The following is a 70134-nucleotide window of genomic DNA, read 5'->3' as shown; positions in this document are numbered from 1 at the left end:
TTGGTTACATTTGCACTTTGTTCACATTTAGTTGATTTACTTTGCAACCATAAGGAGTAAAAGACTTCTTTAAACTAAAGTTTAAATGTAGTTGAAACATGTCTTAGGCCCCCCACTGTTGTCAGGGAAATCATCCTGACCCCCAGTGGCAAGTAGACTTTTCAAGGCAACATTTTTCACTGGAACACCAAACACATCCATATTTTAATTATAACTTGTAATGTGGGTTGCTCCTGAAAACCTCAGACAGAACTGGAGCTTCATGTGCTGGATACTGTACAAGCTCATTGGAAGACAGTCCTTGCCCCCTAAAGAATTTACAATCTAGTTTAAGTCAAGATGCAAGTAAGCTTTTCAAAATTAATAGGAGGGAGAATGAAGGCAACTGTAATAAGAATGAGTGTTTAAATAAACTGGCTATATTCTAATTGCCTTCTATGACGAAATAACTGGCTCTGTGGACGAGGGGAAAGCAGTGGACGTGTTATTCCTTGACTTTAGCAAAGCTTTTGACACGGTCTCCCACAGTATTCTTGCCAGCAAGTTAAAGAAGTATGGGCTGGACGAATGGACTATAAGATGGATAGAAAGTGGGCTAGATCATTGGGCTCAACGGGTAGTGATCAATGGCTCCACGTCTAGCTGGCAGCCGGTATCAAGCAGAGTGCCCTAAGGGTCGGTCCTGGGGCCGGTTTTGTTCAATATCTTCATAAATGATCTGGAGGATGGTGTGGATTGCACCCTCAGCAAGTTTGCAGATGACACTAAACTGGGAGGAGAGGTAGATACACTGGCGGGTAGGGATAGGATACAGAGGGCCCTAGACAAATTAGAGGATTGGGCCAAAAGAAATCTGATGAGGTTCAGCAAGGACAAGTGCAGAGTCCTGCACTTAGGACGGAAGAATCCCATGCACCGCTACAGACTAGGGACTGAATGGCTCGGCAGCAGTTCTGCAGAAAAGGACCTAGGGGTTACAGTGGATGAGAAGCTGGATATGAGTCAACAGTGTGCCGTTGTTGCCAAGAAGGCCAACGGCATTTTGGGATGTATAAGGAGGGGCATTGCCAGCAGATCGAGGGACATGATCGTTCCCCTCTATTTGACATTGGTGAGGCCTCATCTGGAGTACTGTGTCCAGTTTTGGGCCCCACACTACAAGAAGGATGTGAAAAAATTGGAAAGCGTCCAGCGGAGGGCAACAAAAATTATTAGGGGACTGGAGCACATGACTTATGAGGAGAGGCTGAGGGAACTGGGATTGTTTAGTCTGCGGAAGAGAAGAATGAGGGGGGATTTGATAGCTGCTTTCAACTACCTGAAAGGGGGTTCCAAAGAGGATGGATCTAGACTGTTCTCAGTGGTAGCAGATGACAGAACAAGGAGTAATGGTCTCAAGTTGCAGTGGGGGAGGTTTAGGTTGGATTAGGAAAAACTTTTTCACTAAGAGGGTGGTGAAGCACTGGAATGCGTTACCTAGGGAAGTGGTGGAATCTCCTTTCTTCGAGGTTTTCAAAGTCAGGCTTGACAAAGCCCTGGCTGGGATGATTTAGTTGGGGATTGGTCCTGCTGTGAGCAGGGGGTTGGACTAGATGATCTCCTGAGGTCCCTTCCAACCCTGATATTCTATGATTCTATTCCTCACATGATGGTTCCAAGTCAGCTATTTTTAAAGAATTGTTATACATTTCTTTAAAAATATATGAATTAGAACCAGCAAGTGATACATGAAGCCAGCTATATCAGAGAGTCACAGAATCAAAGAAATGTAGGGCTAGAAGGGACCTCAAGAAGTTATCAACTCCAACCCGACGATGAAGCAGGGCCAAGTAAACCCTAGTTCAGTGGTCTCCAAACTTTTTACACCCAAGATCACTTTTTGAATTTAAGGGCAATCTAACCCACCCCTTCCCCAAGGCCCTGCCCCACTCACTCCATCCCCCTCCCCCCGTCACTTGCTCTCCCCCACCTCACTCACTTTCACCAGGCTGGGGTAGGGACTCTGGGAGGGAGTTTGGGTGCAGGCTAGAGAACAATCAATCACCATCCTCTTTATAGAACCGTTAACATATTTGAAGACTTATCAGGTTCCCCCATCAAGTCTTCTTTTTTCAAGAACTAAACATGCCTCCTCCCCCCCCCCTTTTTAAATCTTTCCTCATAGGTCAGGTTTTCTAAACGTTTTATCATTATTGTTCCTCTCTTCTGGACTCTCTCCAATTTGTTCACAAACTTTCCTAAAGTGTGGTGTCTAGAACTGGACAAACTACTCAAGCTGAGGCCTCACCAATGCTGAGCAAAGTGGGACAATTACCTCCCCATGACTTGCATATGACACTCTTGTTGAGAGTCCCCAGAATATTAGCCTTTTTCCACAGCTGCATCACATTGTAGACTCATATTCAATTTGTGATCCACTGTAACCTTCAGCTCCTTTTCAGCAGTAATACCACCTAGCCAGTTATTCCCCATTTTGTAGTGGTACATTTGATTTTTCCTTTCTAAGCGAAATATTTCACACTTGTCTTAATTGTATTTCATCTTGGAGAATTCAGACCAATTCTACAATTAGTCAAGATTGTTTTAAATTCTAATCATGTCCTCCAGAGTGCTAGCAACCCCTCCCAGCATGGGGTCATCTGGCAGTTTTACAAGCCTACTCTCAACTCCATTAGCCAAGTCATTAATGAAAATATTCAATAGCACTAGACTCAGTTCTAATCCCATGGGACCCCCTAGAGACACCTTCCCAGCTTGACAGCAAACCATGGATAACTATTCTTTGGTTGCAAGGCTGCACTCATTTATGCACTCTATCTTATAATCATCTCATCTAGACCACATTTCCCTAGTTTGCTTATCAGAATGTCACATGGGACTAAAATGAAGATATATCACATCTATAGCTTCCTCCCTATCCACTACACCAGTAACCCTGTCAAAGAAAAAAGTGAAGTTGGTTTGGCATGATTGGTTCTTGGCAAATCCATGCTAGCTAGTCCTTATAACCCTATTATCCACCACATGCTTACAAATTGATTGCTTAATAAGTTTGTTCTAATATCTTTCCAGGTATTGAAATTAGACTGATGGGTTTATAATTCCCTAAGTCCTCTTTTTTAAAAAAAATAGGTATTATGTTTGCCCTTTTCCAATCCTCTGGGACTTTCCCTGGCCTCCAGGAATTCTCAAAGATAATTACTAACCATTCGGAGATTGGTTCAGCTAATGCCTTAAATACCATAAAATGAATACAACCTGCCAACCTGAATACATCTAGCTTATCTAAATATTCTTTAACCTGTTCTTTTCTTATTTTGGCTTGCATTCCTTCCCCCTTGTCTTTAATATTAATTATATTGGGTATCTGATCACCATTAACCTATCTGGTGAAGACTGTCGCAAACTGAGCAATACACCCATCAACTTTCTTAACGTTCAGTTATTAGTTCTCCTTCCCTCCTAAGTAAAAAACCTACACTTTCCTTTGTCTTTCTCTTACTGTATTTAAAGATCCACTTCTTATTGCCTTTGATGACCGTTGCTGGGGTGTGTGTATATACTTATATAGCCAGCTACTTTATACTCCCCCCACCCCCCAGTACTAGCTAGACACACACATACACACAAGCTGGTGAGGAGGGATTGCCACCCAGCTCCGCTCCAACCCAAGCCCCAGCTCTGCTCCCAGCCATAGCTCTGCTCCGCCACCCACAGTTGCAGCCCCGGCCCCCTTACCCTTGTCTGCACTCCTGCCGAGCCACAGCCCCACCGGCTCAGGAGTGGACGGGGCAAGAGGTGGGAGTGCAACCCTGCAAAGTTTGGAGACCACTGTTCTACATACACACACACAAGCCAGTGCTCTCTCTCCCCCCATGTCAGGGGTGGGCAAACTTTTTGGCCCAAGGGCCACATGTGGGTATGGAAATTGTATGGCAGGCCATGAATGCTCACGAAATTGGGGGTTGGGGTGTGGGAGGGGTGAAGGCTCTGGCTGGGAGAGTGGGGTCTGGGGTGGGGCTGGGGATAAGGGATTGTGGGTGCAGGAGGGTGCTCCGAGCTGGGACCAAGGGATTCAGAGGGCAGGAGGGGGATCAGGGCTGGAGGCTCCAGACAGCTTATCTCAAGCAGCTCATGGAAGCAGCGACATGTCCCTTCTCTGGCTCCTAGGTGGAGGCGCAGCCAGATGGCTCTGTGCGCTGCCCTGTCCGCAGGTGTTACCCCTGCAGTTCCCATTGGCCGGCAACCATGGCCAATGGGAGCTGCAGGGGCACTGGTTGGGGCAGGGGCAGTGTGCGGAACCCCTTGGTTGCCCCTACCCCTGGGAGCCAGAAGCGGGACACGCCGCTGCTTCCGGGAGCCACACGGAGCCAGGGCAGGCACAGAGTGGGACAAGCCCCGGACCCCGCTCCCCGGCGGGAGCTTCAGGGCCGGACGTGGCCCCGAGGCCAGTAGTTTGCCCACCCCGGCCCCGCCCCGCCCGAGCGGGCTTTTCTCACACACCAACCCAGCGGGCAGCTGACGACACCCGACACGCAGCCCAGAGGCTCAGCAGCGGGCGGTACGCAGGCAGAGGTTACCCAGCCGCCATCGCTCGTTGGACGGGTCCTCGGCCTGGCTGGGGGGAGGGGGGGCAGCGCAGGCACCGCAGGCACCGGGGTCACAGAGCCGCTCCAGCGGGAGAGGGGGCGGCGTGAGGCGGGCAAAGGCGCGCGGGGGCCAGGCGAGAGGCACGACCCAGCCCGCGGGGAAGGGGGGGCAGAGCTGGAGCCCCCCCCCCCACGCAGAGGAGGGGACGTGGGCCGGGCTCAGCCCCGAGCCCAGCGGCGCCCGCCCCGCCCGGGCACCTCAGGAAGGCCGCTGCGCCGCGCGGAGAGGGAGAGAACCGGCCTCGCCTCGCGTCCCCTCCGGCCCCGGCTCCTGCCGGGCTCACCAGTGTGTCGGCGCCCCCGGGCGCGGCCGCTCATTGGCCAGTTGCGGCCCCGGATGGAACGCTCTGCCCCCCGGCCCGACCTCCATTGGCCCCGTCCCCGCACGTGACGCCAACGGGCCGCCGGGCGCCAAATTCAAACCGCGAAACGAAACGAACGGCCTCCGTGGGCTGAGCGCAGCAGCGGAGCCCGGCGGCGCCGGGTCCCTGCGGGGAGGCAGCGGGGCGCGCGACCCCCTCCCCCCCCGGACACCGGGGTGAGAGTGGGGCTGGGAGGGGCCGAAGGGCCAGGCCGCGGGGCGGGGATCAGGCAGGAGGAAGGGGCTTCGCTGTGGGGGCTGGGAGGGGATTTATTGGGGTCAGGGAAGGAAAAGGGGATCAGGGGGGTTTGTGGTGGCAAGGTAGGTGGTGCGGGGGGGAGACAGGGTGAAGAGGGTGTAAAACCTGGGCTGGAGGCTGGAGAGGAACCGGGGACCGGTGGATGCAGGCATCCGGGGAACACGGGTGGGGGAGCAGGGACTGGGGAACGGGATGGGCTAGGTTTGGGGTTAGGGCAGGGCAGGGCAGGGCAGGGCGGGGGAAGGGACGGGTGAGAATTCCCATTGTAGGCATGGCCCTGGCCTGTTCCTTCCCGCCCCGCAGGCAGCCAGGAGGCTGCAAGGCCTTTGTCAGTGGTGTCCAGGGCGCTCTAGGAAGCTGCTTCCTCCCACAGAGCTCTCTGGGCAACCTGCGGGGTTGTCATCACTCTCTTGCGCTCTCTGAGAGGGATGGTTCTGACCCTGGCCCCCTGGCACTCTCTGCGTGACACCGCGGGCGTTGCCGTAACCTCACAGAGGGGTCTCTAAGTGACAGGTAGGACAGTCGTCCTAACCTCTGTAGCATGTGGAGGATACCTGTTGGCGAGCCTCTCTGAGCATCTCTAACTGCTAGAAAGAGGCCGGGGTTGGATGTGTCGCTGGCCTCTATCATGTAGGAAGGGGACTAGTTTATTTTTCTGTCTGTTTTGGTTTTGCCCTTTTATGACAATACAAACGACTCTCTCTGAGAATTTTGTGACACTAACAGGCTGGATCGGCTCCACTGATGTGAAATCCTTTCCATTTTGGTTAATGCTTAATCTACCATACGCAATATGCATAGTGCAAGCACTGTCGTTCCACAGAAGATTTCCTGTGCCAGAGCTAAGCTCCACTCACCACAACTCCCATATCTGCAACCGGTGTTCATATAAGGGCAACCAATTATCTTTTCTCCAAATCACTATTTCTGGTCTGGCCATTTATCCCCCCAGTTCTAAATTTTAAAATTATTTACCATCCATAAAGTCCAGATTAGGCAGTTTATTGTGCCATTTGAGGATGATTAATTTAGTTCTGCATAGTGCTAAGGGAAGTGCCTGGCTTCTAATACATCTATTTCAAGCTTCCATGGGTTAAAACCCCCCTAATTTATGGTGTTTTAAGCAGTTGACCATCTATTAAACAGGTATGATGACACTAACCTCACAGGTGTGGTTTGAGAGCCTCAGTTATCATGCAAATTATTTACTTGGTGCTGGTCATTTGTGTGGGGTTTTCATGACGGTGTGGTCGATAAATAAGGCGGGAAGAAAGTGCTGGCTGTTTTTCCAACAGTCTGTTCTGATCTGTTCTTCTTTTCCCTGGCATGGATGTAGTACTCAATTTTATGGGCATAGGAACTGTCCCCTAGTCACAAGACAGGTGGTGAGGAATCTTCCACCCTTGGGACTACGACTCTATGGAGTGGAAAGCCCCTCATACACCAGCTGATTGCGTACCTGGCATGAGAGACAATTGATTCCTTTCCTATATGTTCCAGGCCCACAGCTCCTCTTTCATGCTCTGTCTTATGTTTTGCAGGGTCTGTTCTTGTAGTCTTCAATGGAGAGCGACTGTACAGACCAATGATGAGGACCAGCCCTCGCAGGCCCCTGATTCTCAAGAGACGAAAACTGTCCCTCCCGGATGGCAATGCATCCAACTCTCCAGCAAGAGATGAACCGGATGGGGAGAGTAAAGGAGCCCCCAAGCAGGAGCATAGCAGAGGGGACAAACCCAGGGACAGAGTGGAGTGTGTCACCCAGAAATTCCCAGCAGGAATAAAGATCATTAATCACCCAACCATGCCCAACACCCAGGTGGTGATCATCCCTCCCGATGCTGACATCCAGAGTATCATTGAGGCTCTGACAGCCAAGGGGAAAGAATGTGGCAGCAATGGGCCCAACAAGTTCATTCTTATCAGCAGTGGGGGCAGCTCTCGCCCCACAGGCTCAGCAGCAACTCAGCAGAAGCTCCAATCAAAGGATGAGATGAGCACAGCAACAAAGGGGACCAGACCAGCAGATTGTCAGGGTGCAGAGAAGAACATCGAACAAAACCCTGACAAAACTGTGGAAAGGGCAGTACTGTGGCCTCCACAAGCCAATTCCATGGGAGGACAAGAACAGGAAGGAAACAGTACGTAGGCTGTTCCCTTTTGTTGGCCTCTTAAGTGCAACGAGAGGTGGGTGGGTGTGGGAGGCCTGTGCCTTGCTCAACATGGAAGAGTTCAGTGGTGAAAAATGTGAAATTTTAAGCAGCCCAACTGGTTAGTATATTAGCCTTCTACATATGGTGACAGGGGTTCAGATACTGAATCCAAGTCAAAATCAGTGATCTTAGGGCATGGTGTTTCCCATAGAGTTTGCAGGGTGTGTTACAGGTCAAGACTTTGGTACACTGACAGAATGGGAGGTGAGGGGGGTCAGAACTACAGGAGCAAAGGGTTTTGCTGCCTGGGACAAAGATATTTAGTTTGTTGGCTAGTAAATATCTGGGGACATTTTTTAAGCACTGCGCTCAGCACTCGCTCTGGGCCAGGGCAGATGGAGGTTCAGATCCAATTTGGGATTTTTAGGTTTGGAGCCTTTCCAGCAATTGGGCTGATCCACAGCTAAATCAGGAGCTCTGGCTAGATCCACAAGATGCTTTAGCCTCAGAGCTCCATCTTGTGCCTCTAGCTCGAGATGGGGAACTTGGGCCCATTTTGGGAGACCTGGCTGGGGCCTCTCTTTAGGTATCTGGGATGGCAGCAGGTGAATGAGCAGGGCTCTTTGTTTGTTTCCCTGCAGGTAGTGGAGAGGCAACGAGCAGCGGGTTGGATAACAGTCTGACTAACATCCAATGGCTAGGGAAGATGAGCTCTGATGGGCTGGGCCCCTGTACTGTGAAACAAGAGATGGAGAAGGAGAACCAGACACCTGTGCAGGAGAGGATCAAGGTAAGGGAGGGAGATGGTGGGGTACATAATAGAGTAAACCTCTGGAAACTGAAGACAGGAATGTGGGTGAGAACACTCAAAGGGAGCAGACATGACAAAATCTGGGTAACCTGAGCCTCCGCCAAGTTGATCTGTGCAGCAGAGTCCTCCGGCTAAGAGGAACTTCCTTGGAACTTTCCTGGGCTCCTGCAACTTTCACACTGTTTCCTCCTTTTTTCTTCCAGACTGAAGAAGACTCCATTGCTGCTACTGCTACCTCCTCCTCCTTGTGGCAGGACCCGGTATCAGAACGGCCCCCCTACTCCTACATGGCCATGATCCAGTTTGCCATCAACAGCACTGAGAAGAAGCGCATGACCCTGAAGGATATCTATACCTGGATTGAGGACCATTTCCCTTATTTCAAATATGTGGCCAAGCCGGGCTGGAAGGTAACATGTTCTGTTGAGGATGCATCTGACTCCACCCCTAGGTGTGGGCAACAGAGTTTTAGGGCTTGTCTATACTTCCAGCTAAATCAGCACTGCTGCAATCTATGTAGCGGTATTGATTTAGCAGGTCTGGTGAAGTTGATGGCAGAGTGCTCTCCCGTTGAGATTTGTACTCACCTTCCTGCCTCTTGGGGAGGTGAAGTCAGCAGTAGACACTGCTATAGGTCGAACATAGTTACATAGCATAACTTAAGTTGATTTACAGCATTAGTATGGACCAGCCCTCACACGAGGGGGCTGCTTGCTTGGAGAATTGCTTTTTTTTTTTTTTTCTTCATCCAAAGGAACAAGCAGCCCATGAAACAGGATGGAAAATAGTTTCAAACTAAGGGCCCTCTTCAATTTCTGATGTTCCGTTTTCCATCTCAAATACCCTAGCATCCTCTCTCAACTCCTCTCAGGCAGGGGAGAGGGCTGGCTGGTTACTGGGCAGGAAGCTGGAATATCTTTGGCGGGGGCACTAAGGGACTTTAGTGATGGGGATATAACTGGGTACCAGGTGAGCATGAAGGGCCGTAGTCTGCCAGGGGGGCATTCCCCTGCCTGGGTTGTAGTGTCTTAGGGTCCTACCTATGCTTGGTTACCAAAAACATTAAGATCTTTCCTCTCCACCTAGAACTCCATTCGACACAATCTATCACTTCACGATATGTTTGTCCGGGAGACGTCTGCCAATGGTAAAATCTCCTTCTGGACGATCCACCCTGATGCCAATCGCTATCTGACGCTGGACCAAGTGTTCAAGGTGAGCGGCTCCTGGGAAGGAAAACAGGTAGCCTTCCCAATTCCGGAAGAGGGGCATCTGATTGCATCTGATTTCAACAGGGAGGTGAAGCCCTCTTGGCATGTGGCCTCAGTCCAACTTCTAGAGAACAAAGTCACTATTAACTTTACAAGTAGCGAGTTCCCTGTTTTGAAATGGGAGGTAGCCTGGATGGGCTGGAGCACCTTTGATGCAACAGGGCTCTCCAGGCGCAGTGTAGCAATGTGAATAGTGAAAGAGGTAGAATAAGCTTTCAGCCAGCTGCTTTCCAAAGGACTGATGCAAACTCACATAGTAGCTAATGGAAAGACTCCCATTGACTTAAATGAGAGTTGGGTTGGGCCTTTAATGCACTGCATAGTTGTGTTTGACCAGCCATGCAGGCAGAATTGCCTTGTGTCACCTGGGGGCTGTGGAAGGGGTCCCTTTGTGAAAGGAATGGAGACCTTCTCTTGCTGCAATGATTTTCAGAGCAGGCAGGGTGAACGCTTCCTGTGTTTTCTCCCTGGTGGGTGGGCAGCTTGATGTTCCTACTTGGGAACTTTGTGCAAGGGTTAATGTCCCATACTTTTTCCCCCTTTGGTTGGTAACTTCCTCTTATTTTTCTCCCTCCTGATGCCTTGCTGCCACCAGCCGCTGGATGCGGGGTCACCAACATCGCCTGAGTACTCTGAATCAGTAAGACTTTCCCTCTGGCTCGGGGCTTGGGCTGCTTTTCCTTTTGCCAGTGATTGCAGGAAAGGACAGGATGCTTGGGGAGGGGGAATGAGTCACCGCAGCTGCCAGTCCAATAGCTCCTTGCACACCTTTTTGGGGAAGGAAGCATGCCTGATATAATGGAGGGCCAAGTTTCTAACAGCTGCAGAAAATGCACTAGCTGGTGAAGTCCCGATAATGATGGATGGGTATTTGCAATATTTTATTGGCATGAAATGTGTCTCCAGAGAACAAACCCAGCCAGAAGTTTCAGGTACAACCCTCCCTGGCAGCAGCTCCTCTCCTTTCTGGGCTGTGGCTTCAGGAAGGGCAAAATCTCTGTGCACTCCTTTCTTCTCCCTGGAAGCACCGTGACTCTTGGCCAGATGGAAGTTGGTGCTGCCTCCTTCACCTCCAGCAGTATAGCGATAATAGATGTGCAAGCAGCTAGCCAGACTTGTCTCCATTTCCTTTCCAACCGCATCCCTCTTCAATTCCTCTTTCGCTCTGCTGTTCCACTTGAGCATTTTGGGCTATGGTTTGTATGAAAGACACTACACGCTGTAAAGCTGTATTGTTCACCTTTCCTCAGGCGGAGAGGACACCAAAATCAGGTCATTTCTCCTGCAGCAGAGACCACAGCTGGAGAAGCTCCATCATGCCAGCTCACCCTCCACAAGGCTTTTGTGTGGCAGCTGGCAGAGGGATGTCATGGGCATGCAATGGCAGGTGGCACACGGTCTCAGGGTGGTAACGGTTGCTCTCTCAGCACTAGCTCAGCACAGGCCTCTGGATCCACATTCCTAAGTGAGGCAGTCGAACAGAGATGGGTTCTTCTCTTTAACTCTCTTTTCTCCTCTTTCTTATCCCCCAATGACCATAGCAGCAAAAACGACACATTCCAGAACTCCAGAAGAACACAGGGGGCAACAGCAGCAACAAAACTGAGCCGCAGAATGCACGTGAGTGTGTGCATCTGTCTTGGACAGAAAGACAGCCAGTCCCCTAACCAGGGTGATGGGCGCTTGATCCCGAACTGCCATTCCCAGCCTGTAGGAAAAGAAATGGAAATTGCTGTCCAGCATTGCCTGCTCGCAGGCTTGCCACGGCCGCTCCTGTCTGACAGGTTTGGAGCTGAGGGCAGGGCTACTGCATCTGAGAGAAGACGTCTGGGGGTGGGGGGGAGGCCTGATACAGAGGCCGGTGCTCAAAGGGAGTAGGAGCTGAGCTCTGTGGGGAGCAGTATCCCAACCCAAGACACCTTGAGTTGGGGGTGGTTGTTCGGAGCTCCTGGGTTCTGCTGGGTTTCGGCTCAGGACTTGCAACCCCATAACTATGCAGAAAAGGCAGGGGCGGGGTGAGCCCCTCCCTGGAATTAGTTAGTCAAGAGATGGGGAGCTTGAACCATCCTCATTCCCAGAAAATAACTGTCTAGTGCCTGGCCTGTGGTGGGGGGAGATGAAGAGGCTCCCCAGAGCAAGACGCTAGCTGATCCAGTCTCTTCCCTTCCAGGCCGAAAGATGAAGCCTTTGCTTCCTCGCGTCAGCTCCTACCTGGTTCCAATCCAGTTTCCTGTGAGCCAACCTCTCATCCTGCAGTCCTCCCTGAAGGTGCCTCAGCCCGTGGCCCAGGGAGCCTCCCTCAGTGGCTCAGAGTCTATCCGGAGCAGCAAGCGTGTACGCATTGCTCCAAAGGTTAGTGATTCTGCTAGCCTTGGGCTTCTGTGGTGCCAATCTCCCCTGCTCTCCACAGGGTTTTTTTGCCCACTCTCGCTACTGCCGTCAAACGTCCATGCTTGCAGTGGTGGGACTGGTGCTGGCTGGCGCTTGGCTGCACCTGCCTTCCATCCCCCATTCCTAAGGTGACTGTTCTCCTCTAGTTGTCTTGTCATGGGTAGGCTGCTTTTTACTTCACACAGGCATTCTCCTCTGAGTATGAACGAACGACTCCTCTATTGTCCAGCTACAAATAACCAGAGACAGGAGCAACATGGATTCTCTCCTTTTTTCAAGCCTTCATTCAGTTCCTAATGGAACTGCATTGTTCTCTTGACCCATTCTGGTCTCCCTTTACATTTTGAAGAGTGTGGTTTTTGCCTCTTTCAGAAGCGCCCAGCCCTCCTCACTACCTGCATCCCCCAACCACAACACTCCTTGGGTTCACAGCGCCTCCCCAGAAATACTGCTCTCTAGGGACACCATCTGTTGGTGCTGTGCCAAGATCCACTCCGTGCGCTTTGCTGGCTCCTCTCTATCTAATCACATTATTGCTACTGACTTCAGCAACGTGCCTTCCTTTCCCCCTCCGCCTGATCCCAAAGCTTTACTGCCCCTCTTCTTCCTGCTGCATTTCCTGCCTTGTGATTTTTTTTTTTCTCTAGACCCCTGCTTACTCACTGTAGTGTGTCATTCCTCACTTCTGTGCTTCCCGTGTAGGTGTTGCCATCGACTGAAGAGCCATCCTCATTCTTGCCCACGGGGCCTGTGAAGGAGAAGAGTCACTGTGATGAAAGGCCGTCCCCATTTGCCCCAACCCAATCTGTAAAGGAGAACAACTCCCAGCCTGGTGAAGCACCAGCCTCTTTCCCTGCAGCCCTGTGTATAAAGGAGGAGAAGGAGGACTGCTGTCCTGACAAATGGCTGCCCTCATTCCCCCCAGTCTTGTCTATAAAGGAGGAACCAATGCAGTCTGATGAAGAGCCAGGCCTGTTGCTCCCAGTACCATGTGTGAAGAGGGAGAAACACTTCCCTGTGCTGAAGTCCCCGCCCCGCGGCGTATCTGACACAGTGATTATAAAGAGGCGGAAGATGGGCAGGTCCAGAAGGAAACAGCACCTAGTGCTACCTTGCTCAGAAGAGCCAGTCCTGGTTCTGCCAGAGAGCAGTGGCTCTGACTCCTTCAGGTTGACATTGGACTTTCCTTTCCTGCAGGAAACCCAGTCTCTGGAGCTCAGCTGCTCCCAGGAGGAGGGTGGCCCCTTTAAAACACCAGTCAAGGAGATGTTCTGCAAACTGCCAGTTTCCTCCACCCCAAGCAAAGTCCCAACTGCTACGCCACCAACGGGGGGCCCTGACTCCTGGAGACTTGCACCCATTGCTAAGGAAAGCAGTGAGCTGGATTTCAGCCCCGTGAGAACCCTTCAGGTGCCATTCACATCCCTCCAAGAGAACTTGGACTTGCTGGGCTTCAACAGCACTCCCCTTAAAAACTCCTTGTTTGACTCCCCTCAACAGCTTCTCCAAACAGAGTCCAATGACATGGTTTCCGGGCCCCTCACAAGCTCTCCTGCTTCCAATCCTGAATCCACCAAGCAATCATCCCCGGAATTGCCAGCCTCTGGACTTCCTGAGAACCAGTCTCTCATGGAGGGCCTGGTTCTGGACACCATGAACAACAGCCTGAGCAAAATCCTGCTGGATATCAGCTTTTCTGGCCTAGAGGATGACATCCTGGGGCAAGAGATGAGCTGGTCTCAGTTTATTCCTGAACTGAGATAGGCTGTGTTTGGCTTATTCCCAAGCTGTAATGGACACTGGGCTCTACTGAGACTTGCTTAGATGGGATATGCAGGGGCCCATAATGTGGTTTTGACTTATTCCCATTGGGAATACTGGGCTGTGCTGAGATCTGCTTGGCTGGAAAACAGACAGGCCCATTGGCTGCTATGAGCTCATTTATGAGCTGCAATAAATATTGGTCTGGGACAGGCTGGGGCTTATTGGCTGGTCTTGCCTCAGGCCTGAGTAAGTGGAGAAACAGAGTCCCTTGTGAAAAGGTGTCAGGGAAGGTTTCCAGGTGGGTGCTGAATCACCCTGCCATCCAAGGGGTTGGAGGCGATGAGGATAGGCCCCTCCAAAGTACACCTACTGGAGGGAGGAAAGTCCCAAGCCTTTCCTGGCTCTGTCCTCAACAACTCCCTCGTACAATTCCCTTCCTTTCACTCTGCTCCACTTTTCTGAGATGCCTTGCCTGTCATGACTCTGTAAATATTGTACATTCCTTAAATTAGCTTTTAATTATAAATGTCACTTTATTCTTTTAGAACTTTTATGGGCATAGAAATGGGTGGTAAAAGGCTTGATTTGAAGCATTGTCCCTGTCTCTTCTCCCTGAACCAGGTTGAATGCCTAAGATGCCATTTTTGGTCTTTTTTCACTTCAGAAACACATTGGCATAGGACACTCTGAGTGTTGGCAGGGGCAGAGGTTGAAAGATCACCCCTCCGCAAGTGTGTGTCTATTCCAATTGAAGTGGTGGAGAGGAATTGTAAGATGGATGTTAAAATCTTCACTTAAAAATATGCGGTCTCTTGAAACTCACTTGTGTATCTTCCACTGCAGTGTGTAATAGGGCAGCTGGTGTCAGTCCTCCGGAGTTTATGTAATAAGAAGGAATGTGCCCTGGAAGGACTTTAGATAGGGCCTCTGTTCAAAAACAAAATAAGACACAGACATACCTCAACCAAACCGTTTCCATTTACTGTGTATAAACTGGGGGTGGGATCGCTGGGCCACGTGCTGCCGTTGCTGCTTTCAAGAGTCAGAGCCAGCACCGCTATTCTAACTTTCTTTCTTGGTGCGAGTGCATTTTAACAATTCACTCAAGGTAGACAATGCAATGAGGAGTTAATTTCCATTGCCTAATATTCATGCTCTAGCACTGTGATTCAGTTCTGAAAGCAAGCCCTAGACTAATTCAGGAGGTATGTGGGGTGGAAAAGAACTGTGAGCGGAAGGGGGAAAGAAGGATGAGTCGGGTTCCATCTTGTCAACGTTTGGGGAAATCCCACAATTGTGGGAGATTCCTAGGATCTGTTCTGGTAGCTGTCCAGAGCTGAAGACCCAGACAGTAAGCTCTTAGCTTTTTTCTTCCTCAGCTTTGAGAACTCCAGGATCATGATTTCATACGGTCACCATTCCCCCTTCTCCCCATCTTAAATGCAGCTTAGCTTTAGGGGCCAGGGGGAGCAAAAACATAAATTTTTCAAAAATAGAAGGGTGAGGTGGAAAAAAAGGAACAAGCAAGGGATGAAAGGAAAGCAGCAAATAGCCAGGAAAGAAGGGAGACGGTGGCAACTGTGTCCACCCATGGAGCAGGGAGACGATCCACCAGTGTATCACATGTAGGAGCGCCAGTAAAAGACTAGGAGACACCTGGCTAGCACCAAGCCACTGTTTGGAATTCTAACCAAAGCATGTTTAATAGAAAATGTTAATACTGGATCTGAGCCTTGCTTCAGTGTATTGTCTCTGAGAGGTTTCAGAGTAACAGCCGTGTTAGTCTGTATTCGCAAAAAGAAAAGGAGTACTTGTGGCACCTTAGAGACTAACCAATTTATTTGAGCATGAGCTTTCGTGAGCTACATGCATCGGATGAAGTGAGCTGTAGCTCACGAAAGATCATGCTCAAATAAATTGGTTAGTCTCTAAGGTGCCACAAGTACTCCTTTTCTTTTTGTCTCTGAGAGGTTAGTAGCAGATGCTTTAGAGTAAAGTGCAAGAAACACCACACTGGACAATTAAAAAATAATATGCCCATAGGAGAAGCACTCTTATACAATTAGATGTTATCCATATGAATGTCTAATCTTTTTTCTGAATCCTGCTAAGCTGTTGGCTTCAATGACATCCTATGTCACTGAGTTCCAGAGATTAACACAGCGGGGGGGGGGGGGGGGGGAAATAACTTCTTGAAATTTTTTTTTTCTGTTTTATATAGCGTTTGATAACCTTCCCCCACCTCCCCCTTTATTCCTGAAATCTAATTTTGGGAGATAGAGCTGCAAGGGCTCTGTAGCCTTACCAATAAAACAACGGGAGGATGGGAGACTAGTATTTTTATTAAGGTGGAATCATACTAGGGAAATCTTAGATTAGACCATAAAGCCCCACTGGTTAGCACCAGCCTTTGCATTTAGAGGGACACAAATCTCAGGAATTTCTAACAATACTTGGTAGTAGCCCTCCAACCACAAAGGCTGGTGCTAGCCAGTGGGACTTTAGGGTCCAGTCTAAGCTTTCCCTAGCATGATTCCACCTTCATAACACCATTTCCCCCTCATCCCTTTGTTTTATTGGAAAGGAGACAAAACCCTTGCAGCTCCATCAGATACCATTCTCAGAATTTTGTCTATGGCTTCAGAGAATAGAGTGCTGAGTGTGACCCAGTCCTACCCATTTTAATTAGTGTACTAATGATTTATGAACTGTAGGGTTTTTCTTCCACAAGGGAAAATTATAGAAAGTAAATATGAAAGATATTAGGTTCCAGGTTGTCCATGTCCTTGGGGCCAATGCAGGACTGTTTCCTCAATTGTGCTTTCTGTAGTCTAGTTGATCTTGTCTCCAACCATGTGGCTTCCATCATTTCCATTAGGAAGATTAGTGGAAGGTAAATAGTTCACATGGTTAGGGCATTTTCCCTGCTAAGATGTTTGGGGTCCACCAGCCTGCTAGTTAAGTATATCTCCCCTGTCTTTAGAAAACTAATTCTACACAAGTTTTGGATATCCCTCCTCCACTTGAGACTTAAAAGTCCATATTTACCTATATACCTTTTCAAATATTCCAGTTATGCTCTTTCATGCCTCTTCCTTAGTGGTCATTTGCCTAAGACCTACATATTTAGGTTCGAATCCTTCCTCAGATGTCACTCCCAAACTCTATATAATCACGTTTGTTGCTGTTTTCTGACTCCCCTCCATCTACCCTGTCCAGAATAGAATATGCCAAGTGTGATCACACTGCTGTTATTCCCCTCCACCCCCCACACTCCATGATGTGATATCTACAAATACAGCCTAAAAGCATATCTGTGATTGCATGCTCCCTTTTGGCACACACCAGAGGGGAATTATACCAGGTGCAGCAGCTTCTGTTCACTAATGCGCATTCAAATAAAAAATGCAAAAATGAAAAGGAGATACAATCAGCTCCCACTGGTTTCAGAGCAAAAATGCAACAGTTCACTAGTCAGTTCACACTTAAATAACAAATGGAAGAGCTAAGTTCTGATGGGTCTAAGTAGAAAGGCACGAGACCTAAAGGTGAGATTTTCAAAAGCAATGTAGTGCTTGCCTAAAGGGAGTTTAGCCATTAACTGCAATGGGAGTAGCATTAGACCAATGCTAAGTGCTTTTGAAAATCTCAGTCTGTATGGGCAGCAAAGAGCTAAGCATATAAGAAGCCTGTCAGAGAGCTGTGTTCTAATGGACTGAGCATGTGGCTGAGAGGCAGCAGACTTGAGTTCTATTCCCACTTATTTTCACCTGTCTGTGCCTCAGAGATTTTAAAGCCAGATGGGACCCTTATGATTATCTAGTTTTACCTGTATTTCATAGTCCAGAGAATCTAACCAAATAGTTCCTGCTTCAAGTCCATAACTTCTGGGGGAGCCTCAAGTTTCCTCATCTCTAAGGAGGAGATAAACTTTTCTCTAGAGTGCTTTGAGGTGATGAAAGTGCTACTTAACTGCTAGGTATTGTTACTCTGAAACTGAAAAACATTCAGTGGGCCAACGGGGCTCTCTTCCTTTTAGTTTACCTACAAATGTCCTTTCAAGATTCCTTAGTTCAAATGCTCCTGCTTCAGCCCCAGCTGAAGTCATAGTTCTCTGTACATGACATCACAAGTGGCTGCTGGGGAAATTGATCTGTGCAACGCAGCTCTCCGGTAGGAGGAGATCAAAGGCCCAGAGGTAGATGGGAAAACAAGAGAGCATGAAGCTAAATCCTAGGTCTGCAGGGGGGGAGCAAGGCATGGAAGGAAGAGAGAGAGACCAGGAGTGAGGCCTGCAGAGGTGTTGAGCAGCCACTCATTGTTTTTCTCTTTTGAATATTTTTTAGCCTTTGTCATTCTTTCAGACTTTGCAGCATTTTGTTTTTGTTTAAATGAAACCCCACCACCTGCAGTTCTGGAGCTGGGCTGGTAATTTGCCTGAAGGAGGACTTTAGAATGTCTCTCAAAATTATGACCTAGGCATCATTATCTGTCTGCAAATCCCAGAAGGTAAACATCTGTGGGGAAAGTCTGAACTGTGCTCTATTGCCATCAGCTTTATAGAAAATCGGTGGGTAAGTATGACTGTACTATAGTTGCTATAACAACAAGTAGATACACAAATGCCACACAGAGCTCGAGCTCTGCGGACTTCCTTAAATGGGAAATGGGCTGTGTCTGTGAGAAGAGAGTCACCTCAAAGCCCTTTGGGATGCCCAAGAAGGTGAGATCTTTGTGCCCAGTTTGCCTGGGGAAAATGTTCCATGAAAAGAAACAGTGACTTCTCCAAGTGTCTGGAAGGATGCTTATGGCAAGACAGTCTCTTTACAGTCAGCAAATATTACTTTTGTTCCTGAAGTTCTTCCTTTATGGAAGAGACCTATTGATCTGAGAGAATGGCCTTTCCATGGCCGGGGACTTAATTCTGTATTGAATTCCACATTGACAGAGAAGATCTCATTTTCTTTTGCACTCCAGAGGCTTAAGCCCAATTTTTCTAGAACCCTATGTGTATCATCCCTAGTCCATGATAGATCATATTTCCTGAAGGGTTCATTTCAAACTAGGAACTGAATAGATGCCTAGAGCGGGAATTGGTTTCCTTTCTCCCCAGAGTGGCAGTGCACAATACCCGCAGAGAGCATGCAGTGCTAGGTAAGATGCTGTGCAGGACACATCATTGCAGAGTGGGCGTGGGAGCCCTGTGCTTGCATGCCCCATTGCAATGAATCTTCTGTAATTTGTGCTGTTTACAGCAATGCTGGTGACTTTTAAACATTTCTCATTTCTTATGGTAGTGCCCTGGGGCTAACTAAGAACAGCGCCCCCTTGTGCCAGGCACTGTACAAACTGAACAATAGCCCCTGCCCCCAAGAAGCCTACAACCTGAATAGAGAAGGTAGACAAAGGGCAGGGGAGAGGGATAGAGCAAAGCAGAGTGAATGATGAGATGGCACCATTTTTTAAATCTGTTTTATTATTTCAGCCCTTTCAGTGTTAGGAGAGGATTAGCTAGCTGGCAAGACAAAGGACAAGAGGGGGATGGAGAGGTAGAGACAGTGAGGAAGCGGGTGGAAGGGGTTACAGAGGAGAGGGAAGGGATGGAGCAAACAGCCAGTCAGCACAGGGAAGAGAGCGCAAACTGCAGAAAACTGTATAATGACAGCATCCTGGTCATTTGGTCCCTCAAGAAGGTACATACCTTCATATTAAGTAAACTGAAGGTATGGATGCTCCCTCTAATGTCAGGTACCCTCTTAGATAGATGTGAACTGACTCTCCTCCCCCCTCCCTTGGAGGAAAACAGGTATCTCTGGATTGTGCTGTTTAGTGAGATTGTCCCCATGGAGACTCTAAGTTTCTGGCGGTACAGCCTGCTAGTTACTGGGACAGTGGGTGAGGTGGAGAGTATTTTAAGCCTTGCATTACTCTCTGTTTATAGCAGTCGGAAATGTTTTGTTTCTCTCTTGTGGGGAGCCCAGCACTGGAATAGCAGGGGGCTGCAGGGCAGGACTGAGGCATTGGCAGAGCTAGGTGGGGAAAGTTTACAGCTGAACACTGCAAATTGTTCCTGACTTTGCCCACTGTATTCAGGAGCTGCAAGCTGTGACAAGAATACTGGGATGCTAGAGATCTTTACTGAGGGCTGGCTTTATCAGATGTTTTCTCCCTGCTTTTTCCCAGCTAGGCGTCATCTGGGATCTCTTTGCAAATGACCACTTGGGCAGAGCGTGAGTTCTTGTGTAAAGAGAGGCATACCGCATGGCCAGGGTTTTCCCCAAGAGCTTATCATAAACTGGCAGTTGCAAGACCACCATGCACAGACAGCAAGATCAAAGTTCGTCAGAAACTGCGCTGCCCCTGGGAAGACACTAGCCGCTGGCACATCTGGGGATATCACACCTGGCTGGATGTAGGGAGGTTGCCACCACTCTTCCCTTCGAGGCCAGACATACCTTATGACAGCAATGTGTGGCGATGGATTACTGCTCCCAGGGCATACTGCATGCCCCAGCCACCTGTCCCGCCTCCCTCAGAGATGGATAGGAACACTTACCTCAAGTTTATCACACAGGGAGCTCTGTTTTTCAACCAGAAACATAAGGAAAGAGCTATGGCCCAAATACAGAAAGAGCTCCAAGAATGCAAGCGACTGAAGACGATGAGTGAGTGCCGAGCTCCCCCCCTAAACAGCCAGGGAAATATTTTGCCTCCTCAGGACTTCAAACGGTAAGGAGTGCTGACTTTGCCGTGCCCCATCAGTTGCTGTGGAGCACATCGCAGGGCATGGAATCCTAACCACTAGCTCACAAGGGATTGGTGGCAGGTGGGCTTCCAACTGCATATGACAGGTTTCAGAGTAACAGCCGTGTTAGTCTGTATTTGCAAAAAGAAAAGGAGTACTTGTGGCACCTTAGAGACTAACCAATTTATTTGAGCATAAGCTTTCGTGAGCTACAGCTCACTTCATCGGATGCATACTGTGGAAAGTGTAGAAGATCTTTTATACACACAAAGCATGAAAAAATACCTCCCCCCACCCCACTCTCCTGCTGCCAATAGCTTATCTAAAGTGATCGCTCTCCTTACAATGTGTATGATAATCAAGTTGGGTCGTTTCCAGCACAAATCCAGGTTTTCTCACCCCCCCCCCCACAAAACCAGCAGGAGAGTGGGTTTGTGTGTGTGTGGGCGGGGGGGTGAGAAAACCTGGATTTTTGCTGGAAACGGCCCAACTTGATTATCATACACATTGTAAGGAGAGCGATCACTTTAGATAAGCTATTGCCAGCAGGAGAGTGGGGTGGGGGGAGGTATTTTTTCACGCTTTGTGTGTATAAAAAGATCTTCTACACTTTCCACGGTATGCATCCGATGAAGTGAGCTGTAGCTCACGAAAGCTTATGCTCAAATAAATTGGTTAGTCTCTAAGGTGCCACAAGTCCTCCTTTTCTAACTGCATATGAAGCATTCAGCATTGCCCATTGTCTGGCATTGGATAGCTGGGCAGATTTTATAGACTCTGATTTTATAATTCCTGGGTTACGTTGTGGTAAGAACACTTCTGGTGTCTCCCCTCCACAGGAGCAGCTGAGGTCCAATGGACTGTGCACAGTGCTAGAACAGTGCTTGTTTCCGAGTCATTTGTGTGATCTTGGGCAACAGTCATCAGTGCTCTGTGCCTCAGGGATAATGGAGTCATGGATTCTAACACCAGAAGGGACTATCAGCTATGTTAGATATTAGGAAAATCTTTCTTTCTAACTATGAGGGTAGTTAAGGCCCCCTCACTGCAGATTTTAAGAACAGGTTAGACAAACACCTGTCAGTGATGGTCCAGGTTTACTTGGTCCTGCCTCATCGCAGGGGGTTGGGCTTGATGACCTCTCAAGGTCCTTTCCAGCCCTACATTTCTATGATTCTGTCATCTAGTTGGACCTTCTGTGTATCACAGGTCACCAACACCACCCAGCCATCCCCGCATCAAGCCCAACAATCAGAATTAGACCAAAGTAGGCTATCCCTCAGGAGACAACACTTTTCTGTATCACTGGCAGAGAACAGGAAGGATGGAGCCTGTTATGGCTGGGAATTCATGTAGCTTTCCCACATGCAACCCTGTGTTAATAGTGACCAATAGCCCCTTCCCCTGCCTAGCACTACAATTCTCAGTACTCCCTGCTACCCAACCTGATGCTGTCTTCAGTTCTCCAAGGACCAATGGTGGATTAATGCATGGACCCATGCAGTCCATGCCTAGTGGCCCCTGCCAATTTAGGGGCTCCTGCAGGTGTACCAGAACCTGTGTAGAAGTGGGGGGGCCACTGTTGCCAGAACTGTGGCCCTGCCCCCTGCTTCTCATCTCCCCCCCCCCCCCCCCCCCCGGGACCCGCAGGCTGGAAGCTGGAGCCAGGTCACGGTAAGAGCCAGCCAGGGAGCCTGGGCTGCTGTGGGGAGCCCTGGGTGGGGGGCCCAAAAGCAGTCCCTGGTCCATGTCCTCTCCAGGGCTCCCCACAGCAGTCTGGGTTCCCTGGGCGGCTTTTACCATGGTCTGGCTCAGGATTCCAGCATGACTAGGGTCGTGGGGGGAAAAGGAGCAGGGGGCAGTGCCCCATGGTGAGGAGTGGGGTGGGGGGCAAATGTTCTTTGTGCCCAGGGTCCCAATAAATCTTAATCTGTCTCTGCCAAGGACAGCCTAGTTCTCTCCAAAAGGCTTAACCTTAACACTGAGGAGAAAGCTTAGTCCCTACAGAGCCGAGCACCCTGGGCTTGAGTTCCCTGAGCACTCACTCGAGTCATGCTTTAATCCTTGGCAAGGAACGCCATTCCCAATGTGGAGCCAACATTCTGCATGTCAGCAGCTGAGCTGCAAACACCATCCCTGCCCTTGGAGCCCTGGCTGGCTAGGAGATGGTCTCTCCATCCCCACCCCAGCACAACATTATTTGGTCCAAGACCTGGCAGAAGACCACACCTCTGCTGACAAGGTCTCTTCCTACTTGAGAATGAGGATGCCTTTCAGGGAGAGGGCTACAGGAGAGGACATGTGCAGCAGGTACAGGAAGCAGCCCGGGTGTGTGGCCACCATGGCATGTCTACACAGCCCACATCAGCAAGTCTCCCCGCCTACACTGACAGACTCAAGGTAGTGGGGGCTTGCGCTGGCATTCTGAAAATAGACAGCACTTTGAAGTTATGACTCCGGCTGGAGCTTGGGCTCTGAAGCCTAGGGAGGGGAGTAGGCTTTAGAGCCTGAGTTCCAACCACACCTTCAAAGAGCTGTCTACCCAGCTGGTTTTGGAGTGCTGGAGCAAGCCCTGCTAGCCTGAGTCTGTTGACCTGGGCTGGAAGGCTCAGTGCTGTGGGCTGCGTAGTCATACCCTAGGAGCTTGTGTAACCACCAACTGCAGAGAGCAGGGCACCTTAGAAGACCACACAGATATTTAGAAGAGAAGTGTGGTAGGTACTGAATGTACTTAGGAGCTATTTCTAAAGCTGTACTGAAAGTTTCCATTAAGGGCAGGCAGTCTTGCAGGTACCACACATTCATCCTCTGAGAGCAGAGCAATCAGAGTTCAGGAGGAAAGGATTATAAATATGGGAGTTGCAGACAGCCTGCCGGACTTAGTGACTGATCAATGCAGGACCAAGAGATGTGTCTGCCTGGAGGCTGTGTCCTAATACCTGTGCAGCTTTGGACAGAAACTGTAGCTCTAGAAACTGTGGAGACTGTTGGCTATGGGACTGGAATTGCTGCTGGCTACATGGAGCTTCTGACAGTTTTGCTGAGGAGATTCTGAGGTGTTTGGCAGGGTACTGAGAGGCTGCTGTTTTCCTTGTGCTCTGGAGAATCTAGGTGACACCTACATTTTGTGCCAACCCTCAGAGGGAAATGTATCTGCATGTGTGTACCAAAGTATAAAAGTTGATATGGGGAAGCCTGGATAAGTAACATCACTAGCTTGACCCTCTAATAGTTTTATTTAAGAAATTATTCAAAAATACTGTTTGCAAACATTTGTGTACATATTAAATGGTTGTTCATTAAGAAATTGTATGGCACTCTCTCTCAGGTGGATTGGCAAATGTTGTTAACACCGACATCCAGGGACTTTGCACACCATAACAAATAAAAGGAAGGTTTAAAACAAATAAAAGGAAGTATTCACACAACACACAGTCAACCTATGGAACTCCTCGCCAGATAATGTTGTGAAGGCCAAGACCATAACTGGGTACAAAAAAGAACTAGATAAATTCATGGAGGATCGGTCCATCAATGGCTATTAGCCAGGATGGGCAGGGATGGTGTCCCTAACCTCTGTTTGCCAGAAGCTGGGAATGAATGACAGAGGATGGATCAGATGATGATTACCTGTTCTGTTCATTCTCTCTGGGGCACCTGGCTTTGGCCACTGTCAGAGGACAGGATACGGGGCTAGATGGACCTTTGGTCTGACCCAGTAGGGTCATTCTTATGTTCATAGGTCTGAGATTTAACTCTGTGTATATTTTTTCTTTATACTTTTCTGATTTGTGCTTCTGCAGAGCAGTAAGCTGCAGTGCAGGAAAAAGGAGAGTGTAGTAGTTATACATATTACCTCAGCACTCCCCCAGCCCATTACAATTGACTGCATGCAAGAATCCCCTCCAAGCCCATGGGAAAGAAGGTGCCACGATCTGTGACTATAGCACCAATGTTGCTGAGCCATTTGGACTGTTTGTTTGCTGACAATGGTGTTGGAGTGACTCCTGGGTATATTCCCACCTCTCCAAAGGCTGAAGGAGTGTTCTCCACCCCAAAGCAAGGGGTGGGAGAGTTTGGAAAATCCTAACTCCAGGAGAGAAGCCCCACCCCACCAACAAGCAACTTCTTCCTGCTGTGGAAGCCTGGCTCAGACACCCCCCACTTCCTGTTAAGGATTCATGCTGAACACAATAGTTCCAACAATTATTTCCTGTACTACAAAAGTTTTTTTCTCCTGCTGATAATAGCTCATCTTAATTAATTAGCCTCTTAGAGCTGATGTGGCAACTTCCACCTTTTCATGTTCTCTGTATGTATATCCATCTTCTTACTATACGTTCCATTCTATGCATCCGATGAAGTGAGCTGTAGCCCACGAAAGCTCATGCTCAAATAAATGTGTTAGTCTCTAAGATGCCACAAGTACTCCTTTTCTTTTTGTGGATACAGACCAACACGGCTGCCACTCTGAAACCTGTACATAGAATGACCACTAGAGAGCACTCACATCATAGAAATTAAGGATGAAACATATTAGCTCATCTCTGCAGCTAGGGTTGTTTCAAGTACAGTAGATTTCCTAGTGCTGTGTCTAGCCTAGCTTAGAAATCCCAAGGGATGAAGCTTCCACGACTTCCGTTGGGAGACTATTTTACAGCCGCCCTAATGCATCTCTCCATGAAGAAGTTTCTCCCTCCCCGATATTTGGCCTAAACGTTAGTTCCTGAGTTTCATACCATTATTCCTCATTATACTTCTGTGAAGCAGCTTTAACAATTGCATGGTCTCAGTGGTATTTGAGTGACTGGCAAACATTACTCAAAGCCAAATTTTCTAAGTACTATAGATCCTTAATTCTCTTGTTGTTCTCTCCCCCCTTTGCACGCCCGCACATGTTGCTGTGCCTGCCGGAGCCCCTGGAAGATGCCTGTTCCTTTCAGACAAGGAGGTTCAGGCCAAGCCTGGCTGTAGGACAGGACGCCACTCCTCCCTAGTATTGATCAGGGGATCATGCTAGTAGATCTGTACTTCTAGGAGCAGGTGCTCCATTCCGGTGACTGGGATCAGTCTTGAAGAACGTTCTCCAGCAGACAGGGAGACCTTTACCCAGCGCAGCATGGTAACCAAGTATATTACCCCTTTCTACAGAGAGAATTAATATTTACAGTTGGGGCCCTAATAATCTACCATCCCTCCAATCCTTTGGGAGCTAGCTAAGTCAGGGATAAAACAGCAAGGTACCTTTCTGTTTGGAAACTAACACATTGATCCTCCCTTCCTTTTGGACAGATACAGACACCTGACTGCAGGAAGAGGCCTGCAATCTCTCTGTGTCCAGCTGCAGCCAGTTAGACCTGCAACTAGAGACTGTTGGGATTGGCCTTGCCCCAGTCTCCAACCCCATTACCAAGAGACAGCACTGAGACTTGCCTTGAGGAATAGCAGTCCAGTCTATGAAGAGTTGCTGCAGAAATACCAGGAGTTGGCCGTGTCTGGGAGACAAACAGTGTACCATAACACTCCCAGCAAACAGAACCCACAACATTAGAGGGGATAACTCTAAGGCTCAAGGGGGCTGTTGGGGACTATCGGCAGGGGACCCAACTATGTGGGATTGCACAAGCCATTATGTCAGAGGACAGCAACCAGCACCCCAAATACTGAGTGTGCACTGGTGATGCAGGCAGGATCTGCCAGCGATCAGGCACCCCCAAAACAGCAAGATACCTCTGCTACTTCATATCAAAGATCATCATCCAGGAACCTCCGCCACAAAAATACGAATGTAACAGCTTGGATTTAAAACAGCACAGCGCTTGGGAGTCCCCAGCACTGAGGCACACCTGCAGCACTTAGGTAGTATGAAGTCATGTTGATTGCCCGTATTTCCCTTTGCGTCTTGGATTTTGGATGCTTACTGTTGAGCAGACCTCCATTCCGATAGCCCTAGGGTCTCTGGCACCTGCCCAAGAAGATCTCCTTTTCTTTCCATCTGTGAACCAGGTAGGTGCTGAGCTTATAGGTATCCCCAGCTGCAACCAGGAAGTCCTGTTGCTCCTTCTCAAGGTTGCCCACATCAGACCCTTGATTCTTGTATAAAATGCTGAGCAGGTGGGTTGAATCTTTCAGTTTGATTTGTGGTGGATGGGAACTGTAACAAGGTAGTGTGCAGTGCTTGGTCACAATGAGTGGGAGTGGCCTGTTACTGGGACGAAAGCTTGGTCAGTGTGTGTCGCTTGGTCTTTCGGTCAATGGTAGGGGGAAGGTGCATGGCTTGGTTGGCATGGGGGAGTGGAAGGGTCAGTAACTGGGTGCAAGGCCTGGCTGGCATTGAGGGAAGGGATTCTGTAGCAGGAGGAGAGCTTAGGGTATATGTGTGAGGTGGGTATCAGGGCAAAGGGACAAGTTAGCATGGGGTCCAATGGGACAGAGAGTTTGCCTGACATGGGAAGCTTGTACCTAGGCAGAGGATTCATGAGGCATATTTGCCTGAGGGGTGGAATGCAACCACGAGGCAGGCTCATTCCACCTGCTGCGCAGCTTTCTATATGTGGGCAGGGTTTGCGTCAATCAAACTTTCCATCTTCAGAGTCAGTATTTTATTTTCCTGCCTCAGGAAGAGCTGGCATACTGGTGGTAACTCCCCTCTTCCGCCTCCTCTCACAGGCTAGGCAAATACTTCAGACCACATCACACCGAATGATTCAGTTGTGTAACATTCCCCTGCTCTTACGGCCGAGCACGTTCCACAGAGATGCTACATGTGAGAATTCTGAGACCACCATTTAGGAGAGATTCGAGGTAGCCCTGTATGCTGTGACTTATCTTTAGGGGAAGGAGATCTTTTTAAGGGCCTGATTTGCAAAGGAGCTGAGCACCCACAAGTCCAAGTGAAGTCAGTCAGAGCTGCAGGTGTTTAGCGCCTCTGAAAATCCAGCCCTAAGACTGGGGGAAAAAAAAAAGGCACAACACACACCAAGGGAGAGCAACTGACCAGTCCTCTCCAGTCAAGCGACTTCTTTCTCTTGCCCACCCTAAGTGGGATTCCTCCTACAGTATACTGGACTGATGGGAAGGGCCTTGGCACTCACTGTGTTAGGGAAGTAAAGTTAATTCATGACAATTGCTTCCTGCATCTTGGCAGATGGAGCAAAAGTAGGAGTTTGCTCCTTAAGGAAGGGAAAGACTTCATTATACTAAAGAGCAATCACCCCTCCAAGGTGAAAGCAGCTGTCAGGGCTCCAGCACCCAGCAGCGGGGACTCCAACATAAACAGAACCAAGAGGATCTACTTTACTTGCTGAAATCCCTGTGGAAACATCTGTCCCAGGAAAGCTATAGCTCTGTTTTTTCTACTCCTCATGGCAGTACAATATAGTTAGAACTGTACCTGTCAGCTGACAGCAGGGTATATTGTGTGTCCTGAAGAACTGCAGAAACTAATTCAGTTTCTTAAGAGTTAAATATTTAAACAAAAATCCCAAAGAATGAGGTCAAAACACCAGTCTAACCAGTTTAGTTGTCAGCATTCTTCTATCCACTGCTCTCCTGCACAGCGCTATGACAAGTTGAATTCAACTTAGGTGCATACTAGAACATTCATTGCAACAATGAAACCTCTTTAGAATGCTCTGAGACATTCCTAGCCAGCTGGAACACACCAACTAGTATGGACTCCAGCAGACTGCACAAACATATATGATAAATAAATAAATCACCTCCCACACTTCCAAAGGACCCCATATCAGGGTATTTCCTGTTATCTTATACTAGTGTATTGCTTGAGTTTTCCTGATAGGGAAAATGTCCCAATTTCCTCCCCCAGCTCACAGACGGTTTTGCAAAAGCTCCCTCTTCTAAAGGTGGCCCAGTTGCTGGGGCCGTGTCTTTTCTTCCAGCACATATATGTTGAAGACAGATGCCACTGAAAAAGCCCTTAGATATTCAAAACAGATGTTTTATGAAAAAGGAAATAAAAGTTGCTAGGCTGTTGGCTGGAAAGCTTAAAGAGATTTAAAAGCAACATATTATTCCACCAATTAAAAACAATCAGCAAAAGATAGTTACACACCTTAACAAAACAAGTGTTATTATGATAAAAAACATAGACTAAAAACCTTAGATACTCCAAGCTCTGAAGCTATTCACCGTTATCTGGAAGTAACAGCTTGCCAAAGATGAGCAAAACTGATAAAGAAATTTTAGAGGAAGAAATAACAGATGAAGAAATTGTAGATGCAACAGCAAGTGTGAAAAGTGGTAAAACTCCAGGACCTGAGGGCTTTCCACCTTACCTTTTTGCAAGGTATTTAAGGAGGTATTAGTGGGTGCCTTGAAAGGTACCTTCAGTGACATTCTGTTAAGGGAGGAACTTCTACAACCTATGAAAGAAGCTACTGTAGGGCTTCTCCCTAAAGCTGGAAAAGACCCTACTTTATGCAGCTCCTGTAGACGCATAGCACTGTTGAATCATGGCATAAGGATTTTAGCAAAAATACTAGCTAGCCAATTGTGGTGCATGCTCTCAGATTATATAAATCCTGATCAGACTGGATTCATTAAGTATAGACAAATGTCAGACAACATTCAGAGAGTACTTGGAACCATCCAGAATGCCAGATCTAAAAAAGATCCATTTCTCTTGTTATCTCTTGACGCAGAGAAAGCCTTTGATAGGAACTGCCTGTTTCAAGTCCTGTGCAAATGCACTTTCCTTAAATGGATATCTGCTCTTTACACCAGCCCCAAAGCAGCTGTGCGAGTTAATGGGGTTACAGCTCCTGTTTGAATTACACAGAGAGACCAGGCAGGGATGTCCCTTGTCTCCTTTACTTTTTGCACAGGCCATGGAGCCTTTTGCACAGAGGATAAGGAACACATCAGAAAATAGCTTTATATATGCATCTGATGTAGTATTATTTTTATCTAAACCAAATATTGCCCTAAAATTAGTTTCTAAAGAAATCCAGGACTTTGGGAAAGCAGCTGCAGTTAAAGTAAATTCTGCCAAATCTGAAGCTATAAATTAGCTAGATTCTGTAAAGTCATTCCTCAGGAAAACACATGGGTACAAATGGGCAACAAACTCTATAAGACACCTGGAAACTCAAATCTCAAACAGCCTAGAAGAGCTTTATGACTTAAATGTCAAATCACTACTTCAGTAAATGAAAAAAGATCTGGACTGTCTGTCTTGTTTCAAAATCTTCATATAATCACCCCAGATATTTCCTAGCAGGAATACAGAGGATGTTCTTAGAATTTATATGGAATAAGAAAAGACCAAGAATGGGTACAGATACTTTGTGCAGACCTATTAAACTATCTGTTCCAAATATTCTATGGTACTACGAAACCAGTCAGCTCAAAGCAACAGTGATTTGGGGCTGCTGTAAACTCAGCCAAATACTAGGTCTTTGGTGAACAAGAAAGTTGTGACAGTGGAAACATTGCTAGGCTACCATGGATTAATTAATTTTAAAAATGGATACCGATCCTTTAGCAAAGGCTACTCTATGTGTCTGGGTTAAAACTAGAGACAGGATAATTTTTCTCCCTAGCCAACAATACCCATTGCAAATAATCCAGATCTTAACCCAAATCGCAAACTGGGGAGTTTCAAAGATAGCAAGATCCAACCATTCAGAAAAGAAACTTTTCTAATTTATTTGGAGATCAAAGCTAACTTTAACTGTCCCACTCTTCTATGGTGGCAACACTTTCAAGTCAGGCATTATATCTCTCAACTTGCTAGAGAATCTGTTTTGTACAGAAAGTTCACTTTAATAGAAGTGATGGCATCTGGTCAATTAGGAAACAAAAAATTATAATGAATGTGTATCAATCTTTGCAGACAACTTTCCTAACAAAAAAAAATAAATAAAGTCCACATATGACACTTAGATATTTGGTTATCTTTTACACAGTACTCAGAGTACATTCACCTGCAAAAAAACTAGCACACCTGTCCATTTTTTAAAATATTAACATTTGATAGACATGCCTGGTTTGTGAAATGTGTAATCAGAGAGGTCACTCTGTTTAATAAAATCAATAAAAATGACATGTCAGGGGTGTTGTAATGATGTTCACTCTGTAATACAGTAACATCCTGTTAAAAAGGTTCCTCTATAGTCTCCTTAAACAAAAGCTCACTATTGTATGATTGATTTGATTCTGCTATTTACAAGGCTATGATTTGTGAACCCGTTAAATAAACAAATAGTAATAATATATGTTCTAAAAAGGTCACAAATAGAACTGGGAGAAAATTTATTTTGAAGCTCTTTCCTGTCCCTTTTGTCTCCTTTTTTCCACTTGCAAAAAGGAAAAAGGCAAAAGGGATGGGGGATGCCAAAACTGGGGGCGGGGGAGAGTTTTCTTTCAGAGCTAATTTGTTTTTTTGGTCATTTGTGGGGAAAGGGGGCTGGTAAAAAAAAAAAAAAAAAAGGACACTTTAAAAAACAAAAATCTTTTGAAATGCTGTGAATCATACCTGGAATTTTTGACCTGCTCTGTATGCAACCTTCTGCAAAGAGCAAATATATGTTCAGTCTTGCTGATTTATCTGGCATAAAAGCAAACAAAGAGAGAAAGAACCAATATTAAGTCTCCATGTGTACGTCAGAGAGTGACATTCTCAGTAACAGCTGCCGTCCTGAATTGTCTCACACAAAGACACACTGTGCAAGTAAAGGTGCAATACATACAAAGCAGCCTTACGTTGTACATTGCTACATATGCCACACTTTAACATCAGGCTATTGGTTACCACAGTGATGGATGTGGTAAAAGAACCTGAAGAGAATAATACGTAGTGCCATCATGAGGGAGAAAAAAAAATCTAATATTTTTAAAAATTAGTTTAGTCTAATCTAGGGCCACAAACACTAAAATACTTTAATCATAAGACTCCATTTTAATTTTTGTATAAATCTAAATGAATAAACATGGCTCTTAAATGGGGTCATTACAGATGAGAGTTAAGGTTCTTTAGGGGCTTAAATGTGCTTTTCCATAGCTTAACATGTTTAGATTTCTTTAACTCTGAATTTCCTGGGTTTTGGGGCTTTTCTGCACTTGAAAATTCTTTCAGATTAAGGTAAAGTGTGAATTTTAAAGTGCAACAGCTGTTCTGGAATAGCATATTCCAGTTAATTTCCCCTTATAGACAAGCCCTAAAACACTTGGTTTAGGGGTAATTACAAAATCCCTGTAGTGTATTATACCCTCAATTACTGATATGTACTTTCAACCTTAACTCCATTTTAACATGGTTTTATCTGGGCAAACTAAATTTATGCTCAGTCAGTCTATCATGTAGTGCAGGGGACTGGACTAGATGACCTCTCAAAGTCCTTTCCAGTTCTATGATTCTATGATCATTCCACATGCAGAACAAAATAATTAGAAAAGGGAGAATTCTTTGTGGCTGGGAGAGTTTGACAGTACCCATCCTGAGGCCTGGCACTTTAATACTAATGCTTTGCTGGAGCAGGAATCTATCTTCTTAGCATTGTCACCTGTTGGCTGGAAGCAGACATGACACACCAGACAATGCTTCTCTCCATTTCTCTTCAGCCACGTTCCCCTTTCTAACTCCTCTCCTGAGCATTTTCTTCTTTTCTCCGTTCTCCACCTCCTATTGATTGTTGTCTCTCTGTGCTCGCGCCATCTCTCCCCTTAGCCACACTCTTATAGCCTTTCAGAGTAGCAGCCATGTTAGTATCTGCAAAAAGAAAAGGAGGACTTGTGGCACCTTAGATGAAGTGAGCTGTTGCTCACAAAAGCTTATGCTCAAATAAATTTGTTAGTCTCTAAGGTGCCACAAGTACTCCTTCTCTTATAGCCTTGTTCGCAGGTTCTCCAGCGGGCACTCCATTACTCTCTGGACTCTCTGCCAAGGAAGTGGTCTCTCCTGGAGTGGGATATATTCAAGACTCACACTGGGCTGCTAGGAGCAGGTGTGGTGCTGCCTGTTTCTTGCCCTCAGTCCTCCCACCTGCCTTTTGACTTGGACTTTTACATTCTATCTAGGACAATCTCACAGTGGAGCAGGTATTTCTTTAGTGCCTGCCCTCCTTGATCCCAACTCCTCGCTCTCTTTCCTGCTTGATATGTTGGTGTATGTAAGGCTGCACCCTTTGTAGCTCCCCCCCATCCCTTCCCTTGCCCTGGTTCTCACTTTGTGCCCTTATTAGTCGCTTTTCTCTTCCTCCTGCTTCAAAGGCCTCATGGGTGCCCTCCGGCTCAGCAGCTCTTTCCTGACAGTCTGTAAATGTCATTGCTTGGCAGTCTGTCCTCCACCTGGGCTCATCTTGCTGATAAAGTTACAGAGCAACCTTTACCAGTCCTCATGCCTTCAGACAGTAACTTTGTCTTTAAAACTTTGTTAGTTTTCCAAAACTTTATATATTTAGCATTCAACAACAAAGGTGAACAAAATAACATCTTCAAATGAGGTGGCACCAATGCCTTAAGGGCCAGTGTTTTGTGACTGGTGAGACCACTGCAAATGAGGATCATTACACTTTTCTAAGAACTCATCCCAGACCAGTGATCAGACAGAAGATGGCTGGCTCCCAGAAGCACCACCCTGCCACTAGTTGGCAGCATCCAGCAGTTACAATCTACTACCACTCTGCCCCCAGCTCTGTGGGAGATCAGCACTTAAGATGTCTATCTGTCTTTGTTGTGCTGGGAGGGGTGTCTACTGTGGCGTGGTTTTGATCCATTATTGCCAACTTTTACGATCTTATCACAAGTCTCACAATATTTGGTGTGTTTATTAAACTCCCAGCTCCCGCAAGCAAACAATTACACGAGAATCTCCAGCTTTCGTTTTTAAAAGAGTCCATTTCTGACCCTCATGGTTGCAAAGAAAAGCTGAAAAATGTGAACCAAGTAGGACCTAGAGCCTCAGAAACCAGAAGACAAAGAAAAACAGCCCCCAATTTATTATTTAAAATAAAATGATTTTAAGCTTTTTGTTTTTTTGGAGCCTGACTTATGATTTGTGCCCGGGTAGGATTGGCAATACAATGATCATAGCCCCCTGGCCGGTGACCCAATCAGTTCACCACAGAATGCAGAACAAGTGCAGTATTGTTCTAGGTGGAGTTGATAGTGCCCCCGTAGTCAAAGTTGCCCGACAATTCCATAAGGGCTTGTGTTCAGTTGCTTATAATTTTGCCAAACTTTCACCTTTCAAACTTAAGTTTTTCATGCTGGGTGTGTGCTGCAGGCTGAATGTTTTTGGAAAGTTTCAGCTAAAATGGTTCCGTCATTGATGAGAACGAGATTAGGAAAAAATAGGATTAAAAAATTCTTATGGGGGGTTGGAAAGCTCTATCGCCTCCAGGCTTTGGAGCAAGCACTTAACATGGGGGGGGCCACAAATGAAAAAAAGGTTGAAAACCACTGGTTTACTAGCTAAGTTATATTGTTATGTACCTCTGGGAAGATATTTCAAGGAAACATGCCAAACATGACCACGGATATAAATACTGTAGCCTGCTCATCACTTGCAGAGCAGTAGGGAGGAAGGTATTTTATTATCCAATTTGACAAATTGGAGGGAATTCAAAGCAAAGGGGAGGAGAGTGGGGAAGAAGAGCAGAGGGCTGAGTTGATTAAAAGAAGGAAATGGGTGTAGCTTGTCTAAGTAAGATTCTCTCTCCCTACCTTAGCTCTGCCCTGGTGGTATACAGGGGCTGTTAACAGCATCTCAAGGGGGTTGGGGGAGAATGCCCTTGGCACATACACTGCGTGTCACAGTTTCAGGGTAACTGGGCCTGTATTGTCCCCCTCATGGTCCACTCCAGGAGTTCCCAGTCAGGTCTCAGATCTCCAGCCATCACCTGTCTTTGGTCAGGGATTCTGGTCCCACTCCCTTCTGACCAGGGGTTTTAAGGCTGCAGAGTCCCCAGCCTTTGCAGTGATACCCCCCAACAAGCCGGTCTGCTTGTGCTTTGCTTCCTCTCTGAGGGCTACAAGCAGTGTATTGCCAGCAATTACAAGTTACCATCCTGCTCTTTCTAAGGAAGCACCTTTATTCTCAAGGTAAAATCATCACAGCGAAAACAAAAAAACCCAATAAATGTTCCTATAGACATGCTAACAGCTCACCAGAAGTCACCCATCAGTCTTCTGGTGCCCTGTCCTGTCTGTTTGCTGGTCAGACAGAAGGCCCTGAGTCAGTTTAAACACAGCCTTTTTACGCCAAAAGTCCTTTCTTTGCATGTTGGTCTCTGTAAAATCCAGTTTGAAACAGCACATATCACCTCTTCAGGAGATGGTACCTCTCGGGAGGTGTTTACAACCTGAGCAATTCATCTTAATCACCCCCCATTGTTCTTAGTTCCTGGCAGAGCTAAAAGAAACCCCCCCCCACACCAGAGTTGCATACAATTCCTGGCCCACAATGGTACATAAACCCTTCATACACGTAATACAATATGGTCCCCAAATATATTGCTTGTGGTGGCCATGTCTGTCACACTGTTGGGCCAACACAAGCAACCCTTCACCCTACACGAGAACCTGGGAATGGGGGGCATGCTGGGAATGGGGCTACAGCACATGTTGGTATGACCATTGTGCCTTGTGGGAGGCTGGTCTGGTATAACGTAGAGATGGCCCCTGGACTGCCTAAATTACGTTGGGCGTTGCTTTGACCCCTGTAGCAACTCAGAGGTGGAATAGTGCAAAGATGTTTTTAAGCTTCCTTTGACCCAACTTCCCCCTGGACTGTGCTGGTCCTAAGAGAAGACAAATTAATAGTCTACAGATATTTGAATTGGGTAAAAAAAAAATAACCCCAAAGATGGAGAGGAATTCTTTAAGGTGGTAAAAGAATTGGGGGCGGAGTTAAGAAGGTTAGGCTAGATAAACCCTTCCAAGCAGTGAGATGCTGTAAAAGAGTCTCCCACAGGCAGTAAGTGGTGGAAACCTCATGTCTTGCGACTTTTAAAATAGTCTGGGCAAAGCACTAGACCATGTTCTATTGGGAACAGTGCTTCATTGGCCCCTGGGAGATGGGCAGAATGATTAAATGGGTCTCTCATCGCCAATATCTATGACTATCAGGCACAATATTTGTTGGCAGTCCCCACTGCAAGGCACAATGCAGGGGGACTCTCCAACACTGAAGTTCTCAGCTTTTTTTCTTCTGGCCTCTCAAAGTTCAGCTGCCTGAACTCCACATATCAGAGTGGGGTGGAGGGAGAATCCTATTCACTTTGTCTCCCGCACTTTCATCTTCTGGAAGAGGGGAACTCCAGTGAAGGGACTTTCACTCTTCAGCTATCCCGGCTCATGCTGCTGGGAGGGATGGCGCCAATGTTTTCCCTCTCCTGTTTCTTGCTAGATGTGTTGGTGAAATGAATTCCCACCTGGCAGCTTCCCATGGATTTTACTCACAAACAAAAGAATTGATTAAGAATTCCTCAGCGCCTCTCAGGTGCTGAGCATGGCATAAGTCCATAGCTGCATATGCAGAGGTAGAGCTGTGGCTTCTGGGTAAGCAGCCATAAACTTTAGCTCAAAAACCACAGGCCTCTGACACTTGAGCTAAAGGGGAATCTTCTTTAGCTGTTAGCAGTAGAGCTTTTATCCTCTGTAGACATCTCACTCCAATGCCTCCTCAGAGTTGGGTAGGAATATCTATAGCAGTGTAAATGAAGAGTCACCCCATTGCAATCAATAGGAGTTTGCCTGAATAAGGACTTCAGCATTTGACCATATAGAATTAAATGTCTAGAGCCCAATTCTACTCTCATTCACACCAGTTTTACACTGACATAACGCTGTCGACTTCAACAGAAATACTCCTGATTTGCTCCTGTGCATGTGAAATTAGAATCATGCACTCAGTGACTCTCGGCGCGTTACATTTGCCAATACAGTGGGATCAAAAGAGACCAGACTTCAGCTGACAATTCAAAGCAGAGATGGAAGGACAGAGGAAGGGGTAAAACTTGCAGTGTCCCCCGCCCCTTGTACCAGGGCCTGGAGCATGGCTCTCAAACGGCAACAATTTTAGCAGGTGAAATTAAAAAAAAAATATTCAGATCTCATGCTGGTGTAAATCAGGAGTAGCTGCACTGACATCAGTGGGCCTGCTTCTGGTCTCACTCTGATTTTACATGTATACAACTGCACTAACTTCAGTGGAGTTACTCCAGTGAGATCAGAATCCGGCCCAATGCAGTCACGCCAGTGTGAGTGAAAAAGCAAGTCTTCTGTGTCTCACTGGAAACGCACAGTAAAATCCTCCAGCGCCAGGTTTAAAAACTGTCCCAATCGTGTGACTCTCCATCCAAAGGAGAGAGACTGGGCATGCCTGCCAGAACCCTGGAGGTTAAAGCTCTCCCCCATTTACAGAGGCAATGCATCATCTCCTAGAGCAAAGTATGTTCTCTCCAGTATTAATAGACTTACTGAGATGCGTCAAAAACCCCGGCAGAGACACTGAGCAGCACAGCCTGCCTGCCACAGAAAGATTTACAATCTCTCTGGCGTATCAGTGGAGAACAGGACAGTGTGTGTGCACGCACACAGACAAAGAAGGAGGAAGGTGAGTCCAACCCCCAGCAGCAGGGCCATCCTTCTGCTGCTGGATTTTTCCAGCCAAAGCATCTTACCGTCTCTCTGCTGCAATTTATGGAAATTGATTTCTGACGTGGGGCTTTTTCTGCTACAGCAGGGACCCACCGGGTGGAGGAGGCAGAGCTGCAGTCAGGGCAGGAGAAGGGAGGGAGGAAAGGAGCTGGGCACAGGGGGAAAGCCAGAGAGAGAGAGAGAGAGAGAGAAGGGTGCGTAGGTACTACAGCGATGGGGCAGTTATAACTGAGACAGATGAGAGAAGGAGCAAGGGAGAGCAGAGATCCCGAGTGAGTCATAGGAGGGCAGACAAGCCCAGAGAGCGCTCTGCCATCCCAAGACAGACCTGCCCAGCTGGACTCTTAACCATGAGCACGAGGGAGACCTGTGCCCAGGAAGTGGGGCCAGAGGATGGGGAGGAAAAGCAGAGCAAAGACGCTCAGGATCCGGACAGAAGGCCGCGCGAGGTGGAGCTGCAGGATAAAGCCATCCTGCAACAGAAGAGGCGCCTGAAACAGGCCACCCAGTTTGTGCACAAGGATTCTGCTGACCTGCTGCCCCTGGATGGCTTAAAGAGGTTGGGCACCTCCAAGGATCTGGTGAGTCAAGTGGGACCCAGTTTGGAACGGGATGCTCCTCTCCTCCTAGTGATACCAGGGCATCCCCCTAATTTGGGAAAAGAATCACAGGTCCAGGCACAACAAACAGCCCATCAGAGTCATTATAGGGCTGGGGTGGGTGAAGGGAAAGGAGATGTCCCCCACTCTCTGCATCTTTCTCCCCAGTCATCCTCATGAGGTCTAACTCCCTCCATAGCCAGGAGAAAGTAGAAGGTAGGGGATTCCCCCTAGCTCTCAGATCCAGCTCCCAGTCCACAGTACAAAAATACATGCAACTTGTATGGGGATTCTGTGTATGTTTTACATGTCTGTTTACATGCTGGACTGACGTGAACCACTACATTGACTCCTGCATGATCTAATATGGAAGTGGTCCTTCTCATATTCTGTAATAAACCCACCCACCAATCCCGAAACTTTGGGGTCTTGTGTTGAAACTTTTCGCTTTTCTGTGCAGTTCCCCAGTTTTGGATTTGCTTTGACACATTTCCCCAGGGGGTGAGGGGATGTGCCCCAGCAGTTTGGGGAGAAGTTGGAGACCAGGCATGATTTCCCCTGGGTATGTATAACAAGGACAGGGAATGATTTCCCCTGGGATACCCCCCTGATTAAGTACATCTTCCCCCTCCCATTGCACTCTGTCAGTTTTCCCCACTACCCACTGTTCTTCATAGTGTACCACAAGTTGATCCAGGATTTGGGTTGAAATCCTGTTTCCCGGTGGAGCGCATGGCTTTGCTTCCAGCCCTTTTCCCCTGCAAGCTCCAGGTTGTTTTGCCAAACTGATAAGGGCTCCTGGAGTCACTGACCAGACCCAAAGAAATCAAGGGCTCTGAGGTGATCTGATTGCTAGTGAGGTGGGGCAGCCCCTCGGCCTGGCAAGTACAGGGCACTGGGTCAACGCTCTCTGCTGCGGGGCATTTTCCTCTAAGTTTCCTGCTCTCTTTTTAGGCCTCACTGCTACTAGTGATAGTGCTGTCTTGCCTGGGAGCCGGGGCATTAGGGGAAATCCAGTTCCTAGGCGTTCCAGGCTGCACGGAAATGAATCTCACAGGTTAATATTGATTTCTGATTCTCTTGGGCTCAACCATCCCACCACATGCTGGCTGGGGATCAGCACCATGTCAGACTCAACTGTGTCTCTGCTTTGGGACCATCCCTCACCAGCTTCACACGCAGGCCGAGTCCGTTGCGCAGCTCTCCCTAGAGTGCACATTCAGACCACATCAGCCTCGGTGTCCACTCTGCTACCGGCTCTGGTATGGGAAACCCCTCCCTGCTCACAAAACGCGGTCATCACCCATGTATGTAAGCAAGCCATCCCAGCCCTACAACTTGGTTACGAACACATGAAATTCCATTGCTGGGCATCAGCAGGCCTGGCTCTTTGAGCCCCCGGATTTGTGCTCTCCCAGCCCTGGCAAGTAGCTCACGGAGAGCCGGCTGCACAGGCAAGATGGGGACGGACCATCTCTGTCGCTGGGACGGAGGGAGTTACAGCTGAGAGTCGGTGACCCTTCAACAGGGGCATCTCCTGACAGCCCCAGCCCCCAGGGGAGCAGGCTAGAGGGACCATCACTGACTCTCCTTGAAACCTAGAGATCTCGGTCAGTATTTCAGGGAACTGCGCTGTAACAATCTTGGGGTTCATTAGATAATAAACCAAAGAATGAGAAGAGAATAAAACTTTAATAAAACACACCCAAAAGTGTGTCTCTAGTGAACTGCTGCAGAGTCTTGGGTTCCCAAGACCCCCCCCCCCCCCTCCAGGGCACATCTCCAGATTCCCACACAACACAGTCCCTTATGAGGGAGTGTCTCCATATCACAATCTGTCATAAACATCCCCTACATGCACCTGTATTTCCTATCCATGGTCCACTCTAGGAGTGCCTAGCATGTGCACCGACTTCCACCATTCCCAGTGGGCGCTCAACCCCACCCCTGCCCCCATTCCACCCCCTCCCCAAAGTCCGTACCCCCATTTCCACCCCCTTCCCCCAAGTCCCCGCCCCTATCCTGCCTCTTCTCCACCTCCTCCCCTGACCATGCCACGCCGCATCCCTGCTCCTCCCCCATCCCTCCTGGAAAGTCCTAAGCACCACCAAACAGCTGTTTGGCGGCAGCACGTGCTGGGGAGGTAGGCGGAGGAGTGGGGACAGTGCACTCAGGCGAGGAGGTGGAGGAGGAGATTGGGTGTGGGGGAGGGGAGCTTGGGTGCCAGTGGGTACAGAGCACCCACTAATTTTTCCCCATGGACGCTCTAGCCCTAGAGTGCCCACAGAGTTGGCGCCTATGGTGCCCAGTCAGGTCTCCGGCCTCCAGCCATCACCTGTCTCTGACAGGGACCCTTGTCCCACTCCCTTCTGTCTGTGGGTATTAAGGCTGCACAGCCCCCTGCCTTACATTGATATCCCCAGCAAACCAGTCTGCCTACAGGCCAGCCCCTGTGCTATGCTTTCTCCCAGAGGGCTATGAACAGTGCAGTGCCAGCCATTACGAGTTACCACCCAGTTCTCTCAGCAGACTACATTTTAAGGACAAAAGTATCACAGAAAACAAAGACAATAAAAGTTCCTATGCACTTATAACAAACATGCCAGGAATAGCCCATCTTCCTTATGGGATCCAACATCCCCTTCCAATCCTTCTGCAAGTGCTGGTTGCCCCTTTGGTCAGAGGGTCCTGTCCATTTGCTGAAGCAAAATGAAGGGCCTATGTTCATTCAAGCTCAGCTTTTTACATCAAAAACCTTTTCTTTGAGTCTCTGGAAAACTCATTTTGAACCAGTACATGACGACACCCTATGGAGTCGTGCTTCTCTGGAGCCATTTACAATCCTGGGGTAATCAGCCCACCCCACTGTTTTTAGTTCCTGGAGGAGCTGTGGCAACCCCCTCCCATGGAGCAGAACACAATCATTCAGAAAACAGTCATACATTTAATACAATGGTCCCCAAAGAGACTGCCTGGGGTTGCAATATCTGTCACACTCACCCCGCAGGGCAATGTACAAGCTCTAACTCTCTATGTGATACAGGGGGATCAGGTGACAGCCTAAGCTCAGGGAGCAATATCTAGTTATCACCTACCCCACCTTTTTCCTTATTGTTCCTATATTTCTACAGCCTCTAACTGAGGATGGGGAGAGTTCACTCTTGGCCTACTCAGGGCAGCTTCTTACCGAGTCAGCAGAGGGTAGAAACTATAGGGAAACATGTCTCACCTTCCCCCTGCACCATCCATCAGACCATATCCAAGACATGATTTATTGTGGTAGCATCCAGAGGGAGATCATCATGCAGCACAATGCAGCCTCGAATACACACATAGGAAGATACAGTCGCTGCTCTGAAGAACCTACAGCCTAAGGCAGTGGTTCTTAAACTTTTGTACTGGTGACCCCTTTCACATAGCAAGCCTCTGAGTACGACCCCCCTTATAAATTAAAACCACTTTTTTATATATTTAACACCATTAAAAATGCTGGAGGCAAAATGGGGTTGGGGGTGGAGGCGGAGGCTGAGGCTGACAGCTCTTGACCCCCCCATGTAATAACCTCCTGACCCCCAGTTTGAGAACCCCTGGCCTAATGTAGTTTCATGTTTAGGAACTTGTAGCACTGCCTAGCTATGGGACCCATTCTGACTGGTTGTGCATTGTAGAGTGGTTTGACTCCTTTTCATGGAGAGTTCACCAGACAAATGTAGGCCTTTTTTCTGCTTGAAAATTGTTCATGAACTGACCCTGATTGGTCACTTAAGTCACATGTTATTGTATCTGATCCACCATTGGCTGACTGAAATTTTTAAACAGGTGAATAGTGAGTAAATTATGACAAACTTTCAGACATGAAGGTTGGGATTTGTGATAAAATCATGAAACTTTTAGGATTTGTGACCATTCTCACAAACAAAAGCAGTTGTATGAATACTTGAACAATGAACACTATGACCCCACCAGTAACTGCCGTGGTGAACTCACTGTTTGTGTGAAAATATTTGTGAATCTCTTCCTGTACTAGTCAGCCAGCTCTAGGGCCTGATTCTCCACTCACTCTGGTTTTACACTGGTGTGACTGCACTAACTTCAGTAGAGGCACTCCTGATTTATACTGGGGCGAGAGGAAAAGCAGACCTTAGATCTTCTGGAGTGACATGAAACATACAGCAGCCCTGGGTACTTCATGTGCCTGTGGGAAGATGTATTTTTGGCTGCAAATCATCACCCACTGTGAACTCTGTAGATCATGGTACCACAGGCAGAGAAATGATAATATAATACCTAGTTCATATATAGCTTTTTTAATCTCAAAGCGCTTTACAAAGGAGGTCAGCATCATTAGCCCCATTTTACAGATGAGGAAACCGAGGCACGGAGCTGTGACTTGCCCGAGGGCACACAGCCGGCCAATGGCCAAGCTGGGAATGGAGTCAGGCGACCTGGGTTCTGAGCCTGGGGGTCTATCCACATGTGTAACACCATAGCCCCATGTGTAACACTGACAGACTCTGGTCGTCGTCGGGCGGGATTGAACCTGGGCCCTCTGGAGCTCAGTGCAGGAGCCTCTACTGCATGAGATAAAAGCCATATGGCCCTTAGCTAAGGCTGTAGAGCAGACTCATTACTCTCTCTTTATAAGTGGTCTTGGTGCCACTAGATGGGACAGAACACCACACCCAGCAGGTGTGTGGGTTACACATGCACCTCTGTCTCATTCCTGATCTGCTTTCTGACTCTCTTCTGGATCATGGGAGGTGAATAAGTGCCATGGGGCAGATTCTCCCCTGCAGAGTTTGAGAGATCTTGATGTCACAGAAGTTCAGAGTGGGGTGTTACTTTGCCAGCACCCCAAAATACTCCTCCCCACAGACACCTCAAGTACCAGGGATCAGTATATCCTAAATGAATCCAATAGTACCATAGAATCCATGCTTGAATAATAAGAGTATAGCAGTAGGAATATACTACTGACCACCTGACCAGGATGGTGATGGTGCTTGTGAAATGCTCAGGGAGATTAGAGAGGTGACAAAAACAGAAAACCCAGTAATAATGGGGGATTTCAACTATCCACATATTGACTGGGTACCTGTTACCTCAGGGGGGGATGCAGAGAGAAAATTTCTAGATGCCACTAATGACTGCTTCTTGGAGCAGCTAGTCCTGGAACAACAAGGGAAGAGGCAATTACTGATTTAGTCCTAACAGGGAACAGATCCTGTGAACAAGAGGTGAATATAGCTGGACCACTCAGTAATAGCAACCATAATGTAATTAAATTTAATATCCTTGTAGGGGGCAAAATACCAAAGAAGCCCACCACAGGAGCATTTAACTTCAAAAAGTTAAATGAGGAAGCTAGTTAAACAGAAGTTAAAAGGAACAGTCAAAAGAGTGAAATGCCTGCAACCTGCATGGAAATGCTTTAAACCCACCAAAATAGGGACAAACTATATAAACCGTCATGGCTAAACAACAAAAAGAGGTGGTTAGAGACAAAAAGGTATCCTTTAAAAATTGGAAGTCAAATCCTACTAAGGAAAATAGAAAAACTCTGGCAAGTCAAGAATAATTAGGCAGGCCAAAAAGAATTAAGAGCAACTTGCAAGAGACACAAAAACTAACAGCAAAAACTTTAAGTACACCAGAAGCAGGAAGCCTGCCAAACAATCAGTGGGGCCACTGGATGATAAGAGGTACTAAAGGAGCACTCAAGGAAAACAAGGCCATTGCAGGGAAGCTAAATGAATTCTTTGCATCAGTCTTCACTGAGCCAGACTTGAGCCATTCTTAAGTGACAAATCTGAGGAACTGTCCCAGATTGAGGTGCGAGTAGAGGAGGTTTTAGAACAAATTGATAAATTAAGCAGTAAAGGTCACCAGGACTAGATGATATTCATCCATGAGTTCTGAAGGAACTCAGATATGAAATTGCATGACTACAAACTGTGGTATGTAACCTATTGCTTAAATCAGCCTCTGTACCAGATAACTGGAGGATTGCTAAATGTGACTGCGATTTTTTTAAAAGGCTCCAGAGGCGATCCCAACAATTACAGGCCGGAAAGCCTAACTTCAGTACCAGGCAAATTGTTTGAAACTATAGTAAAGAACAGAATCATCAGACACATAGATGAAACATGATATGTTGGGGAAGAGTCAACACAGCTTTTGTAAAAGGAACTCATGCATCACCAAGCTATTAGAATTCTTTGAAGGGGTCAACAAATATGTAGACAAGGGTGATCCAGTGGATATAGTGTACTTTGCTTTTCAGAAAGCCTTTGACAAGGTCCCTCACCAAAGGCTCTTGAGGAAAATAAGGAATAAGAGGGAAGGTCCTACTCACAGATCCGTAACTGGTCAAAAGATAGGAAACAAACGGTTGGAGTAAATGGTCCGTTTTCACAGTGGAGAGAAGTTAATAGGGTCCCCCAAGAACCTATACTGAGACCAGTGCTGCTCAATATATGCATAAATGATCTGGAAAAGGGGTAAACATTGAGCTGGCAGAGTCTGCAGATGATACAAAACTACTCAAGACAGGTAAGTCCAAAGTAGACTGCAAAGAATTACAAAGGGATCTCACACACCTGGGTGATTGGGCAAGAAAATGGAAGATGAAATTCAGTGTTGATAAATGTGAACTAATGCACATTGGAAAACATCATCCCAACTATACATATAAAATGATGGGGTCTAAATTAGCTGTTACCACTCAAGAAAGAGATCTTGGAGTCATTGTGGATAGTTCTCTGAAAACATCCACCCAATGTGTAATAGTCACAAAAGCGAACAGAATATTAGGAACCATTAGGAAAGGGACAGATAAGACAGAAATATATTGCCTCTATATAAATTCATGGTTCACTCACCTCTTGAATACTGTGTGCAGTTCTGGTCAGCCCGTCTCAAAAAGGGTATATTAAAATTGGAAAAGAGTACAGAGAAAGGCAACAAAAATGATTAAGGGTGTGGAACAGTTTCCATCTGAGAGATTAAAGAGACTGGGACTGTTCAACTTGGAAAAAATGATTAAGGGTGGGGGGGATATGCTAGAGGTCAAAAAGTTGTGAGTGATGGTGGAGAAAGTGAATACGTGCCATAGGCGCTGATTCTAAGGGTGCTCCTAGGCTCAAGCACCCACGGGAAGAAAATAGTGGGTGCTCAGCACCCACCAGCCACAGCTGTTCGGCAGCTGGGGGAGGGCGGAGAGCAGTAAGCAGCGAGCGGGGGCCTTGGGCAAGGGGCTGGAGCAGGGGTGTGAAGAGGTGGAGCGGGGGCAGGAAGAAGTCGAGCAGGGGTGGGGCCTCAGGGAGGAGGCTGAGCAGGGGCAGGAAGAGACAGATCGAGAGGGGGGTGGGTCTCAGGGAAAGGGGTAGAGTGGGGATGGGGCCTCGGGGCAGAGTGGAGGTGGAGCACCCCAGGGGAAAAATAAAAGTCAGTGCCTATAGGAAGTGTTATTTACCCCTTCACATAACATACGAACCAGGGGTCACACAATGAAATCAATAGGCAGCAGGTTTAAAAACAAACAAAAAGTACTTCTTTACACAATGCATTGTCAACTTGTGGAACTCATTGCCAGGGGTTGTAATGATAGCCAAAAGTATAACAGGGTTCAAAAAAGAACGAGATAAGTTCCTGGAGGATAGGTCCATCAATGGCTATTAGCCAAGATGGTCAGGGAAGCAACCCCACACTCTGGATGTCCCTAAACCTCTGGATGCCGGAAGCTGGGGCTGGACGACAGGGGATGGATCCCTCAATAATTGCCCTGCTCTGTTCTCTATATGTGAAGTATCTGGCATCAGCCACTGTTGGAGGACAGGATACTGGGTAGATGGACCATTGGTCTGACCCAGAATGGACATTCTTATGTATGTTTCAGTATTACCGATCCTAAGCACTTAAAAATCAAGTCTGGCTTAAAAATCCTGAGATTTCTTTAAATAATAAAGGTTGGAATGTTTATCTCTGCCTTTACGGTACACTTGCTTCATGTTTTTCAGCTTCTCTCTGCAAACATGAGGGCTACAAACTTATTTTAAAACAGAGAAAAGAAAGCTGAGATTCTCAAGTAATCACATGACTCCAACAGCTGAAAAATAAGACGAGCAATAAAACTGTGAAACTCGGCCACGTGCAATTGTTTTACATCATAGCTGGGAATTCTGATTGCTAGCAAAGGTGTATTTGCTTGGCAGGGCAGTGCTGCTAGTCCCCACACTTGGGATTCTGGGAGCTTGGGCCCTGCCAAGGTGGGACTCTCAGTTCAGGAGGTGCAAGGGAAAATGGATGTGCTGTGGTTCACTGAACTAGTTTCAACTTCTGCTGGCTAAGGAGCAGCACTGACGGGTTCCACAGGGAACACTGCCCACCATCCCTGGCTGGGCCTTCTTCCTCCCCTCACCTCCCAGCTCACCATCTGTCCAGTTCATCTTTTCTCTCGCGGTGCATTTCTTGTCCTGTCTCCTCTTCATTCCCAGCTCTCCTCAGTGATGCAAGAGACAGAGATGATCATGTTCTCTGCGCTCAGAACAGATGCCCTTGCTGTCCCAAAGCTTAGCTCCCCATATCAATGCTTGACCCTCTCCTGGCCTGAGTGACAGAGGTAGCAGCTGGAGAGGGCTTGCGCTTCCTGTGGGAAAGTTCCCTGAGAGGGAGAGAAAAGCCCGTTGGATGCCAGACTGTGCGAGAGTATAAGGGGAAGAGAGGATGGGAATATGGAGTCCCTTGCCCTTTTCCCATGGCCCCAGTCTTAGCTGGCAGCCTGACTGGTATTGGGTTATAATCTAAAGCCTCATTACACCGAGCTGGAATATTTAGAGAATAAAATGAAATAGCAGACCTCCCTTTTAGCTTGTAGACTGGGATGCAGGGTGTAATTACTTTCATTCTTTAACCTTAGATGGTGTTTTTTTAAAAAATCCCAAAGCACTTTACAAAGCTATTATCCTTCCCATTTTATGGATAGGGAAACTGAGGCGGAGGGGGGTTGAATGTCTTGCCCCAGACCACGCAGTGCATTGTTGGCAGAGTCGAGACTATAGAGCGAGAGACCTGCTTTCATCACTGGGGAAGCTGCTAAATTAGAGCTACAGTGGGCTCCATTTAAGGTTTAATCTAAAGGCTCACGTAGCCTTATGGTCAAGATCAAATTGACAACTAATGGGATGCAGAGGGATATGTTCTCTGTAAGGATATTACAGTGTATCTTGCACTTGTTGGTAGATAGACTCAGTAGGCCTTTTCCCTCTCAGATATTCACACTGCATGGTGGTAAAAAAGCCCTCAGGCCTAAACAGCCACAATCAGAGAGTTGGATATTTCAGAGGAAGGTGGAAGCAGCCGGTCATTAGGGAGAGGCAGCCTGGCCAGATCCAGTAGTCCTCCTCTCTTCCTATGCAGCTATTACTGAGATCTCCCTTATCAGGTCAGAATCATCAGATCCCAGGTGGAAGGGTTATGGTCCCCACCACATGGAAAGCAGGCAGAACCACAGATTAGCTGCCCTGATTACTGGATTTTACTCAGCCCTTACAGTCCCTACTTAGGGACCGAGTAAACACTAGATGAGGACTTCAGCAGCTGCCTGATGGTGAAGTGAGCTCCCTTTGGAAGCAGCAGTCACCCCCTCCTACCAAGGTATTCAATGTTGTCTGACAAGTAGCTCTTCCCCACCCCCTCCTCTGCCTAGGCAGAGTGGAAGAGCAGAAGTTGCTACTATCCTGCGGAGAAGGGGGATAAGGAGAAGTACTTGGCCATTGATTTTGCTGCAGCTGCTCCCCTTAAGGAGTGAATATGGCCTTCCAGCAGCCCTCCTGCCATTACCCCTTGCAGGAGGTGAGACATCCTGCCACTGCTGGGAGGGAGAAGCATCTCTTTTGCCAGGCAGGCCTTAAAATACCCTAGAAACTCTCTTTATAGTAAGCCTGTGGAGGAAGACACCCCCCCAGAGCTATAACTAGGCATTTTTAGCACCCAGGATGAGCAGACATGGTGGGTGGGTGGAAACACAGTGTCACATGGCCCCCTCAATGTTTTTGGTTGCACCCACCCCAACCCTGACAGGCTGGGTGGCCCACTGAAGTGAGTGAGGGGATGCAGGTGGCACTCCCTCCCCAAACCCCATCTGGTATTGCTGCACATCCCCCAGTGTTACTGCTCCCCCCCACCATTGCTCTGCACCCCCCCCCAGAGCACACCCCACAGTTTGAAGATCTCAGTGGGGCAGTCACATACCCCCCCAAAATCTCTAAATTGTGCCCCCCAATCAACAGTTACATATCAGTGGGAAGCAAGCAGCTACATTTCCCCCCCCACTTTTTTCTTCCAATCCCCACTTTTCCACCCTACACTTTGTGCCCCGCTTGCCCCAGTTACAGCCCTGCACCCACACATCACTCTGAGGCACGTATTGTATCCTACTGTGTCCTTTGTGCTGCCGCACCAGGCTATGCATGGGGGGGGGGGTCACTCTGTGGGAGGGTTTGGAAGAGCGGACTCACCCCTAGCACACCTGTTTTGGGCCTGACCTAGCAGGCTCTCCTTTTCTAGCACCCCTGCCAACAGCCCCTCTGGCCCTGCAGTGGTCTTCCTTCCAGCCAAGTTATGCTTCATCCCACCCCTCCCCCAGGGCGGGCAAAGAGTCCAATGAACTCAAATATCACTCTTCACCCCTACCCAGGGATACTCTGCCAGACTCTTCACCCCTTCCTGGCCTCTACAGGCCTGTCCTCCCACTCACCTGCAGAGCAGTGCCTCCCAGCTCCAATTCAACAGCCTTTCTCCCCCTTGCCTCACGGTGTTACCACACCACCTTTTCCAGTGGAACAGTGGTGGATGGAGCCCAGGCCCTCCCTCTCCTCTGGGTTGCAGTCCAGGGACCCCATAGCAAGCAGCAAAGGTCTGCTGCCTCACACTCCTCCCTGGACTTCTTCCTACACTGCTCTTCCTTCAGACCCTTTCCCACAGCCCTGTCCCCTCCCTAGGCTTACTGTATAGCTGCCTCTCTTCCAGCCCTTCCACCACACCATAGGCACAAGCTGACCAGCTCTTCCCTTCTCACCCTACAGGCCCCTTTGCCTCAGGGCTTTCTTCCTTTATGAGTACCACCCAGTTCTTCCCCCAGCTGGGCTTCATCTTCAGTTAGGCCTGGCCCACCCTCCAGGTGCAGCCAGGTACTCTAAGTGCTCTCTGTCTCCAGTTAACTCTTGCATTGCCTGTGTGGGTACCTGCCCCATCACAGAGTGTGATAGGGCTGGGTTCTGTGTGTCTGCATGTGCATGTCTGGTAGGGTACGTGTGGAGGTAAATGGGTGTGAGGCGTGTGAGACTGACTCACTGTGGGACTGGATGTGTATTTGGAGATGGTGTGTTAGGAGGCTCTTCTCCTGTCGTGACTGCACTGAGCTCTCCAGAGACAAGGCCATGGGGGGGAGGACATGGCAGAGACAACCAGTCAACTGCATTTAATTTTAAAGCAGGGGCTGCTGTCTGAGATGCACTTGAAGCAGACAAACCACAGGGAGATGCTACTGTATGGAAGAGGCAATGGGGCTGGGATGGAGACTGAGCAGGACACTTCGGACACCCATGCCCTGTGTTGCCCCTGAGAGTATGTGGATCATCCAGGCCCGAAGAGCGTTTGCAGACTGCTTCCCTGGGCTAATAGAGCTGCTGGCAGTAGTGGTGATTTTCTGGCTCCTAGCCCAATACCTTGCTGAGAGTGTCCTTTTTCTTTGTGGTGGAGACAGCAGCCCCACAGTGTGGTACAACGGCGCCTCCTGGAGGGGAATCTGAACAAGCTGCGGGGGGAGAGCAGGGAATATACCACATGGGTTCAATCCCCACTGGTGAAGGACAAGGATGACAGGGCAGAAAAGAAAGAGAACGACAGAAGGAAAGAGACTGTGTCCCTGCTCGTACACTGCAAGGTAAGGACCTCTGCAAGTACACAGTGCCACTTTTATACACTCACTTATATTAGTGAGAGAAAATACTCACTGGATCCCACCTGCTCCACTCCCAGGGAACCAGTGCCAGAATGTTAACTACAGGCTGTTCTCTCGTGCTTTTTGTCCAGTCTCATTTCAAATGACCCAAGCAGTGGAGGTGCTTCCTTTCTGTTCTCCCTCCTGTCCTGCCATTCCTCATCCCTTTTTCTGTGTCTGTCTCATAGTGATTGCCAAACTGGATCAGACCAGAGTCCATCCAGTCCAGGATCTCCTCTCTGACAGTGGCCAGATTTCTTTCTTTCTTTCTTTCTTTCTTTCTTTCTTTCTTTCTTTCTTTCTTATGCTCATCAGAACAGCTATGTGTTCCCTGCTTGAATTTGAATCTACTTTATTTTGGTTTCTCCCATGGAGCAGGGAGCTCACCTAGTGCTGCATTTTGACTGTATGTGAGCAATTAGTAAGGATTCAAAAGATTTCTTCATTCAGTTGAACCCACAAACATTAAACAGCTCCACGGAGGTGGTGTTACTTTAGCTTCCGTAGTGCCTTTCTTCTTAAATTGTTCCATATAAGAAGGTCATCCTGAAGATAGCACTCCCAGCATCCCCTTGCAAGCTCTGAAGCAAGTCCAGAGGGTGCCCACGTATGTCTGAGCCACCACTGAAGTATGTCAAATGCTGTGTGATTAAAGTTATTGGATAACACATTGGATAGATCCAGTTTTTGGTAAATTTTAGGTGACTAGATTATGAAAATACATTTTAAAGCTACATTTAAGTTTCAGGGGCTAGCTTTAAATCCCTTAGTATACTTGTATTCAAAGACAAGACTTTCAGTAAAATATATGTCTTTGCACTTCCAGTTAGCACACTCAGGTACCACAGTTGTATACAAATGTACACACCATCTTCTGGAAAGTTTAAACCCAAGTACCTCAGGCCCACGTAACTAATTATTTGTCTGTTTTGTTTTCAGACTCTTGCTGTTAGAGATACTCAGCCGTATCTACGCTGAGTTTTAGCCCCTGGAGTAGCTATGCTGCCATAACTGCAATAGAGCAAACTGGGACTTGCACTGGTGTAAAGTCATGGCTTGAGTTGTTGGACTATATATGGGTAACTAAACTGCTTGCTCAAGCCCCAAGGTAGTCAAGGCCTCAATTTGGTGAATAAAGGGGTTTGATTATTTTAACATCAGAGAGTCTATGTATTTCCATAAATGGAGACTGAGAGTGGAATTTTTTTGGTCTTATGCTGGACAGGTGTCGGGAAGGGAAATCCAGCCATAGCAACACGTAATGGAGTCTTTTACCAACCCTGGCGTCAGACCCTGCCATTGCCTCAGTTTCCCTTTTTGGGCTTCCCAAGAGCTGCACCCAGGCTCTCATGCAAGTTAAATAACACCCTTTCTTGGGCTCTGGATTATTAAACCAGCATCACAGGTCAAACATCACTTTGGTTTAAATGGAGTCTGTCCCAGCTCCACAGTTTCTTCAGCCACTTGTTGGGCTCAACAGTGCTTTCCCAAAACCCTATCCCTAATCCTGGGCATGGGCACCGCTTCCTTGCAGGTCTCCTTTTCCCTCTCAACTCCCTTGTATCTGCCTTAAAGCCCAACACCTGGGGGGAGGCATCTGCTAAGGCAAAGATGAGGCTGAGCCCTTTAAGGGCCAGCCCATCCTGTGAGAGGCAGTCTGAATTTCCATGAAAACCCCAGAGAATGTGTAACCCCTTCACATCAGTGATTCTGAAGCGCTGAAGACTGTTGTAGTCAGGCCTGTTTTGTTCTGCTTAGTGGTAGTCAAAGTGTTATTCACAGAGCTTTCTGGTGTTTCCACCTTAAGACAGGAACTCCTCTAGAGGAAATGTACACATTTCCTTTGGTCCTGCAACTTTTCTAACTCACTTCAGGGATAAAAACACGTGCATGGAAACAGTTGTTGTAGCTTTCGAGGGAGTCACCGGAAGGCTGCAGGTTCTGTGTAAGTAGTTAGGTCCGGGAGAAATATTTATTGCCAGCTGTGATTAGGGTGACCAGACAAGAAATGTGAAAAAATGGGACAGGAGGTGGAGGGTAATAGGAGCCTATATGAGAAAAAGACGCAAAAATTGGGACTGTCCCTATAAAATCGGGACATCTGGTCACCCTAGCTGTGATGTTGTTCTTAAGAGAGACTGAGCACATCCCCAGGAAAGCCTGTTATATGTGCCAGAATCTGTCTGTGTGAAATTCATTCCTCAGCTCAGAGCTACTCTTTCTAGATTAGAGCCAAGCAAGCAAACAGAATATTATGTGGGGTGACGTGTCCCCATAATGTCCCTTGGCTGCAGTACTTGGCATATACTTGGAAATAAAGCTGACTGCAGATAGGCAATAGTAATTATTATGTGAGGATCCTCAGTCTACCATTATTTTCACTCTCAGGCAACTACACAGTTGAATTGCTTTTAGGGCCTTGGTTGGTTCCCGAGATCACAGACAGTGTCCAATAAACATAGTTTCTGCTGCAGAGTCATTGTGGCGTCTGTTTATTTGATTTATGCGAGTTCTTCAGACAGTTCAATAGCAAAGTGCCCCTTTTTCATCACACGGTTTGCCAGCTGCAGTTTTTGCAAGGCATTTTGGAAAGTCAGTCACGTGACTGACATCTGCACACCAAAAGCAAGACGTTATTTTTGTGTATTGTTCATTTGGAAACAGACACTGAAGGAGCCCACAGTGTGAGGCTGTTTTTCCTCTGTGCTGAGCTTGGGCTGCAGGCACAAGACAGAGCTCAGTTGATGGAAGCAGCTGGCTGGCTTTGAAACTGACATGATTTCTGCAAAAATAGCTGTTTGTAAATGATTGATTCTTAAAAAGTCCTTCCCCTCCTTTCTTTCCTGGAAATTTGGTTAATAAACACTGAATAAACAATAATGGCATCTGATAGCTGCAGATTTAAAGTTTTATAGTAATTCTGAATAGGGTTGCCAACTTTGTAATTGCAGAAAACCGAACACCCTTGCCTCGCCCAGTGCGCCGAGGCCCCACCCCCACTCACTCCATCCCCCCCTCCTTCCATCGCTCGCTCTCCTCCACCCTCACTCACTCATTTTACCAGGCTTGGGGAAGGGGGTGGGTGCGGGAAAGGGTAAGGGCTCCGGCTGGGGGTGCAAGCTGCGGGGTGGAGCTGGGGCTGAGGGGTTTGGGGTGCAGGAGGGGTCTCCGGGCTGGGGCTGAGGGGTTCAGATTGCAGGAGGGGGTGAGGGCTCCGGCTTGGGGTGCGAGCTCTGGGGTGGGGCTGGATGAGGAGTTTGGGGTCCAGGAGGGGGCTCCGGGCTGGGCCAGGGGGCTGGGGTGCAGGAGGGGGTGCGGACTCTGGGAGGGAGTGGGTGTGGGAGGGGGCTCAGGGCTGGGGCAGGGGATTGGAGTGCGGGCTCCAGGCGGCACTTATCTCAGGTGGCTCCCGGAAATGGTTGGCATGTCCCTCCAGCTCCTGGGTGGAGGGGCCAGGGGGCTTTGTGCATTGCCTCCACCGGCAGGCACCGCCCTCGCAGCTCCCATTGTCTGCAGTTCCCAGTCGATGGGAGCTGCGGAGCCTGCGCTCGGGGTGGGGCAGCCTGTGGAGTCCCCATGGCCATCCGTTAGCCTAGGAGCCGTAGAGACATGCCAGCTGCTTCCCGGGAGCTACATGGAGCCAGGTAGGGAGCCTGCCAGCCTGCATCAACTGGACTTTTAATGGCCCACTCAACAGTGCTGACTGGAGCTGCCAGGGTCTCTTTTCAACCGGGTGTTCTGAATGACTATGAGGAAGGCCTGAAACCCGGGTCTGCTCGTAGTCCTCATCTGCTCTTTCACCCAGACTGTGTTATCATTAGGGGTTCCTCTAGGGCAGGAATTATCCTCTGGCTTATAATGAGTTCATGAGACAGTTAGGAAACAGTCCAGTCCTTCAAAACATCACTGATCTGGTGGATATTAGTGAATAGTTAACTTTCTAAGAAACTGCCTTTCCACCACACTCTAAAACAAAGTCCATCCCGTGTGTAATGGCAAAAGCTCACCCCTTCCTGGAGTTTGGTTTTATTAATAAAGCAATTAATCGTAACATTACACAAAGTGCAGCTCAAGCCTCCTTCTGAGGTTTGGCTGCTCCTAGGGTTCCTCTTTCAGGATGGCTCAGCCCACACCCTAGATCCTCTGTTCCTAGAAAGCCACACCCATTTCCCTTTTATCTGGATGGAGCAATGAGCTACCTGCCTCAGTTAGTCAGCAGAACCTATTTAAGCCTTTCCCAGCAGCATCAACACCTATTAATGGGATGGAATGTTTCAGCCAAATGCTGCCAGCCCATTGCAATCTTCACAGTCATTGGTCTCTATTGTAGTATACATGACACATCATAAAGATAGCACTGTGCACCCTACTAGCCAGTCAGGAGGCAGGATTCAGCACCTCCCCTGTGCTACAGTTTGGTATAATATATGTGAAGGCAGATGTCCTGGGGTGTGTGTGTCAGTGTTTCATGAACACCCCATTCAGTGAGCATTCTGTGGCCAAGACAGCTTTTCAGCGTTCTAAAGGAAAAAAGAGAGAAATTTGGATGCGGTTGGGTCAGAACTTGGCCTTCTGGGTACAGTCCAGTTCTGTGAGCGTTCACAGCAGGGACAGATGGTTGGCTCTTTCCATTTCAGTAAAAACAATGAGGAGTCCTTGTGGCACCTGTTCTCTTTCCAGCTGCCTTAAGTTTAGGGCACTAGTTTTTGCCATAGGCAGATGCTGCCACGATCCGAGGGGGGCCATGGGAGAGGGAATGAGCACACTGGAGAGTGGGCTCCTCTACCGGGCACATTCTGGTGCTTAACCTCAGAGGGTTGGAAGGTCTGGGACCTGTATGAAGTAACTGGCAGCAGTAGCTTCCAGGGAAGCAGCCCTGTCAGCCTCAGGAGGGCTTTTAGCTTCATTCTGTGAGGCTTTAACATCCTACTCCATGTGCCCATGTCCATTGTGTACAAAGAGGCAGGAGGTGAGCATGAATGGAGTACAGCTGAGTAGGTTTGTGCTCTGAATAGGCAGCAGCTTGGCTGGGTCTCTCAGTCCTTTCATGCAAAAATTCATCACAAGAAGAGAACAGGCCCGGCTGCTCAGCAGCATGAGATAGGACTGCTCATTTGCCACGGAGCTGGAATGGGAGGGATACTTCTGTGCTAGCGTGTCCTGGTTGATAGACTCAGTGCTTTGGGCCTCTTCTGGGGCTGGTTTCTCTGCCTTGTTTTACATTCCAGGCATGTTGCTGCTGGGCTTGGAATATAGAGGTTCATGTTCTCCATTCAGCACCTTCCAACCCCATTCCCTCGCAGGACACCCGTGTTTTCCTGACTAGCATCCAAATGACTGCTTAGCACAACGGGAGGGATGCACCGTTTGGTAGGGTAAGCATCATGCTGGGAGTCAGGATTCCCTGAAATCTATCTTGGCACTGACACCCTCTATGACCTGGGTCCAGTCACTTAAATTGTCTGCCTCCCCGGGGCATTGTGAGAAATAGTTCATATTTATGAAGTGCTGAGTGTTATGATTAATTAGCTAATGTTTGTAAATCATTCTGAAGGTGAAAAGTGCTATGTAAGGACTGCGTGTGTTTATTATTGAAACTGGGGATTATAGTGGAGAATGTGCCAGATTTAAGCCTTTGTAACTGTGAAACTCCCTGGACTGATTTACTTCAAACATACCTGGATGTTTAGAAGGGGAGCTACTCATTGAGATAGGCTGGAGGTTTCCAGTTTCAGTAGTTCTGGTCTTCTCTGTGCACACATTGTTTTGAGTTCATCACTAATACTTTTAAGTCTCGGACTGCTGTTTATTTTATGACCCCATTTTAGCTGCTTGTATTTTTCCCTCACAGCCTATTTTCTCCTCTCTCTCTCTCTCTCTCTCTCTCTCACAACTCACCGGCCGTTTGTTTTCAAAATGAAATCTCATATTTGAGTTAGCCCTCCGGGAGGATTAGTCTCTATAACAAGCTTGGAAAGTGTTGGTTTAGAAATCGGGAGGCACCTTAAAGATTAACAGATTTATTTGGGCATAAGCTTTCATGGGTAAAAAAACCACTTCTTATAAGATTTATAATAAATCTGTTAGTCTTTAAGGGGCCACCAGACTCCTCGTTGTTTTTTGGATACAGACTAACACGGCTACCACTCTGATCTTTAGAAATCGAGAAATTATGAACTCCCCCTTTCATTAACCCTTTTCTCTCCATTAGCTCCCTTGGCACAGAGCAGTAGATCGCTACCAGTGTCATACTCAGGGTTAGACTGGGCAATCCTGCACTGGAGGTAGTACAGAGCTGTCCCTAAGTGGAGCTCTGGGAGGATTGCTGTTGCCTCCAGCTAGCCCACAGCACTAGCTCACACAGTGAAATGAAGAAAATTAACACACAGGCAAAATATATGGGAAATTTTCATGACAGCAAGATGTGTTGGTCTATAGAAGAGTCTTCCTAAGGGAAAGGGGGGAAATTTCATCACTTGGCTCATTTAAAATGAGTCCTGGACAAGGCCTTGGAGAGTAGGCTCTTGAAACAGGCCTGCACTGGCTGGGGGCAAGATGGATGGACTGGATGGAGCTAATATGACTTTTCCTTCACCATGTTCTGTAATTCTGTCCCGTTTTTCTCTGATCATGTTTCCTATTGATTCCAGTGTCAATCCACACAGCTCCTGGCAACCCTGGGTTTTACAATCCCCTCCCAAGTACTGAGAACTGCTACTGCCGCAAGGTTTGAAAGCAATGCTACCATGGGCTGTGGGGATGAGTGAGCAGGAGGCAAATGGTGATTGCTCCCCTGTGCTCCCTGGCTGAGTGCGAAGGGGAGAGGAGGTACAGCAGGGAAAGAGTCTGTCCCCTTCTAATTCCTGAATGCTGCAGTGGTTCCAGGGTAGGGTAGTCTGTCTCTTCCCCGTGACCCTCTCCCAGTACTCGCAGGAACTGGAGCTGGAGGGAAGAGAGAGAATTCACTCCAGGGGGATAGCAAACAAGAGTACAGTTTGTGGCAAGAGAATGCAAGACAATGTGGCAGGGGCTCAGTGGGTAGGCAGAAGGGAGAGTGAAACAAGGGATGATGCTATAGTGAGATTGAAGCAGACCCATCATCCTTCCCTAAAGATGCCAGAAGGGAAGGGGGTGGCAGGTTACTGGACTTCTCATAAGAAGACAAATAGAGGAAGATGCTGGTGGAATGGGGTTCACAGAGTCTTGCTGGGGCCTCCATGGGTTCCCAGGAGCACCCCAACTTGTGGATGCTTATCTGAACCCCAAACCTTCTGATGTTCTTTTGTCACTAGTTTTTAGGGATTTTCACACTATTGCCAGGGGTTTTTGTAAGGTTTGTGTCAGTTTAAGCCTGTATTAATTAACCTGCCTTTATGTTTCTTCTAGTGCCAAGGTCAGGTATTGAGAGCTGCTGTTAACACTGGCTGCCAGCAAAACCTCATTTCCATGAGCTGTCTGAAACGGCTGGGGTAAGAGCCTGGTGCAGAAGAGATGGGGAGTGGCATAGAAAACAAGGAATTGGGCATTAAAACCTGTACTCACTCTGAATCTGAAATTACCACTTGCAGTTCATACCCCAACTCCCATTCACATCGGGAACCCCTGCATTCACACCCAACTGCTTAGAGTGTGGGGAGCCCAGGACTGGAATAGCAAGGGGGCTGCAGGGCAGGACTTAGGGGCATTGGCAGAGGGGTAACAATTTGGCTGTGGATACTGCATATCCCAAGATGACCAGCTGATGCTTTGCACCTGCTCAGTGGAACCCAGCCCCATAGTGCCTGTGGGTTACCCCTGGAGAATCTGGCTTCTGACATCCCCATTATACGAGTGAGATCCCCTCTCTTGCAGGCCAGTTCCAAAGAGACTGTGAAGTGCCCGTGACTAGTTGGAGCTCCTATTGTTCTTCCCCTCATGCTCATTTCAGGCAGTAACATCCCTTGTGTCTCACAGGCTGGAGGAAGTGTCCGATGCTGGCAATGGGAATCTCTCCCTTCCTGTCCCTAGTGTCGTTGGCCAGGTGGAGTGTGTGGAGGTGCAGCTTGGCCAGGAGAGAGTGGCGTGCTCAGCGCTGGTCGTGGGTGAGCACAGCAGAGCTTCCTCCCCCTTTCCAGATCTCTTCTTCCTTCCTTCCTTGCTGAGCACACCTAAATGGATCATCTAGGAGCAGGGGTTGGGGGGAAGGTCACATGACCCACGGGGCTGGGCCAAGGCACAGTCCCGTGTACAATGCAGAGACTTTGATTTTGCTGTATCCCCCTCCACAAGGAGGCTCTGGCAAATGGGGGCACTGGCTGAAGGGCAGTGGAGATGATGTCCTGTCAGGCCGCAGCCCCATCGTGGGCCATTTCGCTTTGTCTCCTAAAAGTGCCCAGATTGATTAGTTTGTCCTGCTCCGTGTACAATTCCCAGGGGGCAGGAGGGACTGAAAGAGAGCATGTGTGTTACTGCCCCCAACTGGATGGAATGAGTCTGGCCAGCTGAAACCTGGAGATCCATTCCTTCTAGGGACCATGGATGTCTCTGTATCATTGTCCCCGGCTGCAGAAATGTATTGTAGAGGAGTCTGGGAGCCCCCGCCAGTGTCCAGAGGCAGGATCTTGTTGGGAGGAGCTGTAGGGAATGAAGCCCATTTAATAGGCATTGGAGGGGGTGGAAGGGAGGCTGCATTTTTTCCAGGTATGTGAACCTCTGCATACAACAAAAATAACAGATTGATTCTTCTTTCCATCCCTTCTCCCCCATTTTATTTGTCTTCTCATCCATCCCTGATTTCTCCCGTTGCCTCTCTCTGTCCTCTTCTCCTCAGCCCGCTGATTTACTCCCAGTCCCCTTCCTGTTCATGCTCCTCTGTTGTCTCTTGCTCACCTCACTATACCCCTGCCACACCCATTCTTCCCTCTTTTCTGGTTTCTCTCCCTCTCCTGACCCCAGCTCACTTTATTCTCGTCCCCTTCTCCTCTCTAGTTCTCCTCACCCTTGGTTCTGTCTCCTCTCCGTGTGAGAGAGTCGGACTGCTCCTCTGGCCTCTCTGATGGCTGGTTGTCTGTAGGAGCACAGGCAGTTAGAGTAGCACTTAACCCCTGCAGGCTGCAGCTGTGGAAAGGACAGCGTTTAGGCATCTGGGAAGATGGAGTGGCCACACTCTGCTGTGCCTAGCATGCTGACCCCATACGTGCCAGAGTTTCGATAACTTATAGCAAGTTCCAGCCATGGGTACAAGGCAGTCACTCAAGTGCTGCATAAGGGAGACAGTCAGAAAACACCTGTGCCTGAGCCTGACCCACTTCCTCTCTGTTTCCCCAGATGATGACATGGTGGAGTTCTGTCTCGGCCTCCAGACTCTGCTGTCTCTCAAGGTAAGGAATGGGTTCCCTCTCCTTGCATCTGAACGTAATGTAGGTGTGGTGGGACGTCTCGACGAGACCCCAAGCTGGGGCTGCAGGAAGCATGCGATGCTGATGGCCAAACCCGCCTCCTGATCTCTGACTACAGCACGCTCTTAGCTGGTATGAGTCTCATGAGAATTGAACCCCTTTCCAGTCATTTGGAAACCTTATTGGATGAGGCAGTGGCTAGAGGCCTGTGCAGCCCCATAGGGAGACCTACAGTATTTCCCACTCCTGATGTGTCTTTCCAGGGAGCAGGGGAAACACGCTGCTAGCGGAAATGGGGAGAAGAGATTTCATCTCTCAGAAGTAACCCCTTCCTCAGAGTGTCTTTGCTGGATCTTGAAGAGCCCCTCCAGTCTCCATCATCCAGGAGGATGGGCCTGTCCATGCATGGAGTGCATAGACTTGGAATTGTTCTGTGGAGGGGGGCTCAGCTGGGAAATCTCTCTCAGGGGTTTTTTCTCCCCCCAGAGTAGGGACCAGAACCCAGGAACAAAGAGCATCTAGGCCGGCCGTTCCCTTCCGGTGGGTGCTGATCACTAAATGACCCAGAAACACAGCCTGCAATTTAGATCCTGGCACAGCTTGAAGCGAAAGCCCCCTGTCTCGCTTTGCCGGCGAGCTCTCTTCAGCAAGGAACCATTAAACACCTACATACACAGCCCCCCTTACTGAAAACATCAGAGAAATGCTCCGGAGGAGAAGGAATGCTTTCTGGGGCTGGGAGACCCCCTGTCCTGCAGGCAGAACAGGGAGAACTACCGAAGGAGAGGCCAGGGTGGGGGCAAGCAGAAAGAAACCCAAATAATAACCATGCTAAGAAGGCCTGCGAAGGCCTTGTAAATTGGCAAGGAGGAGGCAGCAAAGATGGAGGAGGCAGGTAAATGGGGGTGACCATTCCATTGGGGGGAAAAGATGGGGCTGGGAAGAGGCAGGAATGGGAGCGTAGAAAGGTGAGTGGGAAAATGGAGGAAGGAAGCAGGGAGCAATGAGGGAAGGGAAAGCAATGGGGAAGGGCACTGAGTGTCACTCAATGAGTGGGCTGGTGTTAGGCTGAGAGCTGAATGACTCCATGAACTGGAGGGAGGGGAAGAGACAGAACCAGGTGCACAGGGTGGGTAGGTGGAGGTAAAACAGTTAGTGTACCCTGGTGGCCATGTGGAGGGATGGGAGAGGAACCCAGTGGCAGAGCAGAGGAAATGAAGGCAGGGGGCAGGGGAGCGGAGGGTGATTTGGAAGCTAGACGGCCAGGTTGGAGTTGGATTCAAAACCAATGGAAGGTGATGGAGGAGGGCATGATGCCCTTGGCCACCCTAAGAAGGGCCATGTATACAATGTGCGAATAAGGCGGCTGTGCTGAACAAGGTGAGAGACAACCACCTGAGCAGGGCCTTGCTGGGGAGTGGGAGGGAGCGACAGCGAGGGATGGGAAGGAACAATGGAGGTATATTCAGAAGAAGAGGTGCAGATGTGTTAGGGGGATGGAAGGAAGAGAAGGCCGAGGGTAGGGAGCTTCTTTAGGAAGAGCAGCTGTAAATTTGATGGGAGGGTGCTGTCCAAAATCTGGCTTGGCGAGAGGGAGGGAAGAGGGGGGTGCTGATTACTAGATGCGCTCCAGCTTCTCCATGGTAATAGACGCCATGCAGCCCACGTACCCTGCTGATACCTTGTGACTGATACGTACTATGGGTAACCTGCTCTTGTCTGCCCCCATTAGTGCTGCATTGACTTGGAGGAAGGAGTCCTGAGGCTGAAAGCCCTGAGTGAAGAGCTGCCTTTCTTACATGCCTCTGATGAGCATGGGCAGTGATGGGCCGGCTCCCCACATCCACAGGGAGGAGACTCTGTGGCTTACCAGGGAAACCAGCAGCTGGGGCTGACACACCTGGACCTTGCTGAGTCCTGCGCTGAGGCGTCCATGGGGGAGTGAGGAGGTAAACAGGAGCCAGGTGCTGTCCCGCTGTTGTTGATGCAAGCTGGCCTCTTGTATGGAGAGTTCTTCCTCCCTGCAATGGACCCTCCTGCTTGTCCCCATGTGCTGAGTGGATATTTGTTCTCATTTCTCTCTGTGTCCCCATTCTCTCGCTGGTTTCTGCTTCTGCCCTTTTAGTGACTTCTTTTTACACTGCCATGTATTGATAACATAGGTAGTGTCACTGCGAGCAGTCTCCAGGGGTTCCACCTGCAGAGAGATGATGGCTTCTTCTAAAGCCTCTGAAGATTGTTTTAAAAGTTTCCCTTCCCTTTTGGCCACAGATCTCCCTGGATAGGAGGGGCCTCTCAATCCCCTGCTGAATGGGAAGGGCCCTGTGGCCAATCCTCCCTGTCCTCTGAAGAGCTGGATTTCATTACCCTGCACTGGCTCCGAGCAGATTGGAAGGATTTTACTGGAAGCAGCTTAAATTGCAGTCACTGCATTTTGAGAGTTTTCATTCAAAGCAGGAAGACTTCTAGGAAATGCTGAGCTGAAACACTTTGGCAGCGTTTGAGCATACATAGGCGCCAGGCCTGGCCAGGCCAGCCTTAGCTACTAGACTCCGTATTGTATGAGCTCAAGTGCTAGTTTCTCCCCGTTAACTGTAGTAACTGGGCTGACATCCCACCAGCCGTGAGCTCCAGTCACCAGATTTACACACCCATCAACTCTGCTTCTTCACTCTGAGCTCCAGGGATTCAACTTAGATACCACATGAACTCCAGGCCTACACCTGCCATCGACTCTCCTCCTCCAGCCTGGACCCTGGCGATTTGACACAGAGACACCATCAACTTCAACCACTGGACTTCCATACCCCATTGACTCTACATCTCCTGCATGAAAGCAAAGAACCTGACCCATTCCCAGTATCAGCTCAGGTCACAGAGTTACGAACTCATCTGGGATGGACAGGACCTTTGGTGGGTCACTTAGTCATTTCTTCTCCATACATGTGGGCCTGATTTCATTACCCTAAAAGCATCGCTGATAGATGACTATGTAGTCTCAAGAGACAGACACACCGCCACCATTCTGGGCAGCTCACACCTTTCCCAAATGGATGTATTGGTTAATTTTTGTTTCTAATCTTTAACTAAAATTTTCTGTTCTACAATTTGTGCCCAGTTACATCTTGCCTCCTCAGCGACTAATGAGAATAATTGATGCCAGCCCTCTTCATAACATCCCTTCATCCACTTGTAGATGGTTCTGACGTCCCCTCTCTGCCATCTTTTCCCTGGACCTAATTGGGTCTCTTTGTGGGTCTCACTTGTCAAACATTTTATTATTTCTCCTGTGCTCATTTGAGCGCTCCAATTTATTTATCTGTCCTTTTTTTGGTAAAAGGGTTGCCCTAAACTGGATGCAGGACTCTGAGGCTTAACCAGTGCTAAGAAGAGTGGAATAATTACCCTGCTAATTTTACATATAATACTCCTGTCAATGCGACTCAGAATGGCTTGTGCTCCTCTTAATGGCAGTGTTGTACTGTTGACTCTTATTCAGTTCATTACCCATTATATCCTTCTCTCTTTTCCTGTGGCATGGCTGCCTAGTTCATTGTTTTACAATTGTGCATCTGATGATTCCTTCCTATGTGAAGCACTTTACATGTCTTTCTTGAGTAATACCAATGATTTAAAGGCCTTGTCTCATATGTGTCATGATTGTCCTGTATTATGATCCTATCCCTCTGCAGTCCCTCCTGGATCTGTATTGTTTGTGCATCTGAATCTTTAATGACAATACTGACTGGTATTGGAACCTCCTTCAAATTTGACATTGACTCTTGAATGAATACAATTTGTTAAATGTGTTATTCATTATTAAATCCCATTCTGTAACAACTCCTCTAGTCCACAACTCTCGAGTTTCACTCAGAGGATGGCTTGTGGAAATGTATCAAATAAGTTGTTGAAATCAATAGCTATTATGTCCACTGCATTTCCTTTATCCATTAAGTTTATTTCATGAAACTAACAAAACCTAAGAGCTCTCTCTAGCTCAGACTGAAGTCAATGGGAAGCTTTGCACTGATTTTAATGGCAGTAGGATTGGGTCCCATGGTAAATTGGCATGATTTTTCTTTGACAAATTTACTTTGCCTATTATTTATTACTTATTTTTGTGGAGGTGTTCAGTAGTTGGATGCTCTGTTAGCTGTTTGAGCAATATGCCAAGTATTGCAGATAAATTTACTCATCTGTAAGTCCTGGGAATCCCCCTCCTTTGCTCTCCTTCAAAGCATCCTTTGCTCCTTCTCTGCCCTTCCACTGGCTTCACATTTCTTCAGTTCTGATACTTCTGCTAATTCCGATTGCTCGGTGGGGTGAATTTCACCAGGCCCTATGGCTGTGAATACATTTAGGTTATCTTGCTATTCTGTAATCCCTTCCTTTCCATAATGAACCATTTCAACTGCTGCCTTTGGCTTGTTTGTTCTTCCCCACATCGGTAAGCAGCAGACCTGCCCTTTTCTGCCATCTTCTTGCTTCCCACATAAATATTATAATGATGGTTTCTTGTTTCCTTTGCTAGTATTCCCTGATTTTGTGCCTTTGCCTTTCTGGCCTCTCCTCTCCTCCTCCCTTAGTAATCATACATGTTCACGTGCTTGCATGCGGTCTCCATGCCAATTGTGTTGAGGGTGTTTCTGCTTGATTCCTACATCAGTGTGTGGGGGACTCTAATCCCCAATTTGTAATCAGCATCATGGCAGCAGACATGCTCTTCCACTCTCCTCCCTACTGTGTCAGGTAAATGTCTGGTATTTCCTCTAGGTCACTCAGTACTGTGCCCTCTGGCATTTACCTTCTCCCTGAACACTGTGGACCTTTCTGTAGATAACTACTGCAGCATTTCCCCCCAGCACAGTCTAAATTGCCAAACCCTGACCCAGCCCCAACTCAGAAAGGGCAGCAGCAATACAAGCAGCGAGAGCTGCAGGCCTGAATACAATGGGTTGGGATCCCTTCTGCCCCTTCCTTTGCTCCCCCACTTCATTGGGAACTGAATCATGGTGTGACCCGAGCTCTCAATGCCTCCTTTCCTTTGCATCAGAAATGGAACCTCTGCCCTTCTCCCCTGCTGGACTCCGCCCTCCCATGACAGCATCAAACGAGGCAGCGTTGCCAACTTTCACCATTTCACCATAAGGTTTGGTGTTCTTCTTCAAGCCCCAGCTCCTGGAATCATTTGATTACATGAGAACCTCAGCTTGATTTTTTTTTTAAAAAAGTCAGTTTCATGGTGCAGTAACTCAAAAACTAAAGTTTCAAAAACCAGGTGACAAATAAAAAGAAGCCCAAAGAGATTCCTGTTCAAATCTCATGCGTTTCAAGCCAATCCCATGATTTTCCGGGGCCTGACGTATGATGTTGGAGCGCTTAGGGTTGGCAACGCTGATGATGGCTTAATACTAGTTTAACTCTGGAAAAGGCTCACGTGCATTCACAAATGTTTTTTTCTCCTCAAGCCATTGCCAGTGCTTAGTCATCCCTGTTTTCCTGAAAGGCACCAAAGACTAAAGGCCTCTTCCACTGGACAGGAAAACCAATCAAGAATTAATATTTGAAGCAGGATTTTACTATGAACTATAAATACATTAAGGGGGTCACTACTAGGGAGGGTGAAGCGCTAAGCTAAAGGACAATGCTAGCACAAGAACAAATGGCTATAAACTGGCCATGAACAAATTCAGGCTGGAAATGAGAAGAAGGTTTCTACCCATCAGAGGGGTGAGGTTCTGGAACAGCCTCCCAATTGGAGTTGTTTGGGGGTGGGGGGGACAAATGCATTAGTTTCAAGAGAGAGCAAGACGAATTTATGAGTGCAATTGTATGGTGGGGGTGCTTGTTTTGGGGCGGTGGGCACAGCTAAGCAGCCCCACAGCTCACTTCTGGTTTATGTCCTGTGTTCCTAAAGCGCATGCTTCAGGGCTTCAGCCAATCACCTAAAGGGGTCAGGAAGCAATCTTTTCCCCCCAGTGTATTCTGGGAGGTTTTTTTATCTCTTTCCTCTGAAACATGAGGGATGGCCACGGCTGGAGATGGGACCCTTGGCAGGGTGGGCCAGGGGCTCTGAAGTGGCACCGAGCATTCTCTCTCTCAGGGGCTTGGCTGGCTGGGTCTTGCTCACATGCTCAGGGTCTAACCGATCCCCCCAGGTCAGATTGGCAGGTAGCTTATGGGACAGGGGGATTTGCCTTCCTCTGCAATGTGTGGGTGCAGGTTGCTTGCCAAGATTATCTGGGTATATCTCACTTACTCATTTCCCTGCCATTGCAGGAGGCTTAGGCACTGGTGCACTTGGTCCCTTCTTTTCTCTGCCTCTGGCACATTATAGTCTAGTCTCCTGTGGGCTGTAATATTTTGGTCTCATTTCAGTTGGTGGGTTTAGTGTGTGGGTGCTGGTGGTCTGTGAGGTACAGCAAGTCAGACTAGACTTGGGGGGCAGTCAATTATTTTTTGTCAAGGTCCAAATTTCTTGGTCAAAATATAGTCAAGATCCAGAGAAAATAATAATAATAAATAATAATAAAAAGATTTTGCGGTCTGTTCAAAAGCACCTGGCAGTCTGGATTTGGCCCACGGTCCACTTATTGACTAGGTGATCTAGTGGTCTCTTCTGGCCTTAAACTCTATGATTACCTGACCAGAGCATTGGCCATCTAGTGTGGTCTCCTGCCTCCAACACGGGCTCCGAAATAATGCTTCAGAATAAGGCACGACATCCCCCTACTGCACACAATTGTGCACTATTATACCACCGGGGGAGCGTCTTTCCTGACCTCCATTAGTGATCAGATCATGTCCTGAAGTACGGGGGCTAAACGGAGCCAAGTCAGTGTCACTGCAGATGCGACTCTTATACACAGAAATGTATCATTCTGAACGGGAGCCAAAATCTGTTCCTAGAAAGTGCTTTCATGCACCCAGCCTAAACGCTGCTCATCACGGTCCTGGGTTGTGCCCCACAGGGCTCTGAAAGTATTGGAAATCAAGCCAGCCACCGATCCCAGCCAGCACTCAGAAGGCTACAGCATCTCTAAATGCCAGACATTTGGTTACGCACACGCGTACCACGGGGGTGCTGTTTAACCCCCCGTTGCTCAAGGAGCTAGTGGGCTCTCAGTTGCTGGCACAGACTTGCAGCCTCGATGGTGTTCAGCTGGGAAGCATCTAGAAGTATTAAAGGTCATTTGGGCTCTGAAAATTGTTAAAAGCAGCGTCATGGGCATCCATGTTTATCATCTCTCAGGAACAAAATATCTTTTTGTTTGTAAACCGAGCACCATGAACTGGGGTTGGTAAGGTCCAGATCCTAACTTCTGTTGATTTCAGTGTAAGTTAGGAGCCTATGTTCCTTCAGGGATCTGGGCCAGCCCTGCAAACTGCCCTGGGATCTAAGTCAAGCTCGGCTCGTTCTTTCTCCTCTGTCATCACCTGTGATAAAGATTCTGCCCTCGGTGACACAGTGGAGTCCGAGTGCCACCAGGGGATTTGCACAGATGTCACTGATCATAACTTAGCAAGGCAGGAACAGAATCCCACTCCCGCTCTCAGCTATGTTCGCTCTGCAGGGCGAACAGGGGCCAAAAAGTGGTCCGAGCAGCAACCATGACTTGAATGTACCCTGGGAAGAAGGGGCCATGGTCAGTCACTTTTCATCGTAGAGCCCCACTTTAGTGGAAGTTATGGCAGTTAGACTCACGTGGGGCTGCCACCATCAATTGCTGGGTTGGGACATGAAGAGAGGGAGAAGGCGTCTCTTGGCACAAAGGCAATATAAGACTGCCCTGGTTCTCTCAGCAGGAGACAATGCTCCTGTTTTGTACAAGGGGTTCTTATCCTTGCCTATCCTCCTGTGCCTTAATGGGAACAGGGGAAAGAAGGGAGTAAACAGGACCGTCCACGGGCTTTGAGTGCCAGGAACAATCTAGAGTTGGTTGAAAAAATGGAAAAACAATTTCACCCTCTAAAATTTTTTGATATTTTTGTTCTTCAGTTTTTAAGTTCTTCCTTCCCCCTGCATATCTCTTTCTCCCCCCCCTTTTTTTTTTGGGGGGGGATTGATTTTTGAAAATGACTGAAAAGACAAGGAGAGAGGGTAAAAGGGAAAAAATGATAAAAACATCAAAAGAAATGGAAAACAGATAGATAAACTGTGAAATGGACAATTTTGCATGAAAATTTTAGATTGGGACCATTTTTGGATGAAAACTCTTTTTGCTTAAGAAGTAGACCACCAGCTTTACAGCACTGTGTTTGTAAATGAGGCCCCCCTGTCTTTTGGACAATGCAGTCCTCCGCAGCAGGTGCTCAAGTGCTTGTACCCATGTGACCTCTCTACCAAGCTCATCAGTGGGAGAGGGGGGGTCCCAGGTCAGAGCGTCATGCTGAATGGCTCGCACTTGCCCATCACGGTATTCATTTGGGTACATGTTGCCCAGTCTGGTTGGAAGCAGGTCCCCATCAAAGGGTCATCTCTCTGCATGAGCCCCTCCATGCCTTACTCAGTTTCCTGTCCCACAGCAGCTACACTTGGCTCTCTTCCTTGGCAACAGTTTGACCTGTGTGGCAGTGGCTGTGTTTTGTATGAACATGCTGCATCCATGGTATCAATGCAGTCATTTGTGCTCCCTTGTCTCCTCTGTTGATAATAAAGATTTCTGCTTCAAGCGGGCAGCCAGAACCAAGTCATTCTCCGTTGTTATTGACCCGGCTCTGCAAACAGCTGCTCTGCAGGCAGGTGGCTGGGAATGCTTTACAATAGCCCGCTGACCGCCCTACCACAGCCTGGGCTCAGAGCAGTTGGAAGCTCTGCCAGCCTGACCCTGGCGTTGGCAAATGGAGTGTTCCTGGTAGCCAGCTGTGGGAACCCTTTGGTGACTGGGGCCCCATCAGGAAAATGAGATGTAATCAGAGCTGGGCCATGTTTCTGCTAGCAACTCCTGCCCACCAAAGTGGGATATGCAGGGACCAGAGCTTGATAAGCGGCACCAAGCTGTGGCCATGCAGAAACAGGGCTATATCTGTGTAGAACAGTCTTTTCATGACTGCTCTATGTTGGGGGGTGTGTGTGTGAGAAAGCACCCACACAAGAAGCGTTACATGAGCACAAGAGCAGGGCCATCCCTAGACATTGTGGTGCCCTATACAGCCCCCTGCGGCGGGGCTAGCCCCAGGCCTCTGGTGGGGGGTGGGGGTGGGGGGCAGGCTGTGCTCAAGATCTGTGGGGGACAGGAGCAGGCTTGGGGGGCAGGGGGAAAACCACCCCTCAGCACGAGCCAGTGGAGAGGGTTGGGTCTGGGTTGCTCCACTTCCTGCTGCCTGGTGATTGCAGGGCACGCCCGACCTCACACTCACGGGGCGGTGGGAAGTGGAGTGATCCGGCCCCAGCCCGCCCTGCTCCCCTGGCTCCCAGCCTTGGGGGGCAGGGGGGAACCGCCCCCCAGCACTCACCAGTGGTGCTGCTGGGAGCCAGCAGAGTGGAGCAGTCTGGGGCCGGGACACTCCACTTCCCGCTGCCCGTTGAGTGCAAGGTGCTCCCAACCCCTGCTGCAGTCCCCTGGGGCATAGCTCAGGGGAAGGGGTGGAGTGGGGGTGGGGTGGAGCAGGGGCAGGAAGAGGCGGGGCAAGGGCAGGGGCTATGGGGAAGGGGTGGAGTGGACAAGGGGGCGGGAGCAGCTTTCCTGTCCAGCTCAGCTGGCTGCGGGATCGGGCTGGCTGCTGGAGCAGCACGCAGCTGCATAGGGCACGAGGAAATCTGGCACAATTTGGTGCCCCAAATTTCCTGGTGCCCTACACAGCTGCGTAGTTTGCATATGGGTAAGGATGCCCCTGCAAAAGAGCATGTGTGGAACTGGAAGTATGTATATTTCTGTGTGTAATTGCATGCCAAATGCAGGGAGGGGGCTCATTTCTGTCACAAGCGGCTATGTGCCCACATCACAAAATCATCAGAGTCCTGTAGGATTGGCCTTCCATACTCTGGAGTAACATAGCAGGGGGTGCCACAAGTCAGGAAAGAGGTGCATTGGCAGAGATGCACTGAGGAAGCCTATGTAGAAAATCTGCTTAGCAGAGCCCAGCTCCATTGGAGTCTCTCTCAATGCCACTTTCACTGGTTTGAAAATACAACAAATTGAAACCATACAGGCACAGCTAGGGAGAAAATATCTGACACATGCAGCAGAACCTTCCTCCCCCTCTGTAACAGCATAGGCTCCTTCAGAGCTCCTCTGGGTGCTTGTGGGGAATGTAGCTATTTTTGCCACTTTATTCCACTCCAGGGACTTGGGTGAACGTTCCCTGGGATCAGACTAGGCTTGCCAATCCTCCCGGTTTCAGCAGGAGTCTCCCGGAATCACGCCCTATCTCCCAGAGGCTACTGAAGCCAAACCGGGACATTTTAGGGGCTGAAAGTCCAGTGGCGCAGCGGGGCTAAAGCAGACTCCCTGCCTGCCCTGCGAGTGGCACGGGGCCAGGGCAGGCAGGGAACCTGCCTTAACCCCACTGCACCACCGACCAGGAGCTGCCAGAGGTAAGCGCCTCCTGGGTGGAGCCTGCACCTCGCACCCCTCCTGCACCCCAGCCCTCTACCGCAGCCCAGAGCCCCCTCCTGCACCCAAACTCCCTCCCAGAGCCTGCTTCCCTGCACCCCCCATCTGCACTCCAACCCCCTACCCCAGGCTCAGCCCAGAGCCCCTCCCACACGCTGAACCCCTCCCCCCCACCCCAGCCCGGCGAAAGTGAGTGAGAATGGGGGAGAGTGAGCAATGGAGGGAGGGCGGATGGAGTGAGCAGGATAGCGCCTCGAAAGGGCAGGGCAGGGGCAGAGCCTTGGGGAAGGGGCAGGGCAAGCGTGTTTGGGTTTGTGTGATTAGACAGTTGGCAACCCTAGATCAGACCAACATCTGTGGCAGGAGCTTTCTCCACCACTTTTACAGAGATGAAATTATACTACTGTTCAATGCTCAGCCTCAGAAGCCATGCTGGGAGTGCCGAGTTTTGGCTGTGCTGGAAATAATGATCATTGAGTCTTCTGCAAGGCCTGACTGTGCTGGGGCTGGAGACCATAACAGGCTTGGAACCTGGAGGTAGCATGAGGGTGCTAAACTATGGCATGTTTTATAA

General features: G+C 48.4%; 3 protein-coding genes across 6 annotated transcripts; all 3 read left to right on the top strand.

The window, feature by feature from the left end:
• Positions 1-4540: 4540 nt before the first annotated feature.
• FOXM1 (forkhead box M1) lies at positions 4541-14628 on the top strand. 4 transcript variants are annotated; one of them, XM_075120729.1, is made up of 9 exons: positions 4541-4561; positions 6811-7410; positions 8064-8212; positions 8437-8643; positions 9320-9448; positions 10100-10144; positions 11046-11124; positions 11675-11856; positions 12598-14628. In XM_075120729.1, exons 2-9 carry the CDS (start codon positions 6855-6857, stop codon positions 13657-13659), a joined length of 2409 nt encoding a protein of 802 aa, XP_074976830.1. In that variant the 5' UTR covers positions 4541-4561; positions 6811-6854; the 3' UTR covers positions 13660-14628. The 4 variants fall into 4 exon arrangements, with proteins under 4 accessions (XP_074976830.1, XP_048679252.1, XP_048679236.1 ...); XM_048823295.2 differs by lacking the exon at positions 4541-4561 and adding an exon at positions 4764-5187 and having other exon boundaries at positions 11049-11124; XM_048823279.2 differs by lacking the exon at positions 4541-4561 and adding an exon at positions 4765-5187.
• A 5069-nt stretch (positions 14629-19697) lies between these two features.
• Positions 19698-25960, top strand: TEX52 (testis expressed 52). The gene is made up of 2 exons (XM_048843597.2): positions 19698-20388; positions 25697-25960. The coding sequence occupies exons 1-2, from the start codon at positions 19871-19873 to the stop codon at positions 25953-25955; spliced, it is 777 nt and encodes a 258-aa protein (XP_048699554.2). The 5' UTR covers positions 19698-19870; the 3' UTR covers positions 25956-25960.
• Positions 25961-36741: 10781 nt separating this feature from the next.
• On the top strand, positions 36742-67690 carry NRIP2 (nuclear receptor interacting protein 2). The gene is made up of 6 exons (XM_048823268.2): positions 36742-37608; positions 49391-49570; positions 57014-57096; positions 57581-57708; positions 58934-58986; positions 60737-67690. Exons 1-6 carry the CDS (start codon positions 37378-37380, stop codon positions 60827-60829), a joined length of 768 nt encoding a protein of 255 aa, XP_048679225.1. The 5' UTR covers positions 36742-37377; the 3' UTR covers positions 60830-67690.
• The last annotated feature ends 2444 nt before the right edge of the window (positions 67691-70134 follow it).

Source organism: Caretta caretta, chromosome 1, assembly GCF_965140235.1.
Source record: "Caretta caretta isolate rCarCar2 chromosome 1, rCarCar1.hap1, whole genome shotgun sequence".
Classification (NCBI taxonomy): domain Eukaryota; kingdom Metazoa; phylum Chordata; order Testudines; family Cheloniidae; genus Caretta; species Caretta caretta.
This window is presented reverse-complemented; position numbering and strand designations above follow the sequence as displayed.

Coding starts and splice junctions, on each gene's coding strand:
- FOXM1 (XM_075120729.1), top strand. CDS start 6,855: ATGATGAGGACCAGCCCTCGCAGGCCCCTGATTCTCAAGAGACGAAAA. Junction 9,449..10,099: donor CGCTGGACCAAGTGTTCAAG/GTGAGCGGCTCC, acceptor TGCTGCCACCAG/CCGCTGGATGCGGGGTCACC. Junction 11,125..11,674: donor AACTGAGCCGCAGAATGCAC/GTGAGTGTGTGC, acceptor CTTCCCTTCCAG/GCCGAAAGATGAAGCCTTTG.
- TEX52 (XM_048843597.2), top strand. CDS start 19,871: ATGACCACTTGGGCAGAGCGTGAGTTCTTGTGTAAAGAGAGGCATACC. Junction 20,389..25,696: donor CCTCCTCAGGACTTCAAACG/GTAAGGAGTGCT, acceptor CCTTTTGGACAG/ATACAGACACCTGACTGCAG.
- NRIP2 (XM_048823268.2), top strand. CDS start 37,378: ATGAGCACGAGGGAGACCTGTGCCCAGGAAGTGGGGCCAGAGGATGGG. Junction 57,097..57,580: donor AGCTGTCTGAAACGGCTGGG/GTAAGAGCCTGG, acceptor TGTGTCTCACAG/GCTGGAGGAAGTGTCCGATG. Junction 57,709..58,933: donor GTGCTCAGCGCTGGTCGTGG/GTGAGCACAGCA, acceptor CTGTTTCCCCAG/ATGATGACATGGTGGAGTTC.